Here is a 72,089-nt window from a genome sequence, read left to right on the forward strand (position 1 = left end):
TTAGTCTCCAGGAAAACACAAGTAATGACTCCTGTCGGCTGGCAGGCTGTCCCCAGGACCACCCTCACCATTCAAAACTCCTACTGGTTCCAATCACACATAATCCCCTCCGATGCTCAGCAAGGGAGGAAAGGGAAGGCAGACAATAAATATTGCTGTATTTAAAGGCTACAATAACATATTCTTTGCCTCCCGTCAACTATTTACTGGGTTGTTATTGCACCATTCTTTTTCTGTTTTTTTCTTCTTCCCTTTTTTTCCTGGGCACATGTTTTTCCCAATTCAGGCAAAATCACTACTCCCATACTCAGCTGTCCTGATTGCCTGAAGAAGAGTCTGATTGCATTATTCATCTGCAGTGCTCATAAAAGACTTCAAAACTCTTGACTAGACCTAAAGCTTTGATGACATTCTGTCTCCGTAGAAAGGGGAAAGATACTGCGTGACTGGTGGCACCTGATGGCATTGCTACCCCCCAGCTGTGGATGGGACAGCTAGGCCTGCGTGGTGTGAGATGAACTGTTGCTTTGACCAAGAAGTTTCTGGGAGGTGGCTTGCCGTGCTTTGGTTTTGTCCGAGGCTGCAGTGATGCTGGGAAGCAAATCGTTTTACATACTGGTATGGTACCCAAAGGTAGCCGAACTCCAAGGAAATGCTGCCACCTGTGGGCATGAGAGCACATTTATCCCAGCTTGATTATGTCCATATCATTAGAAACTCTGACTTAGCTTGGTTAAATTCTTCTGATTAAAAAGTCTATTAAACTATTTTGCTTATCCTGTTATATTGCTGTTGCAGCTCTTAGGATCACATCTACTCTTTCAGTGCCAGGGCATCTTGCTTGTGTTTATTTTTGAGCAGTAGAAAGACTCAATCCAAAAGTTGAGTGGAGATTCCCAAGGAAGTTACTGCAATATGTTCGTGTTGCTGCTCTTGAAAGGCAGCACGAAATGGGGTCTGAATTGATGAGCCTTGAGTGCTGTGGGTGAGACTTCACAGGTCTGTATGAAGCAACTGCTGTTTATAAAGTGACTGTATACAATGGAGCCAGCTTTATAAACTGAGATATTCCAGAGAGGAAATACCTTGGTAATGTCACTAAAGAGATAGTTCTAAATTAGAACCCACATTCAAATCCTTCCACTGCCGAGGGAGTCCCTCTCAGTAACGCAGCCAGTTAGTCTGACCAGTGCACAGCTCTGGTACTGAGGTCACTGCAGTGTCACAAGGGCAATGAGTATTCTAGAAGGTCAGGACCAAGCAACTGAGGAAGCTGAGGAGGAAGAAGGCAGAACAAAGTGATTCCTAATATGGCAGGGAAATTTAACCTCACCTGTGCACCATCCTTTCAGTTGGCTTTTATTCTACCATCTTTGTTTCTTTTCCTGGGGGGACTGTTTACCATACTGGCTTTCAGGTTGGCTAGGTATGCTTATGGATTCAGCGTAGCAAGGATCTGGATGAAAAAGGTGGGGGCAAAATCTTTTTGAAACGGCTCATACTTTGCGTGTTGATGTGAGAATGCAGGAATTACATTTGGTATGAAAGGAGTGCTAGCTTAGCAAGTATCTTCTGTTACATTGCACTAGACGTGGCACGTTCAGGGTAAGTTTGGTTTGGTTTACTTTTATCTTTGAGTTGATTAACAGGTTAGTGCTTTTGGATGTTACTGTATTTCCCCTTTTAAGAGGAGGGGACAGGATAGTTTTTATCGATGTAGATATTCCTAGCTGCACAAACACATACATACAGAAACCTCAGCACCTGTGTATGCGTGTAGATAAACACAGATGCACACAAGAGCACTATAATGCTTACCTTTACAATCCACATTTGCATACAAACTCTGATTCTTAAACACATAAGCTGGTATGTGCAAACACAGTATCTCATACACATAGGTATTTAAGCACCAAGGCAGAGTTCATAACAGAAATGAGGAGTACGTGGACATGGTCAAGCCATTTCTCAAGACCATAACTCCCCACTCTGTAACCTGTAAGTATTGGAAAAATTGTCTTAAGTTGCTTTTCAGTTTTTTAGAATAGCCTTTTTTGCATGGTCCAAACAGACTGGACAAGGATGGGATTAGGTGCTGAATACCAATCCACCACCAAAAGATCTATGACCTTTTGACCCCAATCCTCCCTGTGTGCGTTGTGGAGTTTTTGAGAAGGTATTAGCATCTCCCAAGGACATCACCAGGACGGTTCACATGACATATCCAGGCCACTTGTGTACCTGGTTACAACCTAATTTGCAGGACTGAAGAGCTCTTTCCTCATGTCACTTCATGTTGCCTCCAACAATTCTTGAAGGCTGTTTCACTCCATCACTTCCAAGGGAGGGCTTGACACTCGTCAGCTTACCTGGATTGCGTGGGCAGAAAATGAAGGGGACACCTGTGCTGCTGGCAAACTATAGGCATCTCTGTTACCAGAATGTTAAATTAACCTGATTCTCTGCTGTTCTTTTGGCTGCTGAGCAGAGGTGGGGTTTAGTACTTCAATGTTAGATTTTTACAGATTCTGGTGCCTGGGAAACTGAGTGTAAAAAAAGAGAGGCCAGCACAGTATCTGACATTACAAGCAGCACTGTTCTTTTTTTTTATTTTTTTTCTGGTAGGTGTTTACAGGTTTTCTGTCACTGAATAGTCTGTGTTAGTTATTTGTTACCATTATTAATAGTCAGGACAAGGACAAGAAGGACAGAATCCAACCTCATAGCAAAAACGGATGAGAATTAGCTGAAGCTATACAGTAAATCCAAGTCTTACCTGGGGCTGTTACTGGCATACATTAAAAGAGGTAACAGGCCATGTTAAAACAGAACATTGGAACTGAGATATTCCAGGGTATATGCTAGGAAAATGTTTTACATGGTCAAAACTAAAAAAAAATGAATTCACACCTGGCATAAGATGGGAGAGGGTGGGGGGAGACTAGTAGAGAGGTGTTATTAGCAACAGAGCACTCTCCCCCTTTCAGCCTCAGGTTATGAGACAATCACTTTAAGGTGATGAGAATCAACGTTCACTGGTGTAACAGGAGGGAAGAAAGGAGACTGCATCTGTATGTCACTGTATACGTCTGCACAGTATGCCCTCAGCAAATTCCAGGGCATTAAGGCTTTCTGAAGCTTTTAGTAACTTATCTGCAGGAAAATATATTCCAGCACGCTCTTACTTTCAGTCCCCATTCAGAGTTAACGGCGGCTAGACGTGTTGGCTTTAGCCACCTGGGAAACAGTGCCTGGTGAAGCCAAGGTTAACAATCTATTTGTTTCTCTGTCAGGACAAAGGTGTCCGGTGGTCACACAAAAGGAAGAAAAGATCGGTCTACTGGCTAAGAGTCTTCTCCACACAGGTAGAAATGATGCTATCAGCTCAAACGTCCATGGGGTGTGTACTGGTAAGTAGACTGGTTAGCACAGGCTTCCTCTTCTAATGCAGGTGGCGAGTCATGTCTGTCCTTATGAGAACATCAAGTGACAACACAAGTATATGTCAAGTTTTGCAGTTCATGTGATCTAGGTCACGCTTTTTTCCAAATTTTTTACAAATGTGTTTAGCCCAGGAAGATGATTTGGAAAGTTCCTAACCAGGAAATGTTACATAAAATGACTGAAACTCAGCATCCGCTGTCCCCCTAGGTCTGGCTGTAGGCAGGCTGCTGGGTCTGGCTACACAGCCTCTATCTTCTGGGCAACTGAAGCACTTCTGAGTGATTCAGCTCTGACAGCTTGCTTGGTGGCTTACTCTTTCAATGGGAACTGATTATAACAGTATTGACAGAAACTATTTTTGTTATTTTAAACACATGCCCAAACGATGAGAGTGCTGTCTTTATCCACCAAAAAAGGATATGCCAGTGACACGTCTCAATGGACCTTGACTGCCTTTTTTTAAACCTGAGTATCCTTTCCTGTATTGGATTTTGGTGGCTGCAAGTGAACGAGCAGCTAGTCAGCTGGGTTTGATTCCCTGGCCTTTCACAGTGACAACCAGGGAACTGGAGTCACTGGTCAGCTGCATCCAGCCCTCAACAGTAGCAAATGAATGTGACGGTGTTGACTGACATTGGTTGAGATTTTAGTGCATATGCCTAACTAAAGCCTCTATCTTGGGATTGCTGCAGAGTGTAGGTAACTGCATTTTGTTCCTTCTGCCTCTCCTGTAAGTCATAGAAAAACGGAAAAAGTGGTTGTAGATGTGTGGTTGTTTTAGGTGGAAGCTGTGTTACTACCAGTGTAAGCCTCATAACATCCTCGTTCATGCCTGTGTTTTCAGGTGATACTGGTGTTTCTCCTGAATATTGTCTCTCTCATCATTTATTTTGTCAATCTTGCTGAGTAAGTAGATTACTGATGTTTATCCATAAAGCTTGTTTAAACAAACTGTAGAAACAAACTGCCAAGCTGATGTGTTTTCTAAGAGTTGTTTCGTGGCCACAGATATGATCCAGAGGAGCCTTTGGGCACTGATCTGTGATGGGCCCTTTGAGCTCCCTGGGTTGTCAGGTACATATCCCCCCCTTCTTTTAAGATGCCAATACTTTGCAGGGATTACAGATGCCAGGAGAGGCTGCCTTGGGCATAACTGCATGATAACAGCAGCCTGAGTAGTGCGTGGAAGTACGCAGTGCAGCCAGAAAGGAAAACCTGTGTTTTCTATCTTTCTGTTACAGCTGTTGAGGTTTCACTGTATGTAGGTTTTTTTGTGCTTATACCATCAAGTCTGGATTTTCAGAAGAACTGAGGGACAGATGTCCAAATCCTACAGCTTTTGCAAAAGGGTCTGGCGCCCATTTTGGTATGGAGGTTTCCAAAAGCATTCAAAGCCCAGCGGTTGCTATTGCAGTGTTTAGAGAATGCTAGACTTTTAATAAAGCTCATCACCCACTACCCAAAGCTCTTTTGGAAGTCTTGCCATCTATTTTTGGTACTTAAATGGGAATGGAGCTGTTCTATAAAACTCAGCCTTCAGTAAACAATTTGATGGAAATAAAATAACGAGACTGAGTAGGAAATCAAACTGTAGACTCTACTGTCTTCACCTGAATACATAGATTTTGTAGAATGTGCTCAGGGGTAAAAAGACATTAATATGTAAACCCCTTTGATTGATTTAGTATGCCGAAGCATTGTTTTCAGTTCTTTGCTTGGACTGGTGCGCAACACTGGAAAAATAAAATGGAATCATAAAATGAAATAAATAAAATATAAAAGCTGTGGAGCACTCCGAACTGAATTCAATCAGCAGAGGTAAACCTGAGAAGCAGAATTATACATCAAGAGCAATCCAATATTGTGTTTAATCCCAAGACATTATAAATCTGACAAACTTCTAGGAGTAGCCTCAGAAGGGAAAGAGTTGGTTTTTTAAGGAGTAAACAGGCATTTAATCCTGTTTACACAGAGTTCTTTCCATGAATGGCATTACCCCTGGAGGTGGGAGTAGATGTTCACCCGGCTGACCTGTGGGACTAGTTTCCTTTGTTGTGCTTCTGCTTTACAAAATCTCCCCCCGCACGCACGGGTGGAGGGTGGGGGGTACCTCGCCGGTCAGCCCGCTCCGGGCGACGTGTCCGCCGGCGAGGGTGAGGATGGGGCCTGCAGGCCCTGCCGGCACGGACAGACAGCCAGACCAGCAGCCAGCCGTCCTGGGACCAGGCGGTGCCCGGCGGACAAGCTCGCTCCCCCAGCTCCCTCCTGCCCCATCGTGCTTGCATCAGTCGGCGCTGCTCCCCCCTGGGCACCCCCAGGCCGGTCCCAGCCCGGGTCAGTGCGGCCAGCCCGGAAAATTCAAACCGGTGTCGTAGGCGAGCGTGGCAGATTTGGATGGGAACGGCTCAGCGCTTGCGCTGCTCCCGCGGGAGCTAGGAGGCCGTGTCGGGAGGGGGGTCAGGGCGCAAGAGCTGCAGAAGCTCTCTCTTCTGCTGGCTAAACTGGCCACAGCAGGGCACGCTGGTCCACAGGAGAAGGGCAAAGCTGGGTTTCTGAAGGGGTCGACAGAAGGATTTGCGCAAGCACTTTCTAAATGTATGCAACCCAATCTTTCCAATCTATTTGCATGGTAGATGAATAATGCCATGTTTTAACATGCTTGCTAATGAAAACCTGATATTAACAGTCGTCATTTATTCTACCTAACTCACTGAGGAAGTAGAGATTGAAATTGCACCAAATTGTGAATGCATTTAAATTTTTGTTTAGTGATTATTTCATAATAAAACCCCAAACCAAGTGTCATTTTGTAGCAACTGTATTGCTTGGTTTTGTTTCCTTTTTTGCCCTTCCCTCCACTGGCTGTGATGTCTATTTCCCAATTAGAGCAGAAGAATTCCAGATCAACTTTCCAGACAGCATCCTTTATATAGATACAGCCCTCAATGTTTTCTTCCTCCTTTACTTTGGATTACGGGTAAGGGCACTTTATGGGAAAGTTGAGTTAACAATTAACTATATTTAGGACCAGTTTACCTGTGTGGATAATAGGTGCTTTGTAGTATAACATTGGATTGCCTTAGCTTAACTCAGAGCCACTCTGGGTTTTCACCTTTTCTCGCAATTACTTTATTTTCTACCTTTGGAATCTTGTTATTTTCAGGATTTCTGCAACATTTCCCAGCTCACAGCCTTGTCTGTCTTTCTCCATGTCTTTAAACCACTGAATGAATTAGATCTCTCTTCAGCTTCTCTTGAACAAACTGTATAGCTCTGTGCCATCTGTTGCTAAAATGACATTAGTTGCACTGCTGTGAAATATATTTTGAATGTAACTTTAGACATTAGAATTTTTGTCCAAGTCATTGGAAAACAGGATATTTCCTGTTATAGATTGATGTAATGAGGATGTGGTCTTACCTGCCCTTTGTTTTTATAATTCATGAATGTGTTGGTACATTGCAGTAGCACAGAGAAAGACACCCTGGAAAAAAGAAGAAAGGGGTAGATGGGGAAATAGGGAGAGAAAGAGAGCACCATTGTACCTTTGGGGCCAACCCATTTTGTGCTCTTGGGGCTCCAGCCCAAGCCTGTCTGAAACGAGAGAGGAGTGTTAAGGGGGCGTCCACAGAAGCCAAAACAGTAGAGAGGGAAGCAGACTGCAAAAATGGGTCTCCTCAGAGAACTGCCTTCTTGCTCTGACACCCGTGATCACACAGCACTGATACTTTTTGATGTTATTCGTCTTTAGTTTGTGGCAGCAGATGACAAACTGAGGTTCTGGCTTCAGCTGAATTCTCTTGTGGATTTCTTCACGATCCCTCCGGTTTTTGTCTCCCATTATTTAAAGATGAATTGGCTTGGTAAGTAAGACTTGGAGATCCCGCTTTCCATCCATGTTTTTGCATGTATTTACATTAAGACTCCCTTCAACTTTATTCTGATTCGCAAAAGCTTAGACCATCAGTATGCAAACTGTTCTTTGGGAGTAAAATGATGCCTTGTTGGCAAAAACTCCTTTAATTTTGAGGGGCTTGTAATTTACCCAAGTCTGTCTCCATTCTGTTTGTCTGTCTGCCTGGCTTTTAGTATCTCATCAATCATTGTACCTGACCGACTGGATGAGGAGTTACCCAGCAAGGAAGCAAAGATGGGACCCTGATTTTTGTGAATGGCTTGCATGCTCTGGGGTCTGTAGTCTAGTGGACTCGTATGTCACTTAAGCCTTCAGTTTACAGCTTAAAGGAACTGCAATTCTTAATTTTTCTCATAATTCAAGGCCTCCTTTGAGGCTGAGCAATGTTATCCTCTCTTGCCAGGTTTGATGTAGGATCCACAAAAGCATGCATATTTAAACATATCTGAGTATGTGGAAATGCTCTATTTCTAGACAGATTTTTTTTTTTCTTCTCCTCTGACTTTTTCACTTTTCTGCAGGTTTGCGTTTTTTGAGAGCACTGAGGTTGTTAGAACTCCCGCGAATATGCAGTTCCTCAGGATCACGAAGAACAAGTAAGTTAAAGCCTCGCCAAGTACACTTGGAAGCCTAACATTCTCCCTGATGTGTGTATTTTGGCTGACTCGGGTAATAAAGGAAAATACTAGTGTTGCATATGGAAAAAAATTACTATTAACAATGTTCACTGGAAATTACAAGAAGTTTTATAACCATCAGCTCAGTGAAACTTTAGCGGTGGGGAAATGAGTGAAAATCATAAATGTAAGAGATCTTAAAGGTTTACAGATTGATAAATGTAAAAAATGAGTTTACTTGACCTGTTGCCTATGATAGAAAGGGCTGGATGTGGGAAGATTTTCTAATCCTAAATCCTTCATATGTAAACTTACACTCACTAGAGAAGAGCTTTGTTGAGTGTGGAGTTGGGTCATGTAGGAAATTTCAGCTCTGCCAAAGATTATGTTACATTTTAAATGTCCTGAGAATTTTCCCTTTCTATCTCCAGTTATTCAATCAAGGTCTCCAAGCTCTTTGCTGTGTTTACCAGCACCTGGCTCACAGCTGCAGGATTTATTCACCTGGTATGTATAATCAGCTATGCATCCTTCCTTGTCACCTTCAATCAGTGCTGTCATGGGAGCTTTGGGTATATGTTTTTTTCTAACAAATGCAGCATTCTCTTAGGAGAGGACAAACTTGTTGTACAAGGACAAAGCACAACTCAAGCCAGTGTAGTTTCCTTGCATATGTTACGAGATGTGGTTCTATTGATGCAGCAACCCCGTGTCTCCCCCGGTAACGAATCGCTTCTGCAATAAAGAAATAGTGCTAATTTTTTAATGAAGTAATTATGAATTGGAGATGGATTGAAACCAAAACCAATTTAAACTTCTCTCTCCTTTTCTCTTTTCCCACCCCTGGGCAGGTAGAAAACAATGGAGATCCTTGGGTTCAGCCTGCAAATTCCCAGTCCCTCAGCTATTTCAAATGCATGTACCTAGTAATGATGACGATGTCCACTGTTGGCTATGGGGACGTTGTGGTTCAAACAACGTTGGGCCAGGCCTTTAATATTTTCTTCATTGTTGGTGGTTTGGTAAGAAACCTATATTTCTTTTCTGAAAATGGCAGCTGGGGACAGACAGTGAACAGCAGTGTCACCAAAAATTTGATCTTTGCAGGATTGCAGTAGGGATTAGACATTTATGAGCAAAGAGAGTCTTGACATTAAGTATTTACTGCCATGGCTGTAGAGTAATTTTCTCTTCTAAGAGCTGGCAGGGCTTCTAATATTTCTTCCTGCAGCTGCAAATACTGGCAAGAGCCAAAATACTGGACAAAATTAATCCAAGGTATCAACGGCATAAATCCATTATCACTACATCATATAGTTTTACATTCCTGCTAGTGATTTTAGGAGTTTGAAGTAAACTTCTCATTGTTGTTCCACATAATTTAAACTCTTGCAAATTAATTTATCATGGTTAGGAGAGGTAGAATTGGGTCTGAGAAAGATGATTTTTCTTGATGTCTTAGGTACTATTTGCAAACTTTATCCCTGAAGTTGTGGAAATTATTGAAAGCCATAAAAGTTACAAATCCTCCTATGAAGAGGTGACTGGGAAAAAGTAAGTATGGTTGCTGTTTGTCTTTGGAAAATAAAAATCAGGTCTGTGACTAGGCTGGGAACCAGCTCAGAAGAAATAGGAAGCTAAATAAAGCTTCCTGTAGTGACTTAAATGAACTCCTGAAACTTACTCTTGGTTGATCCTTACCTCAAGACTGTCCGGAACAAGCCTTGTCAACAGCACTGTTCAGCACGGGCTTTGTTTTCAAAGGAAGAGAAGCTAGCTGATGTGACAGCCTAACTTGGAGATTGAAGAGACCTATTTCACTGGTGGTGGTGGTGTGGTTTTTTTGGAGTAGGTGTGCTTTGGTTTTGTTGGGATTTTTGGGGTGTATTTTTTGGCCACTCACAGGACTGGGCAAGTACAGCTTTAACTGGGTCTTACAAAGTTCCTTCTATGACTCTTCGATTTTGGAGTGTCTACCATTCACTGCTTCTAACACTTACAGTTCCTCTTCCTTTCCAAAATAATTCCTGAAGTACATAGTCATGATGGATGAAATTTCCATCAAACCAAAGACACAAACTGTCTTCTGCATTACTGGGAATAATATACTGCAAGCAGGTGTGTAGTTTTATACAATGTCAGCTTTGCAACAACCACTCTACTATTTTCAAAGTGATAAATCTTGCTCGATCTCTTCCTGCAGCTATATTGTTGTCTGTGGTAATATCACTCTGGAGAGTGTCACTGCATTCCTACGAGACTTTTTGCTTCAGCACAAGGGAAATGTTTGCACAGAAATCCTTTTTCTGGGAGAGTAAGTATCCTTATTTCGCTGAGATATTTCACTTTGATTTGCTGAACTCTTTGGGGAAATGTAGGAGATGTGAAAGTAAAGGAAAGCAATGCCGTGTAACTAACTAACGGGAGTTATAAACCAAGTTGTAGCAATGAACCTTTCATGCTGAAATATTCACGATAAGATGTTTTCTGTTGTGATCAGTTAAAAAAAAAAAAAAGTGTTTCCTTGTAAATTGCATAGTAAGTTAGCTTTGCCAGATATACCTGACTCGAAGTCTTGCCAAGTCTGGCAATCAAATAAGTGTCAGCTGTTTCAATTTCTTATATATTTTTTAATCCTTGGGAAGAAAACTTGTAACTTCCACTTGGTCATGCTGGCGTATGACAAAGGGAGGAAAGTGAAGCCACTTCTCTGTGCCAAAAATATCAGGCATTTCAACTGTCCTGTCAGATCCCCTTGTGCCTAGCTGAAGCTCTTAGGTATGTTTCTGAAATCAGAAGCTTCAGAGGGAGGTGATTGCTGGGAGCACAAACACAATTTTACCTTGGAATGCAGTGGGAGGTGGGGCAAGAGGTGAGTAGAATATTACAGGCATGTCTTTTGAAATACCATGACATTTTGAGAGAGCTGTTGAATTGAGGACATGTGGAAATGAGGTACAGGAATGGTTCAAAGTCAGGAAAAAGTGCTTTAGAGGAAGAGATGTAGAGTTCAGTCTGTTTAGCATAAAAGGAGGAGGATAGGACGTTTGGCCCAAAGTGCCTAAGTAGCTTCACAACCAGTATAAAAATCTTTAATCTGGAAAAGATAGGAGTAACAAAAGCTGGTGACTGGAGTTCAAAGTCGAGCAAACTCAAGAAAGAAGCAAGGCATGCATTGTTGAAAGTGAGAAGTGATTAATATTCACTGAAATAAACTGCTCAGAGAATGGGAGGATTTTCCAACTCCCGTCTTTAAATCAAGATTGGATACTTTCCTACAGGGCATGCTTCATTACTGGGATCAATGTAGGAATATCCTGATAATGTATTGTACAGCTCACGTAGAAGAGAATATTACGGAAGTTCCTGGATGAGATACAGTTTGCATAAATTGAATAGGAAAATAACACGTGAGTTGGAGAGAAAGTTGAAGTTCAGCAATTTCATTTGAAAAGAGAATGCAGAATCAAGCCCTGGGAAGTGTCATTTCCTGACTCTTGTGGAGTAACAGTGAGCTGTAAAATTAGAGTTGCATGGATGGCTGTGGAATGATACTCATGAAAAATTAATGACAATAGCAGAAGACAGGAAAAATCCAGGAAACATTTCCATGACTGTTAAGATTTATAAGAGCTTGTTTTCATTAAAATCTAAACTATGTACTTTAACTGAGCTGCCAAAATCCCTGTAGCATTTTTTAAACAGCAAGTAGTTAAAGCAAATAGCTTCTCTGAGAAATGGAGACTTGCAGAGAATGTAATTATGGGAGATTGATGGATTCCCCCCCCCGTTCCATTGTTGTTTCTATTGAATAGGTCTCTACCTAGTCTGGAGCTGGAAGCTGTGTTCAAATGCTATTCAGCCTACACAACTTTCTTTTATGGCTCTGCACTAAACTCTAAAGATCTGAAGAGAGTTGGGGTAAGAACATCATTTGCCCTTTCTTGTAGATCAGCCAACCTTGTGAAAATCGTGTCCCTTATGAAAGGATGTTTGAGCTGCCTTTACTCAATTCATGTTGAGATTTACACTTCAAGCAGCTCTGCTTATTTTGGTGGTACCTTTTGCATACCAACCTATCACTCATGGGAACTGAGAATGCAAGAGTCAGGTGTAACAGACTTTACAGGCTATGAATTTTTCAAGCACTGAAACAGGAAAAATAAAGGGGAAAGCCAGACTCTGATCATCTGGTTTTGAAAAGAGGAATATTACGGAATGCAGCATTTCTGGGAATTGTATTTAAATAATTGGAATAGCCCTTAGCTCATCTTTAGAGTGTGCATCATACTTGGGTCTCATTCATGGATGTCTGGGAAAGAAAAGACCTTGTGTTTTGAAATACTGAAGACTTAGTAAAATATTCCAGTAGGAGCAGAAGGAATGGACCTGGATTAAAGAAAAAAAAAAAAAAAAACAAAAAACAAAGACAAACCAACTCTACCAACAAACAAAAAACTGCCACTGGCTTTAACTTGAGTGTGGTTTCTATTTGTTAGTGTCCTATTTGAAATACAGTGGTAGATCTCCACCCAGTTCCCAGCAGACTACAAAACCTCCACCATAAATAAAACTTTCTGTTGTTAATGACTTCATTACACAGCTCTAGTATCGATTAGATGACTGAGACAGAGGTCTTCTGACCTGCCCAAATATTGACCCTTGAAGTGCTTCAGCTAGATTTTGCTGAGGAGAAATATAGCAAAGTTTCCTATTTTGTAACCTCTTCTAGGAAGATGTTAGTACTAGAAACTTAAAAAGTTCATGTGCTCCAGTACTTTGAAAATAGAAATATGCATTACAGACTGTATGTTTGACTTTGTGGAGCTGTGTCACTGCTGAAATGTTCAGGCATGTGGCCAACTCCAAGAAATAGGACAATGCTAATCTTGCACAAGTGTTTAACTAAAGACATTTGCCACTAACCAGCTTGTTATCAGATTGTTGTACTTCATATGGGGTTAAACCCTGGTTTAATTTTTCTCTCCTGGGATACAGATGGAGTCTGCGAATGCTTGTCTCATTCTAGCTGATGTTCACTCTCCACAACCTTATACCCAAGATACTTCCAATATCATGAGGTAGGATGAGATCCTCCAGGGCTTTCATTCTCTATCTGACTGATATTAACAGTGACACAGATAGTGCTGCTGGCAGGGGAACATATTTGTCCTGTCACGTTGTTTTCTGCCTGGAGAACTCTGAAAGCCAACTGACTGCTTTCTGCTATGATTTTATCAGATGTGTTGAAGGACTGAGACAGGTAGCAGCTGTGCAGCCTTGCAACCCCATACTTAATGTTACTAAATATGATGTAATTACCTTCTTCGATATCCTGAATATTAGCAGTCAAGGAGTCTGGCTCTTTTACACTGGAGAGAGTTGCACACTGCTGTCTGGTGCAGCTCTGCTGTCACGTCTGGTAATTCTACACGTCTCCGTACTGGGCAGACTTGAAGTGGGGACTCCCTTAGTCCTGCTGGGTTGTGTGAATCTGATGGCATCATTAGCATACCCTCAAAACCGTCCACAAGTCTAAGTTCCAAATAGGATTATCTTTATTTTCTATTTCTAGGGCATCTACCCAAGTGGAAATAATAGTTTATGAATGAAATTTACAGGTGCAATTGGTGAAGCAAGAAAGATTCATCGTTGTTGCTTCTCTTAGTTCTAGACTTTTGTAGGATACAGGTACGATTCTTCACCCTGTGTCCAAGCCACGTGCCATTATCTTCAATTCTTTTGATGATGACTACCTTTCTCTGTAGGTGGTGGACTTGGATATGCTTCAAGTGTAGAGGTCCCAGAGCTGGGCACTGGGTCATATGCCGTGCTTTGTCACTACTCTCCAATTGCTATCTGCCGAAGTAAACTAGTCTGACTTGGAAATGAGAGACCCTAGCCAGTACCAGCATGTTAATCAGAAATTATATCTTTTGTACAGAGTGCTGTCTATCAAGAATCACTACCCGAACACAAGAGTAATTTTACAGATAATTCAGTCTCGTAACAAGGTATCACAATTGTCTGTCTGTTATGTGGGTTGTCACAGTTGAAATTCTGGCCTTTATGGAATCAAAAATTTCTGCCTTTTATAAAAACAGTATCTTTATCCAGTGTCTTACTCATCCAGTTACTAACCTATCTAGAATATCTTTTAACATTACTGAAGTATAACTTTTTGTTGTTTTTTTTGTTGTTTTTGTCAAAGATGTCAGTAAATGCACATTCCATGTTTTAAAAAAAAAACAAAACTAAAAATTAAAAAACACCCAAAGAACCTCAGAAGTTCACTTAGTTATCTGTTAGCATATTCCAGCACAGATTTTTTAAAAAGTAAAAGAGTGATGAAGGCAAGAAAGACAAGAATCATTATTTTAGAAGAACATTGTGGCTTGGCCTGTCTCCCTGCTGCTCTGTAATCACTTTCCTACTCTGGAACAGGTATACCTGCCCAACATCCCCAACTGGGACTGGAGGGCAGGAGACAGCATCATCTGTTTAGCTGAACTGAAGCTAGGCTTCATAGCACAAAGCTGCCTTGCTCCTGGTTTGTCTACTCTCCTAACTGATTTGTTCATTGTGAAAGAGGATACTCAGGTATGTCCTTCACTTGTCTAAGTCATGTGAATTCAGTCCAGGGGGTTCTTCTCTGAAAATAGGTGCCTTGCTTCCAAGTAGAAACTGCAGCCAGGCCTTTGGAGACTTATCTCGATCATGCTGGGACTAAGGTTGGCACAGAAGGCAAGAAAGCCCACCAGACTATTTCTAATTTAATACTTGAATTCAGTGCAAGAGGTGAAGAGTGCTCCGGAGCACGCTGAAGCAAAAGAACCTAAGGATGCATTTTACAGTAGCGTGCAAGGAGGTGCCAAAGCGAAGGATGGCCTGGAGCAATCCAGCCATTGCTGCTGCGTTCAGCTGATACGTGGAAACACCTTCTCTATTGCTGTAGGTTCAAAAGCAGCAACGTGATGCTGGTGCTCCACTGCCTCTGAGAACGCAGTAAATAGATTTTGGTTACTGCACAGTATGGATGCTGGTAGCTTCTCTGCATCTGTGCTTGATTCCATTCTGTCTGGCATTCATAATTTGAATCTGTGCTTAAAGCATTTCAGCAGAACCACTCCTGCTTGACACCCCCAAAAATGGGCTGGAAATCAGGCCAGTGTACCCTTTCCAGTTAATATCATGCGTTCCTTCAGCATCCTTGCAGGCGTCTTTCTTTGGCTGGGTCTTGTGGGGTAATTACACACCACCAGTGACAGTTAGCAATCCTGTCATCTCTGCAGGCAAGGTGACCCAAATGTATCGTCCTATCCTCTGTCTTTCCTCATCAGTACCTGCCATAACTCAAAATTGATAAACTACATACTAACTCCGGAGTACACAAGTTGCTCACGTATTTCCAAAGCAATACCAGAAGATTTAATAAAAACTTTGAGGCATGAATTTGCCTGAACATGTCTCAGGTCGCTAGTCCTGCAGTGGATGTGCTTTTGCTATCATCTAGTGGCTGTATGTGATACTCCACATTTATCTCCTGCACAGAGGAATTTGACTGCCATTTCTCCCTTCAGGGACTCTTCATTCACAGAATGAATTTAGACAAAGTAAATAGATACCAGGTGAAATAAATACAGAGTTTATCAATGCAGAAGTTGTATGTAGAATTTGGCTGCTTGTTAGTGTGTTTTTTTCATTGACAGGTACTGTTTCATTCAAGTCCACATATTTCACAGACATAGCAAAGCTAGTAAATCTAATATTTTGAGGTTTTTAAAGCATACTATGAAAACTTAGCAAACTTTTTAAATTGAAAAAAGCCTCATGTCAAAATCCATGAAATAATTTTTATTGGAAAGCAACACTGCTTACCCATTTTTCATAGCCTATTAAGTTTTATGTGGAAGGCATTCATATGCCAAGAGAATAACACAGACTGTGACACAGTGAGTGGCAGTCTAAAACCTGAAGGAGCTGTAGGCAGTAGAATGTTCTGCTGCTCTAACTGCCTAGGTATAAACAACCCGTCCCTAGTCACACAGCTACCACAGGGAAAGAAAACCAGTGCTTATACTGGAGTTGATGACCACAGTTCAGCAATAAATCACACCTCTATACCTGTCTTTATGACTGGGAAAACTTAACACAAGACCAGTCCTCATTTGAATAACTAAGGAAGCAGGTTAATCCTATGACAAAGTAAGGTGTAACTTTCCTCAAATAATGGACTCCCAATACTTTGCAGTCATGAAATTTCCCTGTGACTTCATTTGTGTGCAGTAATAACACCTCTTCTTTGATGATAATATGAATTGGAAGTGTCTAGAAGGCTTGAGACTTTCCCTGCTCTGTTGTTTAACTGATATTGTCCCTGACAACATATAGGTGATGTCATTCTGCTTCCAGTAACTAAGGGCCTTTGATCTAATGCCATGTGGGGGTAGAGTATCGGCCCAGCGTTAGATTCCCTATCCTACTTGCTTTGACTTTCAATAAATACATTATCTTTTTGGTTGATTCTTTTAGACAAAGAGAAATATTTGAAGGACAAAATGCTTCTGGAACACAAAGACTACAAAGTAATGACTTTTCAGCTCTCCAATGATTTTGCAGGCATGACTTTTATAGAGGTTTGTCGGTATGTGGTACATATGTGATTGTTTTTCTGTTACTTCCTTCCAGATGTGTCTTTTCACATTACAGAGATACTGTGACTAACTGTGACTTGCTTTTTTCCCCCAGGTTGTGCTTTGTAAAACTGAACCTTGTCCTCTTGGGAATTGAACTCAAATTTGGCAGTCAAGGGGAGAGGTAATTGTCCAGGAAGCTTCTCTTCTAGTAAGAAGTCAACTAATTTCAAACTAACAATTTCCAAAGAACTCGGAAGAAACATGTCCCAGGGTCTGCATGGGTGTTATACACCTCTTATCTTCCTATGCACGGTATTTAGGAGACAGGATCAAGATGTCATTTCTGGTTTCTGGTTAAGTGCTGGGGTGAATTTTACCGTACACAACAATCTCTTCTGCCTCCTTTTTCTCATAGGTAATCAGGCAGCAGACAGGAGATGAAACACCATTCTTACCTTCTGTTCCACATGCAAGCAGCATAGCTCTTCCTTTGATTTGGGGTGACTCAAGCATATTTGTTTTCATTGGTAAACGAAACGCCTCCTCATTTTTTTTTTAGCCACATGAGTTTACAGAGGCTTCTAAATGCTATTAAAGCATTGTCATAGAGGGATAATTTGTCAATGCTGGCAGCAGAGCTTTTGCTCTCTGAAGCTGATCTGATCCTGGGCCAGATAACACTCTGTCTGTTCTAATGATGAAATACAAGACATCCTAATGGGGAAGCTGGAACTAGTTCAGAAAGGGGAATAAATAAATGCCATAGATCTTTAAAAAGCTTGAGGAATCGCCCAGAAAATGCAGACTATTGAGTGCAATTATTTCTCTTTCCACTTTTATAAAGGAAATGGCTGTTTTGATGAAACTGTAGAATAGAAACTCTGAAAACAGAGGGTTGTAGGGAAACACTGCTGTGAGAAATACATTGGGGCTCTCTTCCAGAAGTGTTGAAGGAACTCTGCACTGAAAGAAGTCAGGAGATGTAGTTGCTCAGCACTGATGGAAAACAGGCCACAACTCAATCTGTTCTTCCCCGAGTTCATACATTATCTGGCTGAAAATAGAATGATGAAAAGAGAAAGCAAGAGGGAAGAAGAAGCTGCATGCTCTTTGAGATATAGAGACTATATTTTTGCTTTCTTTACACAACAGTTGGCACAGAAGGGATACCTCTTCTAAAAGTGGGACCTCTGGATGTTGCTAAATATCTGCAGTATTAATTATAGTCATTCATATTTTGTTTGCCCTCTGAGCCATGAATCTGGAGGAGCTGAGTACAGGCCTTCTCTTGTGTGGAAGGAAAATGTTAACAACCTTGTCATCTTTCCCTATGCCGTTCACACTACCAATATTCATTAAAACTGAATTGAAAGCAACCAGAGTGGTCTTTATAGGGAAAACTGGTAAATTTGGTGATGTTGCAGGGGATTCAACATAGATGTGCTTAAAGCAGCCCAGCTGGGAGGACACTCATTCTGGATTTAGAAGGGGGAACCATCTAAAGGAAAATAAGGTTTCCTCCCCTTGTTTTGCCTGGCATGTTCAGCATTAGAATAGACACCTCAAACCCTGCACATCCTTAGTATCTTCAGCTGCACTGAACTTGTATTTTAAGTGTGAGTATTCAGGTTTCTCAGTGACCCCGTGGAGGAATGGCCCATCCAAGCTGCAGTAAACTATGAATTATTTTCTTACATTAAACATGTTCAAAAAATAATGTGGTAGAAGTGGAAGCATCTGTTTCTTATGAAGTTTACAATTTAGCAAATTAATTACAAAAAAAAAATAGCTGCCCAATCCTTGGCACTCTGAGAGTTAAGTAAAATGCAAAAATCCTAACAAAAGCTGATTTTTGCATGCTTTGAGTCCCTGTTCTTCCACAGCTCCCTCAGGTTTCTATGGACAGTAAATTCCCTTTCTGCCATTGAAAAAGCGTGTTAACTTTTTCATGTCTCATGTGTCTCTCATAAGTCACAGAAGCGATAAAAAAGAGGATTAATGTAAGATTGTGAGGTGAGAGGAAACTGTTATGATCATGTAAGTCTGAATTCTCACAACAGAGGCAAAAAATGTCATCAGCTAGACAAACTGTGATTACTCTTTTGATTGTTTCTCAATACAGCGCTATCCTCATCAATCCATCTGCGCAGATAAAGCTTCATCGGGATACAATGGGCTTTTTTATTGCTCATTCCCTGGAAGAAGTCAAAAGGTAAGATTCCCAACTACTGCTCTGTTGAAAAAAGATCTAGAACAGAAAAACTTTTAAGAGCAGACGAGTGCATTTATTCTCTCATCAGTTAAACACAATTCAGTTCTGCCTAATTCACTTTTGTTTTCTAGGGCACAGTTCTATTGTAAAGCCTGTCACAGTGATATACAGGATCCAGAGCAGATTAAAAGATGTCAATGTAAAAGCAGATTCTACTCAAAACCTTTCTCAGGTAATTTTGAAAAATCTCTTTCTCATTAAAAAAAAAAAAAAAGGGTGGCTGAATGAATATCTGTTAATTGTATTTTAACCAACTATTTCTCTAGAAGAGTAAGTTAGAATACACAGACCTCTACTTACCTGATAAAATAGGGAGTATTCTGATGATACCAGTAAGACTTATATAGATTAGACTTTTAGATTATGATTACAAATTCAAAGCATTTAAAGTATACTTTTCTTTAGGAGTCAGAGCTTCTTGGCTAGAAAAGTGTAGGACAATATACCTTGTTCAAGATTTTTACTCTACTCATTAACACGTTTCTCACAGAATACTGTTCTTTAACTGCAGAGACTGAAGCAAATGTGTCTTATTATTATAACGTGTATAATTGAAACAAAAGCTACCGCAGGATAAACCCAGAATTTTGTGTTCTGTTGTAGCTTGGTCAGGATTCCCTGAGGAAGTGTGTCTAGATCTTTGTCATTCTGAGAATATAAAACTTTAAATGCAAGTCAGATAAATGTTTTTGAGGTTGTACAAGTTGTGTAGCGACACTTAATGGTGTTTGCTCTGAGGACTGCAAACCCCAGCTGGCTAGAGAGAACAGATTCATCATGGTAACAGAGCACTTACTCCTTCTTCAGCTCAAACTCCATTGTGAAGATGTGGGGTTCTGTTTAGTGTTAGTTTTCTGTTGAAATAGAGAACAGCCTCTCAGATCTCTGTGTAACTACACCAAACTGAAGCTTGCTGCGTTTTCCCTAAGCGTTTAAGACCAGAACGTCCACCTCTTCTAGGCTTCTGTAAACTCCTGTGCTCGTCTCTCCTCCGTGGAGATGGTGCTTTGCTTTAAAGATCAGGCAAGGAGCTTTCATCAGGTGAGGATGTACGCATGCATGCCTACTTGTATTTCAGACGCTTGCAGATGCTTTCAGCAGCAGATGGCAGGCAAGCCCCGTTACAAAGCAGGCTTCTGAACTGCAGATGGCTGAGATAAAGGCAAAACTCATTCACGCTGTGCTCAGCCAGACTGAGTGAACAAGCACAAACATGCTGACACCTGGAGGACTCCATGGAGTAATGTCATGTAGAAAGAGAAGCTGGAGCCCATTTTCAGTCCAACACACTTATCAGCATAGATGTAACTAAGCTCCCTGAAAGGCAGCTACCTCCCAGAAAAGAGACTTCCATAAACTGCAAAGACATCTTAATAAAAGTCAATGGCAAATGAATAGGAAGACATTGACACTGTAGGAGCTCTCCACCTGGTTGGTTTTCTTCTCGTTTCCTAGGCAATCTTAGATTTTAAAAGGACAAGATGACATTTCAGTATAAATGTGTATTAATAAAAAGCAGTTGTTTGCAAGCCTGCAGTTCTGCACCAGTTATACTGTAGACAGAGTAGTTGCCTGAGGTGGATCAGGAGCTTTGCCAGACATAAGACCTTGCCATTGGTTTCCCCTAGGATTCTGGATGTATCAGAGCAAAACAGAGCTTAATTATAAGCACTTTGGTTCATTCCACCACTCTCCATATGATGTAGTTTAAGTGGTACATGATGTTCTGGATTCCTCCAAACCCACTGTGAGGGAGGTAAGGGGAAGGTTAGATGGAAAAGACCCCAATTAGTGTAGACGAGTATGCCTCCAGTACCTGCAATGGAAGTAGGGAGATTTAGGTGATGAAAAGCAAGTTTATTGTCATGAATCCAAAAACTAGTATAGGAGCCTCACAGATTGCAAGCTTTAGTCAAAGGAGCTACTACTGTCATTTCAACAGGAGTGTAAATAGCATACCAGAGTGCAGTCAATTAGAAAACAAAGGTTGTTTTTTCCTTTATTATCCAAGCTTAATCAAAAGCTATTACTATTACATTATTTATTTTTATCATCAGGTATGTATTAAGAGGTAATAGGGCTTCTTGAGACAATGCCCCTGTGCCCTCCTTCAGGACCTGGTCAGGCAATGGAGGTAAATGAGAGTTTCTCCCAGTTCTGCATCTCTGCAGCACCTCAGAGCTGCCCTGGGCAGTCAGGCCCTGCACGGGCTGTTCACAGGAGCCCCAAAAGTCTGTGATTAAAGACTGGGCCTGAGCCCAGCTCTGTGGAGTTGGCCAAGTATCTTGGTTTAGAAAATCATAAGAGACTTCACTCAGATACTTATTAGAGCCTGTTTAAGACAGGCTGTTCTGAATTTTCACTCTCTGAGTTGATTTATGATACTTCCATTAAGCCTGATCTAGAGGAATTGAGTGGCACTAGCATCCTCAGGGTGCTCGCTCTCTACCCATCCAACTCCCACCTCATTGAACACAGCTGTAGAAAGTGGCATCCTGTTACCAAGGCTAAATGCACCTGCTTTTAGCACACCTGTGTAGCACAATTACAGCTAAAGGTTGACAAATCACTTGTTCAGAGAGATGTCCCTTTTTCTGCCAGGGTTATGTTTGGAATTGCTAGCTGTTTCACCTGGGTTAGTAGGGTTTGGCGATAGTTACAACATCACAAGGAAGTTAAGGGTGTGTGAGAGGGTTCATCTGTCAGTCTGAGGTAAGAAGGTATGTGTGTCTGAATGTTCCTCCGGTCCAACCTTCCCTTTCCCATCTGTATGTGTTGGGCATGTTTAGACACATGTGACACGGAGAGCTTTGCTTCACCTCCTGTCAAATGCTGACAAGGGGAGGAATGCAGATTAGTGGCAGAGATACAGACCAGGGGAGTGGGAGGAGTAACATCGTGCATCCTGAACCAGCTACATCACTGCAAAAAGCAGGAGATGTAGGTAGGCTCTGGTGCTCTTAAAAAATCTCAGAGGGTGCTGCTGTACATCCTCAAATCACTGCCTGGTGTTATAATGCTAGGCTTAATGGCCCATGACCTCAGATTATGGCCCAGAAAGGACTAGATCAAGTGTCAGAGAAAAGATGTTCCAGCTGTTAAATAGCTACTTTAGGATTTGGGAAACTTGAGCTCATTTTCTTGATCTGCTTCCTCAGATTCAATCTGGGACTTTAGGCCATTTAGCCTTTCTGAATTTTGATTTCCTGATGGGAGATTGAGGAAGTTAAAACTGGTTTGACTCTCAGAGAATAGTGTTGAAAATGTCAGTCACTTATGACAAGTATGAGGATGGCACAAGTGCAGAGTATGAGCTCTTCCTACCCTCTGGCTTTTTTATTTCTTGTCTGGAGGGCCATGTTCTCATAGGGCACTTGGAGCATGCCTTCTCCCCTGCAGGACCAGGATCATCCTCCTCCACACTTTTAAGGACAGGCCCAGCCCTGGCACCCCTGTGCACCTTCCCCCTCCGTACAGGCCCACCCCAGAAACCCACACACCCCTTCAGGACCAGCCCGGGGGCCCCTCTGTTTCAGATGCAAGCTGTGATTCTCTCTAGTCAAGAATACATCTTGTTCTTCCCCATGCTAAATGAGAGAACAAAGGTCTTACAGGTCTCACAGGTGCGTGTTGGTTATGTGCTGAGGGTGTGCTTCCTTCATCTATGTCTCCACCTGCAGAAGTGACAAAGGTTTCCTGTGCTTTGGGGAAAAAACTCAGCAGTTCTGAGTGCGTTTTAGCTTCTGGATTCCAACATGAGAACCTCTCAAAGAAAAGGAGCTCCCTTTGGAATTAAATGGGGTGTTAAGTATGTAGTGCTCACCGTATTTAAGACTGTTTTATGCATACTAAATGGAATTACTATTTTATAACAATGTGCTGTATATCTGAGCAGTTGGTATGAATAACCAGTTACTCCGAGCATCTTTGTCTAGCATTTCTGAAGCCCCCCCAGAATCCTCCAGTGCCATGGTAGCCATTTGCAGACACATCTAAATGCAACTGAAGGCTATACAAAAGGAACCCAATCCTGTTTCATTGCCTTTGTTTCAGAGAAATGGAAATTCTATAAAGAATCACATGTTTCAGATGGAGAGCCTGCAAAGTCAAGTTCCCTCGCTGTTCTTCCACCTTGGAGTTCTGTTAATGGGTAAGAAATGTAAAGCTGTGTGTACGCTGAGCAGGCATTTGCTGGACTGACTTCTAGAGAATTTGTGTGGAGAGTGGGGACAGCAAGGTGCACCTCTTTACTAATTCTTCTGCTTTGGTGGTGGTTGTGGTTGAAATGGATGGTTTATGGCTTCTCCTCGTCCTGATTAATTGAACAGCATAGAAAACACAATTTATGCCTGTGCATTCAAATCTTTAGCCTCTCATACTTTCTTGCAAGCTCAAAGCCTGTGCTGTGAACTCCTGATACCACTGTGGAGAAACAAGGGGAAGGAGAAGGGAGGGATTGGTGCATCTCCTGGAAGTGCTCACTGCCTTCCAGACAGAAGCCCAGTGATACCATCACTGAACAGCTGAGTCATGAGCACATTTTATTTGGCTCCTTCTGAGAGAGCAGAGTGGAAGCAGGAGCAGCTAGAGGTAGGAACATGAACAGCCAACACCAAGATTTGCTCTTTGATCAGATATTTAATTGCAGTGTGACACTGGCAGCAAACTCTGGTGTACTCCAGAAGAAGTTCACCCTAAAGGCAAATGGGGATCCAAGAAAAATCGCACCCTTTCTCTCTAGCTCTCATCAGTAATGCATGCTAGAGGAATCCTTTATAGGCCACCTAAATTCTTCCTAGCCAGGGGAATGTGATTTCCCAGCAGGGTTTACAAACTGGTGGCAGAGCATAGTCATCTGCTGTCTAAGGCAAGGTGGCATTGCAGTATTCTTATCTACAGCGTACCTAGTTTGTCAGTCCAGTTGACTTGCACTGGGGGCCTCCTAACCTGATCTACTACATTCAGCATAAGAAAGGGTATCATGGTCTGATACCGAGCTGTCAGTAATAGCAAGCTGTTACGCTCTTCCGAGGCACCCACTAGAGAGGGTGACAGGATATATTGGCAAACAGTGTCATACCACAATTTGCAGGGTGTAAACAGGAACCTGGTAGGGGAAGAGAGAGGCACAAACTAGTATTTCTTGCCTTGTTTCTGCTTGTGAGCAATTTCCAGCCACTGTATAACTGAAGAGGCTTAATAAATGATGTCTCCCCCCCTTCAAAACCCTGTCTTGTGCTTCAGCAGCAAAGGCAAATGTCAGTATGGCAAGGACTCTGAGGTGTCCTCTGGAGAGCTTTGCATCTTAGCAGCTGTCCCCAGCACACACGTGATATCGCGACAATAAAATGTTGCTCAGTGCTGCTGTCCTACAACTGATTAGGTCAGCTGTAAATATTGGGACTGCACAGTAAATACGTACGCACATACTACCAGATTGTGCTGACTTGTTAAATATAAACGAAAACATAATTAGATTTATACTGTGTCCCTCCCCCTCCTCATGCCCAATAACATAATTTACCAAAGGGGGTGGGGGTGGAGGGAGAAGAACAAGCCCTCACAACCTGCTGAAATATCATTATTAACATGCACATGAAAAGTCAATTATGCCAGAGGGAGGTATTTAAGTGAAGTGAGTTTCCATACTCTGGGATTACACCTTGGGGATTATATATTTCTTATTTATTTATTTATTTTCCCTGAGGTGTCTACTGCTGCTTAGCAGTGAGGAACAAAAATGTTACTAAGAGATATTTTGAAATCCCCTAAAGAAATAGCCAAATATGCAGATAAATTATTGTTCCCATCCCCATCAAGATTCTCCCTCATCACCATATCATAAAGACTCTGTATTCTATCCAGTCAGTGCAGGTATGTTTTCTGGTGTTTAGTTTTAAATGACACCAGGGACTGGTCTTCCAACACTTCCCTGGGGAGGACATTTTACTGTACTGTTATTATTAGTTGCAGTATTTATTATTTGTATTATAGCGGTGCCTTGAGGTGTCTACTGGGACTGGGATCCTGTTAGGCTGGATGCTGCATGTGTGCATGGTGAAAGGCAGCTTCTGCATTAAAGAGCTCTCCGTCTCAATAGAAGAGCAGACAAAGAGCAGGAAGGCAAAGGGAAGTAGAAGAGGTGAAATGAGGTATCAAAAGTCATAGAGGAAACCTCACAATGCAAAATACAGCTCTTTGGGGCTGACTTTTCATGACACCAGAGTTCTCAAATTAATCCCAAGTAATTTTTTATTATTTAAACCAAAAATAGAGTTGGATCCAGTTGCCTATTTTCAGATTAAGGTGAGGTTTTCCACCTGGGGTGTTCTGCTAATAGAAAAAGTAACACTGACATTTTACTTCCAAATTAGGATAGTTAGAACAGTGACCAAGGGGAGCTTCAGGCTCAAATCTCTGCTCCATTTGATTTAGGATGATAAACTGCAATCTGATCCAGGGAAGGTAGACATTTTAACGCAGGTCTCATTTCCAGAGTTCTCTGGATATACAATAAGTGTTACTTCCACCGTGTCTACCAGGCAGTGCTTTTAAAATTAGATACTTACCCTCTTGCCCCTTTATAGGGTCCTGTGAAAATATCTGTGCTTAATGGGACATTTAGACAGCTAAATATTTAAATTCCAATTATTTTTTTAAACAGAAATTTGCATCTGAGATTAAGACAGAATTTGCATGTGGGCTAATTAATTAGAAATGTAACCATACCGTAATTCAGGGAAATTCAATAAAGTACAGTGGGAAAGAATTAGGCACGGCCTATTATAAGACTCAAAACACATACTTTGTTCAGGTCTTGCCAATAGTGCTGGTGTCCCAGACTACTTTAATGAAAGATATCTTCCATCGTATTACATGTATTGTCTTACACATTTCTTCCTTTCTCTTTTTGTTTCCCCCACTGAAAGTAAGCAGATCTTTATCTCCAGGAGAAGAACCTAATTAGCATTATTATAAAAAAAAAAAGTCATCACAAACTAATACAAAAAAGCCCTAAGACCTATAAAGCTCATCCAGAAGTGAATACATAAAGCCCTGTTAGGATTCCTCAAGCACATCTGAGCCCCTGCATCGATACACTTGCTTTACTAGTCATGGTCTTTCCACACATTCTTGCCTAAGGCATGACAAATTTAATGGTGTATGTTTTGCTGAATTGTTGACTCTTGTTTTTCATTCCTGCTAAGTTTCTACTGAGGCATAAAAGAGTGTTTGTGAGCAAGGCTCCATGTCTACACAACTCTGCAACGTCTCCTTCCCTTTGCCCTGGTGTAGAGTCACTTCAGCCAAGCCAAGCCAAGTCAGTAGAAACCGAATTAGATGGAAAGCGAAACCAGGTTAAAGAACCAAGTTTTAGCTCCCTGTTAATTGTAACTTATCTAGTGCCTGGATAATTGCTCGTAAATACCTGCTGAGTTGCCAAGCCTGTGTTAAGGCTTGTCAGTCTTTAATAAATCTTAAAGACTTAAGATCCTACTCTTTGATGCTACCCATCACTTCCCAATCCAAAGGTAGGGCAAAACAAGGCAGTAATGCTGAGCACTCCAGCTCAGCTAATCTGGCAGAATGCATCACAATCTTTATAAATGTGTGAGAAGGGCTGTGCAAGAGCTCCTGAAAAGGTCATTGGTATTTTTGGAGCGATAAATCATGGAGGGAAAGATTTGCATTTTGGCTGTATAAAATCTAGGGCTGGATTAGAGAGAGCATACTTTGCAGTAATATTTCTCTCCTGACTTGTTTTATTAGCTTCCTTTAAACATGTTACATTATTGCTTATAGAATTTCATTTACTTGGATTGGCAGCTTGATAAATATGTCTATTGGCGATGATTTGGATTGCTCTGGGCATTAATATTATTAAAACCTGTCACAAGGAAATGTCTGAAAGATGACTTACTGTAAAGATTACAGCATGAAATAAATCATACAATGGTATTTGTTACCGTTTATGGCCTCTTGGAGCCGAGTCAATCCCTTTTTATGTTGCATTATTTTTCAAGTTTTTATAGCCTTACATTATATATCGCTGTCAGAAATGAACAGATGGGGTGTCAAACACGAGCCTTCTGAATAATTCCCACCCTCGGGTTATTTGTATGAAGGACAAGTGTAAAACTGTGTTCTCAAGAAAAAGGAGATAGATAGAGGTGGAGAAAGTGTTGTTACAGCGAGCAAGATCCCTTTTGTCAGCAGGCACATTGTGCTTTTGATCACTACCTGGTATTTACGCTACAGGGTGGGGGCTTTGTGGAAAATTTAGCAGGCTGTTGGCATAGCAAAAAGCCTCCCAAGTTAGCCAAGTTTCAGGTTCCTTCAGCTTTATTCTCATTGCTAGAATGGGAGAGTGATGTGGAAGGGGTGTTTCAGTGCTAGCCAAACCTCAGCGGATTGTAGAAACATGGAAAAGTGTGGATGCTTACAGATCCCTCTCAAACACTTCAGGGGTGGAATTCTAAAAGGAGTTCCTCCTGAACTACACAAATGGCTTTTCTGGAGTTTGGGATGGATAGGGAAGATAAAGAACAGATATTTTGGACACCGGAGGTTTATGAACTGATGTTAGGCAGGGAGCTCCTCTAGGAAGAGGTGATGATATTTTGCATTCCACTGCTTATTGTGTTGGGAAGTCCCATTTTTCTTGCTATGTAATTTTGAGGACTACTCATCAGAGTCAGGGTGACAGGTTGGATGGGCTGATAGTTACACTGATAAATACCAGGCAGTTAATTAGGTTTATCCGAGTTTAAAAAATTCAGGTGGGAGACATCATCCACGAATACTTTCCCGCCAGCTTTCTCTCTTCAAATCTTCAGCCACCAGGATCTTGTGCAGGTACGCAGAATATAAATCAGCACTATTTTTGGAACATGACTCTTCTTGGTATAAACGGATCTGTAAGCACCCCAATAAATTCAGTTCTGTCGAGGCTGGCTGGCTGAATGATGCTCATGGAACACTGAGGTCTCACCTTCACTGAAACTTGCACGCCCTGTAAGGCTGACGAATCACTGTGGTGGAGCAGATATTTTAGTGGATTTCTGACACAGAAAACCTAGCTTCTGTGGTGTGCAAAATCTGCCCAGACTTGTTTTGTACAGACTGCATTGTCTCTTTGCGTGAAAAGCAAGTCTGTTTACTGGCACTAAAAGAGGGGTTTCACTTTTTTCTTTTTTTTTTTTTTTTTTGAAACCCAATAATAAGCAAAAGCATACTCCATTTAGGCTTTAAGTCAGCAGGGATGTTACTGGTAACTCTAATAGGACTCTTCTTCCATCAGTGATTTACTTCTTGATTCAGTTTTGTTTGAATTTTGCATATAAGCCTCCAGTTACTGGTTGGTTGGTTGGTTGGGTTTTTTCTCCTTTCCCTTCTGGAGAGTGAAAAATTCAGAATTCTAGAAAGGAAGTCTCAGACCTTGCCCTGCCCTTAGATATAGAATTTTTTCTTACCTTCACTTTGTATTCATCCTCACTATATTTGGCACCTAAACTCCCTGTGCTTTTAGCCAGACGCCGTTCCTTACGAATCTAGCCAACTAATCCAAAGTTTATTCCAGCTTCTTTGTGAAGCTCTCTTCCTTGTGTTCAACATGCCTCTCTTGTTTCTCTGAGAGTTACCACTATAGATCACAGCGCCTTATCCTTTGCAGCCTCTCCCTCTCTGTATTTCTCAGGGTTTTTTTTCTTTATTTCATGTGAAAATACACCACCTCTCTCTTCCCCAGGCCCTTGTCCCACATCTATCATCAAGCTTGCATAAGAGTTTTAGGGATTCACATTCACCGTGCAAAGTACAGTTGTACTTCACATTGTAACTGGAGTTGCACCCACCTGTATCTACTAATCCAATTCCACATTATACAACAGTATAATCACTTAAAGAATTTGCATGACTGATGGTGTGAGTTCTGAGTGCATAAGTTTCATAATTAGCTTTCCCTGTGAACTTGTGCAAACCAGCCTATTTATAATTTGGTCAGCTCCTGATTTTTAATAAGAGTGCTGAGAGTGACTGAAGCCTCTGGCAGCATGCATTTCATATTTTAATTACCCACAGTAATTCTGACAATTACACCAATGTCATAAATCACATCATAATGACCCATTAAAAAAAACACCCATATTTAATGATTGGATGGGGATTTAAATTAACCAGAAATGCAGTGGCTTAACAAGAAGCCAAAAGCTCCGCGGAGTTTCAGAGTCTTCCAAATCTTTTCATTGAGCTATGGCTCCAGAAGGTGAAGAAACTTTCTGCGAAGTTGCTTTCACAGGCCAAGTCCTGATTTCCTCAGCAGGGGACTGCTTTTCCTGGTATGAAATCCATTCCTGTGTGCCAGGCTACAGCTGGACTTCTACATGATTTGAGTCTTGGTAGCTAATTGGCCGTTCTGGTCTCTGTCTTTGAGTCTAGGACGATTTAGGATGTCACTGGCTCTTGGCAATGCCAATACAGTAGTCACAAGCATCGCTGGATTTCACGCAAGCGTAATGGCATTGGTTTTTAGCCAGCTAACTCGAGTTTTAGTAGGAATAGCATAGAGGTACAACTCACATATTTTTCTGGCAGGTAGCTTTTCTCACACTGTCCATGGTTTAATGAAGTGTAAACTTGTCTATCTTACGTGTGGTGTTTAATGCCCTTCTCACCATTAACCGTTGTTGTCGAGGAGGGCAATTAGTAAGGGATGGTCAACGGCACGCTGATTGCATAACAGCTTCTCCTCTGGCTATTTCTTGGGTGGTGTCACCATGTGCCACCTCTTACACAGACCTGAAGCACCAGGGCTGGGCTAGGTCTGCAGGTAAATCCTCTGGGGAACAGAGTCCACACAGAGTTACCACCAGTTCAGCCAGAAATAAGGCTGTGCTACCCAACAGAGTCAGCTGGGTCCTGGCTCCCTGCTTTTGGCCTTTAGTGAAAATCACTTCTATTATCGGAGATCTTGAGGAAGCCAAGTTCTGCTCTTTAGATTATTTTGCTATTAATAACGTCACAATAAGTGGGTGGAAGTAGCTAATGGCTCTAAGCCACAAATGATCCCAAATGTTCCCAGTCTCTACTCTCCTGTAAACCTTGACAGATTGGGAGTGCTTAGTAAAATATTGTAACACTCAACACGCATTTACAAGACAGCGATCTGTCCCATGACGGCTTCCAGATGTGTGAGTATGTGCAATTTCATAATTCAAGAACAGATTCTATTGCCCTCTGCAGATCCCCCATCAGGCTGTTCATAAATGCTGCACATAATTAAATTAACCCACTAACTAGCCATGCAAATTTTGATAAGCAGTGACCAAAAAAATAAAACCAGGGAACTGTTGAGATGCTCTCAAAAAACGACAGGGTTGTCTTCAGAGATTATTTATCAGTATGAGAAGATTTGTTTTTTCCCTTCCAGTTTGCCAAATCCTACTTTGTCCCTTCATACATGACAACTGTTTCAAGGTTTTAATCTAATAATTAAGAGCTGAATTTTGCCACCCTTACTCAAGCTGTCTGCTGTCTTACTCTCTGAACAGCCTTTCTGGAATCAAAGCAAGCCTCTATATTCGGTATGTGGGTAGCAGGATCAGGCTTTAGTTTTTAAAATACCACCTGTGCCCAGCCCAAGTAGCCCAAGAACCAAAATATGCACATATACTTGTCCATGCCAAGGAGAAGCTGCATTTTATCTAGCCCTCCTGTGACCTCGGAAAGGGAGAGAGAGACTTCAGCAGAGATTTCACAGGGGATGTTATGAATAATGAGCTGCTGTTTTCTGTCAGAAACGATGGCTCATAGCTCTGACACATGAGATCTGCCTGCAGAAGTAGTATCCAGCTTCCCCACGATAACTGTGCTATATTAATTTGCAAAAGTGTTGGAGTTATTACACCTGGTTTATATCTATGACTGAACAACATGTCCTTATATAGTAAAGTGTTCGCTGAGGGAGATGATTTGGATGGAGGTTGAATGCAGAAATGGAGAGCAGATAACAAAAGCAGAAGATGTCTTTTCTTACATGTCACTCTGCGGTTTCTTTAGTGAAGTAGGCCCTAATGCATCCAGATCGGTGTTTAGACCATTCAGTCCAGAATTTCTGCCGTGCTGCCAACTCTTCAGCCTTTGCCCCACAGGTACCAGGAGTTCATAAGGCACCATCACCTGGAGTCCTGTTATTAGAGAATCTTGGCTCCAGTTTAAAATGTGGTGTCAGGCAGTGCCTGTTAGACTAGGATTCAGCCTTTCTATTTGTGTGTTGTGTAAGTCCCAATGCTACAAGTCTCATTCCATGCTGTTTTCTCAGTTCAACTTAGTTTACCTTTATTGTTCACGTTTACAACTCTAAATAAAGCAGGAGTCCCTAAACTTAGTGGGGGACTGTGAGTATTGCTGCAATATAGATGATAACTACAGACTATTTTTATTTTAGTGTATTCTGTACAACCACACTGACTTCACTGGGATTACATGTGCATTGCTTAGGGGCAGATTTGATTCAGTGGATGTAATTAAGAAAAATTTAACTACTCATTTTTAAGATTGGTTTTACTTGTTGCCTGATGTATTTGTTAATTATTGGATGGAATACTCTAAATTATAATATTTTTGCAATGACACGTAGTACCTCTGTGTCAATTAATTAAGCTTCATAGTTCCTTGTGAGGTAGGGAAAGCACTTTGATGCATTGTGATTGGAGCGATATAATCCGTGATGATGAATAAGCCAAGTCCAGACAAGCACCGTATTCTCGCAGTGCGGGCCTGGGAGTGAGAAAAGGGGCTTTGCAGCAGCCTTCACAGGCACAGGCAGTTTTCACTGTGCGTGTGGAGCTCCACTCCTCCCTCAAGGAAAAGGTTAACATATGTGCGGATCTGGGAGCGATTCAAAAAACAACAAGAGGATTCCCAAAAGGGATGTGAAGCGAGCAGCCCGCACGGCGAGCGTGAAATCATCCCCGAGGCTGTGGCACGGAGGCAGGGACGGCGGCGGCCGGAGCGACCCGCCTGCACCACGCAGGTACCCACCGGCCTGCTCTCTCTGGAGACTTCTCTGCACTGATTTCTCACGTGCAGGTTTCTGGGGACCGGTGGTGCAACTCTTCCAGGCCTCGCTCGCCCTGAGGTACTTGGCGAGTAGGCTTCTTAGCCCTTCATCTCTCTCCGGGCAAAATTTAGGACGCAGGAATAAGTTCCGGTTCCTGAGGAAGTGCTGCTCTTCTGTATTTCGAGCACAGAAGGCAAACCAAATGAGCACGGACCTCGATGTGTACACGTGACATTAAGACTCATTGCAACCACATTTTCCCACGACAAGGAGTGGAGGAGCTGATGTCGGAAGACTGCAGGAAAGGGATTCGACAAAGCTTTAGGGCTTTGCGAAGGCATTATGAAGAATTTAAAGATAGTTTGTCAGCGGGAAGTTGTTGGCAGCTAACAATTTGATAAAAGGACTTCCACTCCCTGCCTTCTAATGCTATAGACAACTGTTCATCACTTATGTTAGTCCTCAAATGAAGTTTGAAACATCTTGGATGTGTCTGACCATCTTCTAGTGTAGCTGAGAGCTACGTTATCTGCTTTGATTCACGGAAGCATGAGTGACTGGTTTATATTAAGTCATGGCTGTGGAAACAGGCAAAAAAGAAATGTTTTACCATGATGTAGCACTCTTAGTTCAACTCTGGAACACTGGACCAATCTGCCATTTTGGATGATATATAAGGTATTGAACGGAGGTTACTTGCAGTATTAAACCAAATTTTTCTCTGGGTTTAACGGTGGGCTATTGCTGTAATAGACTCAGTTTGTCTGTGGGTTGGGCACAGAGCGATTACACTGGTGGTTTATGCACTGTGGAAATCTATTTGCAAATGTTCAGCCACTAGGATTGCCTTTTCAGAAATGCCCACAGTCCAGAGTACCTTGTGCTTTTGTAAGTCAGCTCCACTGTGTGGTCTTTGGTAACATGGTCTTGTGCTTTTTTGATATTCTGTTCGGTGCAACGTAAGCGGTAAGGACCCCAAATGAGAATATGTTAAAGAAAGGTAACACAGATGTGGCAAGGCACAGCATCAGGTGAATGCAACTGTTTTCCTTCCAGACTCATGCAGAGCCAACACGAATAACTGTGCACCCACAGTACAGTCAATTTGTGACCCAGATAACCCGCTAATGGCTTTAGTGACTAGCTCAACCAGAGACTATTTCTGTCTCTGTTGGGTGCTACAGCATGCCAGTTCCAGTGCCCTCATCCTCCCGCTCTGCAGAGGCCAGTGCAGGATGATTTATGACTCTCTCAGGAAAATCAGATTTCCGTAAGAATCATGTAATTTGCAGAGTATATGGCAGAAGGAGCCCTTAACTAAAGAACGGCTTGTTAAGTCAGAATGTGCTTGGCTTTGGCAAGGTGGGTGCCGTTATGATGAAGTGGGTTTCCTGCTGTCTTTTCCCTCTATCTCCCACTTTAGGAATCCAACAGGTGTTTCCTCCAAGGCGTGTATATTTCCCATAATATTAGAATGAGGAGTTGTCATTTCTGACAGGTTGTGTATATAGATGATGGCTTTATTATGATAGAGATACATACATTGATTGATTGGTAAATCTGAGTCAAATAAGGGAGCTTGTGAGAAGATAGTCTCTAACTTGCCAAAATACCATTTAATCACTGGCCTATGGATTCCTTATCTGAGGAGGAGACTAATAGATGGCTAATAGATGCAATTGCTTGCCGTTAGCCCAGGGCTGCCTAGAGACACTGTGGAGATTTAAAAGGGTACAAAGGGCTCCCCTTTCTCTCCAGTTTTGCACTGGCTTGCTGAATTCCAGAAAGCCAGTTTGAAGCCTCTCCCTGCCCCTCATCAGAGACACAAAATTACCTTTCATTTCGCTGGAGGGTGGGTAATTCAAAGCCGATCAAAAAAATGCTCCGTGCAACGTGCTGTTTGCCTGTGAAACTTCTTGCTGCAAGTGCTGCTGAGAGCAAGAACCGTGCAAGTGGCAGACGAGAGCAACGGGGACGGGTATTGTGGTGGCTTTGGCTATGCTTTGTGAACTTCTGGAGATGAACGGACTTCAGCTAAAGGGCCTGGAAAAAGATTGGAAGCGGAGCTGTCACAAGCCATTTGGCACCTGGAGCACGCTGCTTTCTGTCTGCTTTCCCTTTCCCTTTCCCTTTCCCTTTCCTGGTACTTCCAGCTGCCAGCACCTGCCGCTCGTGTCTCCTCTTGAGCAGCAGCAGTGCAGCACCCAGTGCCTACAGATCTGTTTCTACCTCTTTGGTGCCTTTCTTGCCTGAAGGAAAGATTTTTCTATGCTTTCCTCCATCAGGCATAGCTTGCACCTTGCTTTGCATCATCTGCTGCTTGTCCACGTTGAAGGTTAGATGGTGCTTGAGCTGGACCTGCTGCAGGCAATCCTTTTCTCTCATCCTGCAGTTAGTGTGGAGGGAGCAGAGAGAGGAGGCACTGCAGAGCTGGGAGAGACCAGCTTCCAGATTTGGGGTTACAGCCAAACCCAGCACGTTGTGAGCATGTTGCAGAGGAGACTGGAGAGCAATTAGGCACAAGTCGGTCGTTAGGGTTTGTGTCCATGCCATTAGTAGACCTTTGTGGTTTTTGTAGCTTGTGCTGGATTTAGGATACATGAACATTTCTGTAGCAGTCCTTTGAAACAGTTTGATGTTCAGAGCAGCATCTGATTGAATGGATTTGTTTCGCATGGTCTTGTTGCCGCTTCTGAACTAACACAATGCTTGCAAACACAGCTACGTATCTGAAATATGCCTCTAAGAATATCCAGCAATATGGGCATAATTTAAAGTCTCTGAAGACAAGGGGAAAAGTCCTGCTGACTTTTTTTGCTCTTAATCAAGACGATTATATAAATATTGCTTCAGTGAATGTCCCCGCTGAAGAACTCATTATTTGAAATAATCCTAGGGACCAAGTCCAAACAGCTATAAACATCACAACTAATGCAATAATTCAAGGAAACACTTTGCAGTGTATTTTTCCTTACGTTTGTCTCATCTGACATTGGCAAAGGAATTCCTCTGCCTCACAGCCCTTTTCCCCCATACTGTCATGGTTAATACGTGACTCATACATCCTAATTCTTCCTTGCTGGTACGAGATATGAAAGATATGCTGTAGCTAAAGAGGGTATCTCAGCAGCAGCTGGAGATGTGATCTCAACTTGGGTAAGCCGTAGCTGCCACTGCTGAGAGGTTGTCCTGCAGCTAAGAAGTTTCTCTCTCTGTTTTAGGGGTTCTGATACCCCAGGAGAGGAGACCAGCAGAGTCGTCCTAGATTCCACTGGAACGTTCCACTGGTGTGATGCCGTTCCACTGCAGGAGGCTCTTCTGGTAGGTGTGGGGTATTTGCTTTTGGGATCCTCATGGGCCTTCCTCCTTGTTCTCTAGGAATAAGCTGGAGCTTCAGTGCATTGATCCAGGTGGAGGGCACAGCACTTCAGTTTACTGCTGTTTATTTAGCAATCTTATCTTAGCCAGTTTCTAACTTGGATTTCATATGGAAAGGTAAGAGATAAACTCTGCCCTGGAGGGGAGAGACTGAGGCTTTACTGTTGCCCCCTTCGTCAGGAGTGATCTGCAGATAAAGTGTCTTGACCAGGGTTGCATAGAGACTCTGTTGTGGTGGTGGAAACTGAAGGCTCATTCGATGGCCACATTCCCTTGTAATTTAGGTGGTAACCTGGGAACAGAGAAGGATCTCCAAGGTAACAAGGGATCAGCAATGCCTTCCGTGTTCATCTAAAGCAGGGCAGGCGCTCTATCTCAGGAGAGGATCTTAGCAGGTGGACAAAGGAAGGTCTGATTGACATCTATTTTATTTTAAAATTGTGTATGTTGTGTTTCCAGACCCCTGTGTCTGTGACATTATTGATCTGGATATCTTTAAGACACTTTGGTTTATTTATTTAATGTGTCTAATCCGTAAAAGAACAAATTCCATCTAGAAATGGCAGGTTGTGCTCAGAGCTGCCAGAGAGCTGAGAGTAGGCAACCAAATCTTGCAATGAGGTGATCAAAGATTTCATCAAAAATACAGAATGTTCAAGCTGTTCTGCCAGCTGGGAGACTTGTAGCAGGCTGGAATTCATGCTGCTTGAAATGCTGCAGCTTCCTTCCAAGCAAATAAAAGGACCCTATTGCCCAGCAACCTCCAAAATAGGATTAGTCATTACAAATGGGCAAATATCCTAATAGGACTGGGAGCTCGGCTCTGGGGATTGAAGGGTAGTGTTTTGAAAAGGTCTTACAGGCAGGTTTACATGAGGAAAAAGCTTACAACTGCTAGTGTGTCCTAACTCCCCATGTGCCACTTCTGGTTTATACCCAATGGTTTTTGTATCGCTAAACTAGACTGTGCACGGGGATCTTTATGAGGATTAAGAATGTCCACAAAGAAAATTGGTGCATAATAGCTGTTGCACTTCATGGTCATGCAGCATCTTCCTTTACAATGACATTTCTGGGACAGGCAAGCCCTCAAAGGCCTGGGAGTCTAAGATGCATTCTTGGGAGTGAGTTGGGTGCTTGACAAAGTCCCCGACTGTGGTCTGGGTTTTTCAAAGCTACATTTTGAAAGTTGTTTAGGTGCTTAAAGGTGCAAGTATACTCCCATGGGATTTGTCATAACACTTCAGCATTTCATTCCATTTGGAAACCATGGACGACAGCTAGGTGGATATGCTTTACAGAATTTCCTCCTTGATGTCCGTGTAAAACACAGGGCATCTAAACACATATTAAAATATGGTCCTCTGACCTTTACATAAGGTATACATTATTAAATAATTTAAATGTTTTTTTGAAATTATAACAGTCAGTCTAATACGACATAGATGTTTGAGATTTAATCTATTTTTTTTTTTCCTTTGACCTCAATAATAAAGTAATAAATGCCAAACATGGCCAGCTTTGTGGCCCCAGGATGGCAGGAAGGCCTAAGTCCTTCTGTAGTGTCTTCAGCATGACTCACCTGTCCCTGCTGCTCATTCACTACGCTGGCTGCTCCTCTTGGTCTTGTAATTGTGCATTTCCTCTGCAGATTTCAGCAGTAATAGTTTTTCCAATTGTTCCTATAAAATAAGCTATAAAATAGATTGTGTTTTTAATTGTTTAGCTCCATTCAGCAGACTAATCGTTGGACTTCAGGCATGTTACATTAAATACAGCTAAAGGTTTCATTATTCAATTTAAACTAATCTAATTAGTTAGAGACAATCATTTAATTTGGTTATGATTCTAATCTCTCATCAGGAAACTTCTCCCTGACAAAGTCCCTTATTTCTCTTTGGGAAAAGCCTGCCAAGGAGTGAACACCGCAGGGATGCGCCGGTCCCGCGGCCCCTGCTCGCCTGGTGTGGACGTTAAGGCAGCGGCGCTGACAAGCCCAGTTGGCCAACTGGCCCGTCCCACCTCCCAGCCATGAGGCACCTCACTGAGCAGCACCCACTGCCCGGGGCCTTTGCCCAGACTGAACAGCTCATCTCAAAACCAGGCTCAATTAGCCAGGAATAAATCACCAGGCCGAAGCTGTTACTGAGCTCCTGCTATCACACTAATATTGTTACCTTGTTCTACATTTTTGATGTTTTATGCCAACATACATTAATTTTTCACTGCTGTGGGATACGCTTGGAATCCAAATACTTAAGGGGAGATACTCTGTTTTATATAAAGTCTCGCTCTACCCGTAGATGTTACACATCTAAGAAATGGTTTACGTCTTTCTAACTGAAAAGAAAAATCTAGAATAAACCTAGTAGCTGGTTTAGCACAATTCTGTTTTAAATTTAGAGTTGCAAGGACCAAGCAGCACTGAACCTGCAGGATCACATTTTGGTCTGCGTCTTTGGCGATGCAAACTCATCACTGATTGGGCTGCAGGACTTCGTGATGCCCTTAAGAGCTAGTAACTTCATTTACCATGAGTTGAAAGACATTGTTTTTCTCGGGTCTTTGGAATATCTGCAAAGAGAATGGAAATTTATTCAGAACTTCCCAAAGCTGTGGTTATTCTCGGTAAGATGTTTTTTTTTTTTTTTGCATAGTCTCTTTCCCTCTTCCTTCCTTTCTCTAGCGCTCATGCACATTTCTAAATACATTTTAAAACTTCTTGATGATAGCACAACTCAGATTCAAAAAATGACCAAAATTATCTCAGGCTCTAGACTTGAGCTTGAATCCAAGATGATGTTGAAAAACTTTCCCTTCTTAAATATTTATTTTCTTCTGGGAGAATCTTGATACTCTCTGGTTTCCTGCAAAGCACTAAGAAGCTAATTCTGATTGGTCAGAGAAGAAAATTCACAGGTCTAGACTTGCAATTTATTGTATCCTTCCCCGTTTCCAAAGTTGCTCAAACTTTGGAGATGTTTCCAAAAGGCATTTGTGCCAGCTGAGTTTGAAACAAATTTGATGTTCACCTTTCACCCTTAAAGATCCTTAATGTTCAACTTTGTCAGATTTCTCCTTATCACTATTTCTTTGGTTTTATCAGGGTAGTGCTCTCTCCTGTGCAGATCTGAGGGCAGTTAATGTCCAGGATTGTGCTGCATGTGCCATTCTGTCTTCCAACACTGCTGCTTCCAGCAATCGTTCCTTGGTGGACACAGAGAGCATCCTGGCCACGCTGAACATCCGATCCATGCAGGGTAAGTCCAGCTCAGCCCCACGAGGTGAGCATGCTTCCTTTTGCCTGTGAGCTTGCTGATGCAACAAAAACGATAGCTAAAGGAGGGAAGAATGAAAGGGTCACTTGTCACTAGTCTGAGCCACTGCCTGTCTCTCCTGAATATAAATATGTAAGTTAAAAGGACCAGAAGTCCGTTCTGGCATAGCCAGCTGTACAGCCTCGTCCAGTTCCTGTCGCTGCAGGTATGTGAAGGAAGGAGGGATAAGCCAGCATTGCTCCTGCAATGTGCCAGTATCCTGCAAATTCAGAGTGAAGCTTCAAGGTTTCTCATAAAGAGACCATGGCTGGAGGTAAATGGTAACCAGTGTTGGTAACTGCTGTATTATTTGCAAAAGCACGTGTGAGTGGAGGCCCCTTGAGTCCTTCAAAAAGAGAAAACCCAATACTTTTCCCTTGAGGCTTGACAGGGTGGGTGCTCTGTCCCCAGACAAATAGAGCTTGTAGCTCAGAACTGCAATGGAAGCAAAACTGACTTCATCCCAGTAGAATATTTATTGCGTCTCTTCCTCCCTTAATTTGGCGAAGGAGCTAAGATTTGTCCTCCTCTTGAGAACATGGAGTATTAATTAACTGAAGACGGGCTGAGAAATGGATGACTCTCCTAAGTGTTTTCCCTATACTTTATTATCATTCTAGGCTTTTAAAACAATGGCTGTGCCAAAGAAAAGATTAGAGTGAGGCAGAGACAGGAGTTTTTTTTTAATAACAAGACTATATCAATATACAGAGTATACAGTCAGAAGAGAAAACAAATTATCTATAAGGTATATTTGAGTAAGAGGTAATTGTGACTTGAATAGATTACTTTTATCTAATGTATTTATTGCTACATAAATATAAAGATGGATGGAACTCTATTGATTGTATATAGAGAGGAAGTAAATAGTATGTACTTTTATATATATAATTTATGTATCTACATCCATAGTGGCAGATATAGATACTGTACCTTCTGTGTCTTTATACCTACATGTGGAAAAGAGAGAGACTCAGAACAAAAAGGGTATTTGATCCTATCAATCACCGCCCTACCCCCCTCCAGCATTTTTTGTTTTATCACTCAAAATTGTAGTACATGGAGTGCAGAACTCTGAACTACAATGTGCATATGGAAAATAGAGGTGTGAGCATCTGTTCATCAAAACCTTCCCCAGCTGCCTCGCAGAGTTCATATTTACTTGTTTCTCCTTGAGGTGGTAGCTTTGGCTTGCTTTGTCTCCTTCCAGCAGAAGACCTCAGGGACCTCAAGCTGACATGGGTGTGATCGGTTGGGTAAGCTGAGGCATGGCTGGTTAGGCAATTTACCAGGCATATCATTGTCAGAACCATCACCACCTGCATACTCAAAGTCTTTTTTTTAATCCTCGAGCATATATTCTTCCCTCATTTCCCTTGAGAAGATGGGTACGTGATGAGTTGCATCAGAAAAATGGATCTTGGAGGTTTAAATATGTTCAGCATCCATGCTATCATGAGAGATAGGAGAGAAGTTTATTCAATCATACTGGAAAAAACATAATCAAGTTCTGTAGTTACAGGGTCCCTGAGAACAGTATCAAAAGGGTTTCTACTTGTGCAGAAAGAGGCTAGTAGGCAGAGCCGTTGGAGCAGAGCCACGCAGGCACGAGGTTATTTGTGTATTACAGCTAGTGCTGTGTTTCAGCACATCAGAACCAGACCAAATACACACCTCCTTCTTGCGGGTATGAGCAGAAATCAGGCTTGCTTGGTCCTCTGTCAAGAACCTGGGTAAAGTGTGGTCTGGACATTGGAAGAGGGGAATGGAAATCAGTGCTTCTTTTCTGGCTTAGAGAAGGGGCTGGATCAAGTACAGGTCATGGTGTCAGAGCTCCTTCTATTTCTCTTACTCCTTTGCTGTGCATCCCTGGCAGCTACTAGAGCCATGCTGTACCTCAGCATAGAGCCCCATAACAATATCTATTTCCCAGGCTTGTTTAAAGCCAGATAAATTCAAGCTCACAGTGTAGCAATACACAAATGCAAATTATTCTTATTACCCATTACTGCGATCAGTTATTTCTGAGAGATTGATTCAAACTGGAGAGGATAGATTCTATCCCCATTTACTATAACAGCATTGTCTTACTCTAGTTGACAAAATACTGTGCTTCTAAACCCACCCTGCTTTATCCATTTTAGGTATTTCACTTTGCATATTTATAAGGCACCTATTGCCTAGCTCAGATGTTAGTGAATTGTTGCTCCATAAGCTGACTACAATTCCAGTCAAGCAAATCTTTGGCTACTCAGTTAAGGCTATTCCTCAGATTTACAGTGTTTTCTGCAGACAGAAAAGCAGTGTTCAGGTATAGGATCTCATCATCAATGAATAAAGATATATTTGCAAAATAAGGCTAAGACACAAGTTTCACTTCTTCCTCAAGTCAGCCATTAAATCTGCTAGTGTAAAAATAAGCTCTCTCTCCTTATAGGCTCATTAGATGAGTTCCTAAAAACCCAGCCCGTTTTCTTCTTTGCTGCCACAGTTATTTATAATTATAGGACCAAAATCTTAGGTTAGGATTCTCATGCCAGAAGCTCCTTCAGATTCAACTGCAAGATTTAAGGCTATGTCTTGCTTTCTTTAAGGTCTTTGCCTGTGAAAGTCTCCAGATGCATTACAGATGTGTGCTCCTGTAGGATAGTAAATTACTTCTAGGTTGTTGCCACCAAGTTTTGGATCAAGGTGCCCAGAGTAGAAACAGAATGTACATGTCTCCACTCCCACTGTTTCAGTCTCTGCTTTCCCTCCCACCATTGTTATTTTATAGGACTTCATCTCTGAGAAGACAACATTTTCACTGATTAAATCAGCCCATCTTAGCTGGTCCCAGGTTGGCCTAGCTGGCCTCCAGGTGAAATAGTTCATGGGGGTCAGATAATGAGGAAAGTTTCAGGGAAAAGATTGATACAAGCTGGGAAAGGATGGCTTTTATCAGAATTTAATTTTTTCTTTGTGGGGAGAATGAGTGAGGGCCACTAGCCTTATTTAAGTTGTATAAGAGCACTCAAGACAAACACAGCGAGAAAAGAACCAGTGGTGTAAAGAGTATCAAGAAATTTTCCAGACTCGGTGGCTGTTGAGTCAGCTGGAAGCAGTAAGAACAGTAAATACTGTAGCCAGGCTGTGCCTGTGCTGATCAGAACTTGGTGTTGGTTCACCTCTGCAGCAGGTAGTTACAGTGTACTGGTGAAATCTACTTTTTCCACCAGTGTAGTACATGTACCGGTGGGTGCTTCCAGCTGCAGAGTTGCAAAATTGGCAGGTTTAGGAATATCCTTTCTATTTGTCTAGGAGAAGTTCTGCAGAAAAGAAATGGGCAGCAGAAACTAATGCATATAAGGGAGACATAAAATCATGGTAGTCCTCTGGGTCATGACCTCAATTTTCAAAGGAGAAGGGTAAAATTACATTTTAAATACGGACCCAAGAAACGTAACCTCAGTTAATGTTAGTAGCCAGGAGAGGAAGCAGGGAGGAAAAGATAATAGTTGGGAGAGCTTTCTAAAGCAAGATGGTTATGCAACAATTAGCTGATTTAAAAGAAAAGGCAAAGGCTGATGTTTCTCATTTGGCAGTTGCCATTGCTGGTGGGACAGCAGATAACTCGGCTGGATAGCCAGCTACCCTACCCATCCGAATCCTTTCTCATCCCCAGCTTTGCTGTAGACAACGCTGGAGCGTTTTGCATCCTAACCAGAGTGCAGCACAATTATTTGGACGGAAGGCCCTGGGTTCCTGTAACAGTTCAGGTGCTTTGGTGAGCATTGCAGCAGCCATAGTCTCAGTTTGGAGACTATAACAAACCCCAAATCCATTGCATTTCCTGTGGCTTTAGTTTTCACTGTGAGCATTCCGCACCCAACAAACCCAGGCCTATCCTGCACGTTACCTCTCTCACAGGGTAAAGAATTAGACAGGTCTTAGAGAACCAGACCCACACAGAGATAAACATTACTTACACTTGCAAGAATGAGCATTTAGTAGGGTCAGTGCTGATGCCAAGGACTTCTAGTCTTTCCCATGGAAAAATTTAGGTTTTCCAGTAATGCTGTAATTATCACCCTGTCATGTCACAAAGCAAACAGGTTGGCAAACCTAGATACCAAACTAAATAATCTGTGGCATAATCTAAACATATAATGGTAATTAAATCTGACAACTTAATAAGATACTGAAATTCAAATGTACAGTAGTAATCTACAATTAAGTAATCTTTTGTAATAGCACCCTGCCAGTTTGTAAAATTTCAGGTAGAGCGCTGTGTACTGTTTCATAGCAAAAATATTGACATAAGGAAAAGGTATCCAGGCAATGATCAGGCATCCATTCAAATCAACCGGTACAGTACGTGGAAGGGTACAATAGAGGCAATGATTCATTTCAGGCATTCAGTTGCTGCCACTAGCATGCATTCAGAGACACCCTGCTATGCTTGGGAAGGACTTTTCTGCTGTTTTGAGGGATTGTGATGCCTGATATCTCCAGTGAGGTTTCTGGCAGTCCTTGCATAACCTCAGAGATGGTTGATGAGAGCAATGGTCTGTCAAGGACCCTCTTAGGGTCTCAGACCTCCAACGTTCACGTGCTTCTGCAAGCAGAGAGGATCCATTATACAGCATCTGAACTGGAAGAAGCTCCATTGCTAGCAAAATCTTTAGTGGAGTTTAGATTCCATCATTTTGACTTTAATACTATCTTGTATAATAAGCAGCATTATTAATGCTCAGTTACCCAGATGCTGTGCTAGGTAGTAAAGGAAAAATTTAGACATAAGGTAAGGAGACAAGATTGGATGTGATCAAATCACAGAAAATAGACTTCAAATTGGGACTGATTCTACTAAATCAGCTAGCTGGTGAGAACTGGGAAGAAATAAGGACACATGCTTTTAGGAACTTCTGGATTTCTCTTTTAAGTCTTTTTGGTTGGCAGGTTTTAAAAAAATTATGGTGTATGCTTTTGCCTTCATTACTACAGCACATGTCCCATCTATTTATGTACAGCCTTCTTGAAGGGGAAGGAAAAAACACAGCCCCCTCCCTCAAAAGCCCTCCCAGTGCAAATTGGCTTAGTGGGGGCTTTGTGCCAAACAACACCGTAACCAGCACTGCTGCTCCGCAGAGGGTAATTATATTTTAGTTATGATGTCAATAAGCAGCTCCCAGGAGAGCTTTTCTTTTTTAATCCTTTGAAGCTCTGAGTGAATAAAGTGAGCCTTGGAAAAGCAAACCAAGGCAAGAACTTTCTAAATATAGGAAACGCTTTGGGATTTTTGCATGACAATGATATTTTTAGGCATAGGTAAGAGATTTCCTGCATTTGTCAGTCTGAACCATTGTGCCTTGGTTTCTTTCTTTTTTCTTTTTTTTTTTTTTCTTTCTGCTTCTGCTAACTTCCCTCTCTCCTCATGTTGTTATTGACTGTTTCTACAGATGCCGTTTTCAGAGCGAGAGCATTGGGGAATCAATCACAGCCATGTTATAAAAGGATCCCCATCACTACAGAGCTGAGTAAGTTATTCTTTAGGAACAAATTTCACAGAAGCAATATGCATGCTGCATTATTTATTTACCTTGGGCCCTTTTTAGAATTCACAGACAGAAAGCGACAAGCGCTACATGTCCAAGGAACATTAAAAGGTTTGACTTAGATGTTAATTCACTGGCTTTGAAGGAGTCAGGATGGTTTATCAGGAGAATAAATATAACCAAGTGTTACAAAGGTCTCAGTGTGTAGCAAAACTCGGAAGCATCCCTTTAGGAGAAAGATAATGTCCTTGGGTTTTTTCCTACCGGACTGGGTCTCAGGAGATCTGAGTTGTAGTCACACAGCCTGCATTCATCCCACCTATCCTGGCATAGTTCGCCACGGTAGGTAAATCAGAAGTGTATTTGCTTGGTTTACCCTTATATTCAGTGGAGAAAGAGGCACCGCCAAAGGCAGCTCTGCCCAGATGAATCCCACCTTGCCCCTTGGCCGTGCTTTCCTCTCTCTGATGATTTTAAAAGCACTGAGAGAAACTGCGGGCTCAGTTTTCATCCCACAGCAAAACGGGGTGGACCGAGGCCTAACGCCCTCAGTCTGCCCCGGCTCCCTCCCGCTCTTCTGGGCTGGGGGGGGGGGAGCTGCAGGCTTCCCCCTTTGTGCAAGTGGCTGTGAAAGAGCAGAGCCAGCTGCAGCCAGGCTGCAGGGCACGGCGGCGTGCGGGGACAGCGTGGGGTGCGGTTCTTGCCCGGCTGCAGGAGCCAAGGGGGACGGAGCGCCGGCGCCCGGCCGCCTTTGCCCTCGTTCCGCAGGGCTGAGCCGCTCGGGCCTGCGGTGACCCCCGGAGTCCTTTCATGCTGCTCTTGGCTCTCTCCCGTCCTCGTCTCCCGATGGCTGCAAACCGGACCTGTTAATTAGGGAAATGCGCACCAATTAACTGATTACTAGTGACGCAGCCGTCAGTGTCACACCAGAGTGGTGTGGCTGGGCTGCCAGTACTGAGGGACATGGATGTGTAGCTCCATTGAAAGTGCTGACACAAGAACGTACCATCAAATTAGCCTAGCGTGTTGCTAGGCATCATGACTGGCCCCTGACTCACTCAGGCTTTTCTCTTTCTTTCTTTCTTTCTTTCTTTCTTTTTTTCTTTCTTTCTTTTTCTTTCTTTTCTTTCTTTCTTTTTCTTTCTTCTTTCTTTCTTTCTTTCTTTCTTTCTTTTTCTTTTTCTTTCTTCTTTCTTTCTTTCTTTTCTTTCTTCTTTCTTTCTTTCTTTCTTTCTTCTTTCTTTCTTTCTTTCTTTCTTTTCTTTCTTTCTTTCTTTCTTTCTTTCTTTCTTTCTTTCTTTCTTTTCTTTCTTTCTTTCTTTCTTTCTTTCTTTCTTTCTTTCTTTCTTTTCTTTTTTCTTTCTTTCTTTCTTTCTTTTTCTTTTTTTTTCTTTCTTTCTTTTTTTCTTTTTCTTTCTTTCTTTTCTTTCTTTCTTTCTTTCTTTCTTTCTTCTTTCTTTCTTCTTTTCTTCTTTCTTTCTTTTCTTTCTTTCTTTCTTTCTTTCTTTTTCTTTTTCTTTCTTTTCTTTCTTCTTTCTTTCTTTCTTTCTTTCTTTCTTTCTTCTTTCTGTCTGTCTGTCTGTCTGTCTGTCTGTCTGTCTGTCTGTCTGTCTGTCTGTCTGTCTGTCTGTCTGTCTGTCTGTCTGTCTTTTTGATACAGTGCTTGTAAGTGCTATGTGGACTCAGCACATGTGGGGTCCTTGCTTTCCAGTCCTCACCAGGTTTGCAGCTGGAACAGGCTAGCGAGCAGCCTTGGCCTGTAGCAGGCACTAGCAATATTTTATTTATATGAAGCCCTGGTGGACTGCTTAGTCAAAACTTGCACCTGATGAGCTGTGTCCCAGAGGCAGTTAAGCACCTTAATGGGTGACACAGCCCTGTGTGCTTCTTAGACTAAAACACTGAGGAGCTACTGCAAACAAACAAACAAAAAAATTACAAAAAAACCCACGCACAAAATAATGATGAGATAATGATGCCTCCTCCTGAGTAATTTCAGAACTCTTGAATTTCCCAGAGTGATATTTGGAAGCCTTATTCTGTGGTTTAAGCTTTTATTTCTGTTATGTCCAAAGTCTCAGAAATGTTTTGAGCTGGCTACTGAGGCCCAGCTCCTCTGAGAAGATATTGTGCAGTCAAGCTAACGTCTTCAGACAGGCATTGCACCCCTGTGATTTCCCTCCAGGATGTGGTGTGTCAGTGGAGGGGAAAACATCTGCAATCTGTTGACATGACTTGGATTTTAGTCATGTCAGATCTTTGACAAAATAATTTGAGCCCTGTCCCTTAGCACAGGGATGCCTGCCCCTGCTGTAGTCTTGAACAGCACAGCAATATGTTCAGAGTTACAGGGATGGGCTAGGCACAAATAACCCCAAGAATTTAAAACCTGGAAGCACAAAACAGCTAATCAAAAACAGCTGGAGCTTTCTTGTGATTGAGTAAGCTTCCTGTAAGTCCCTCCGGTAGACCTTGATCTAGACAAATGCTCACTTTCGTGCCTATCTCTAGAAGCAAGCTGAAGAGGGGTAATCCTCATGTGCCTGAAGTTGTGTAAGGGCTTTGCTCATTCCAGGCAATTACTTACCTCACAGCACACTGAGTGTTGAGTAAGGGTCATCTGTATCGTTTGGTGTGTCTGACGCGCCAAGGCCAGCAATACAATACATCCTGCTAGCACTGTTGCTGCTCTAAAACCTGTCCTAAGAGAAGCTAAGACCCTTCGTACCTTCACTTGAAATCAGTAGGAGTTTCACAATTAGTCTTGGCTGGCACAGGAGGCAGTGTGGTATCTCAGCAGAGCCAGAACTACCAAAAGCTTGACTTGCCTCTGCCACAGTTTGCTTGTGACCAGGACGGCACTGCAGAGCCCCCTGAGTGCAGCGATGTGCCGTGGTCCCTGAGAGTGCCGTGGTCCCCAAGGTGTGCCGTGGTCCCTGAGATGTGCCGTGGTCCCCAAGTGTGCCATGGTCCCTGAGATGTGCCATGGTCCCCAGATGTGCCGTGGTCCCCGGATGTGCCGTGGTCCCCGAGATGTGCCGTGGTCCCCAGGATGTGCTGTGGTCCCCGAGGCATACTGCCCTCTAGCACCTACCCAGCGAAGGGCACAGTCAGGGACAGAGCTGACGGAATTAGCAGAGGGCCTGCACTCCTCTAAAGGGGGCTGGATGTGAACTTTGCCTTGAGGAGCAGAAGAGCTGCATGTTGGCATGCTCTGACATGCTGCTGCTTCTCCTTGCCTGATGGTGAGAAACACAGAAAAATAAGAAATGTTAAACTGGCCACTTTGCATCAGGCTGACGCAAGGCCCATTAAATGTCAAGCTTTGCATGGGGCTTCTGCGGGCCCAGGTCCACCAAGCTGAGCACAGTTCTATGTGTCAAGCATCTTCTAAATTTGTGGATTGATCAGTGGGCTCAGAAGCATGTTATAAAAGGTTATTCCTTGGAAACAGTGGATTCTAGAAACCCGCGCCCTAAGGAGACAGAGATCAGGGAGAGAAATAGTGAAGTGATGTGTAAAGAAGTAAGAATCCTGCAAACATGTAAAGGAGAAAGAGGATGGTGTGGAGAGAAAAAGTGGATCCCTTATTGTGACTGTGAGACCATGCTTTTCATACCCAGACTGTATAAGCTAGTCAGTGGAGTCAGACTGATTAATGCCAGATGCGGGGCAGCTCTAAAATCCAGGGTGGGTGAAATATCTGTATTGAGAATACATGTCTGAAGGATGACACCAAGACTGCAAGACAACAGAAGACATTAATACTATTGTGATTCTGGCTAGTTTTAGTCATCTTTAAAAATGATGCACTCAAATGTTTCCTGACCCAAGGGGACATCATAGAAATCAGTCATTACTCACATAGAGTTAGTTGTGCTTGCTCTCTATTTTTTAATGGTAAGATATGGGTTCTTGATCTCAATTCCTCTCAGTCTCCTGCTGTGCTGCTGTCATTCATCAGCATTCTTACTGGTAGTGCTAGCGTGCCAGGACATAGCTAGCATGTTCAGTAGCACAGCAGGGGCCTTCTGCCTGGGTGTACTTCGACAGTTCCCTGAAAATAGAAAAGAAAGTTAAGGAGGAATCACTTTCAGAGGAGGGAATTCTGCAAGACTCTCTCAGCCAGTGAGAATAAGGTTGAGAAACTAGTGAAGATCCCTGTAACAATAGGACAGCTGTGAAAGGGACTTTGTAACCCCAATTTAAGCCAATAGAAATACTAATTGTGTTTCTGTTAAATCAGGAAAATGAGGGGAAGAAATTAGATTTCTCCTTTCCTATTCAAAGCGGGTAAATTAATTATGATCTGATATCTTAAAACTCAGTTTTAGCATTCTGCGTCTTTTGTCTGCCATTGCACAATCAGTTAGCGTAGCAGCACTGAATATTTTGTTCCTCTTTACTAACACTGCATGCGGTGGCTAGTGCTGGACACAGAATGGCAAACTGGATTTATTCACTTTCATTTCTGATTCTAGATGGTTCCTCTCTGTTACTAAGATGTTCCTCTTTCTTCCTTGCTTTTCCAATAGAGTTTTCACCAAATGCCCAGTTCATTAATCAGGCTCCCAGCAGCAATCCTCAGACTTCAGAGCAAGATCAGCTTTTCACCACTGGTGCCCCTGCAGGAGCTATCTTCTCAGATAGCTTCTTGAATTCTCTTTTGTCTATGGTAAGTAGATGTATCACATCCTATCATATTGAGTAACAAAGTGATTACCAGCCAGGGTAAACCCAGTTAATCTAGCCTTAACAATGGTCAAGGCCATGTGTGTCAGAGAAAGGCACAGGAAACGTTGCAGAGTTTGGCGATGTGATTAGTTACACAGTGCCCTGAGAATTATACACGTCTCTTCCTATTTAAGCAATTTGCTAATCAGTGGGCCTCCATGATTCCTTGGGGTAGTGGGTTCCTTGCTCTAAAAGGCAGCTCTCAGCTCCAAAAGACACATCTCTCATATGTGCTATTAGCAGCAACTCTCCCTGTTGTTGGTATATGCAAAGAATTATTTGGAGAATCTTTTAGTATTTTCATAAGTTCCTCCCATTTCTAGCTCCAAAATATCGCAGGCTACAAAAGGTATTTAAAGCACCCTGATGTATTTACTTTCTGACAACGTGACATTACAATCCCTCTAAGGGAACTGCAGCCACTGAAGCCAAAATTGCACTTGATACCAGCTAGCCCCTCGGTGGAAGCTCCAGCATTGATGCAAAGGCTGAGAAGATTATGGGGATTCTGAATTCTTACCTGTTCATGCAGAAAGGAGTTTGACAAGCCTGGCTGGAGGAGCACTGGTGAGCTAGGGAGCAGGGAGCTTGCACTGCCACAACTTTACCATAGCAGGCGTTGGGGATAAACGCACATTTAACTCTTCTCATCTGTCCATGTGGCACCTAGGCAGAAATTCACGGGGAGTTTGGATGGACAATCTATTGAAATCAATGGGAACCTCCCAATTATCTGAAAATGTATAAAATGAATTCCATATATGTGGGCCACTGCTCATCTGCAAGACCGCATCAGATTTTAAAAGTGCCTATTTTGATTCTCTGTAGATTCCTGGCAGTGTGTTCTTTTAAAAGCATTTGCAACACAAAGATTGGATACATTGCACCAAAACTGCAAGAACGGAGGGGACGTGGTGATCCCACCTTGGTGACATAATCGTTTTAATTTGCTGTCAAAACTGAGTGATACTGGCAGTGGTGACACACATGGGGGTCACACTTTGGTGAAGTTAAGCCAGGATTCTGGCAGCGAAACAGCAGTTCAGTTCATAAGCTGGCATTTCCAAAACTACCTTCTCTTTTTTCTGAAAGCCCCTTTCTTCCTCCTCACCCTGATTCCCCATGCTGCAGTCGAGTTCCACATGCCTTGCTCACAGCTCATGTCCAAGGGGATAGTGCTTGGGTGGCAGTTTTACAGAAACTGAATAAATACAAAACAAATCTCTCCAAGGGATAAGCAGTCCAAAATAAGTGTGTCAAGTCCAGTTACGCTTTTCTGAGAAGGCTTCAGTGTTAGGGAGAGTATTATATTGCTGCTACTCACTGATATGTCAATCAGCCAGATGGTAATTAATGACTGCTAATGTCAAGTGTAAAAGTAACTCAAGACATAGCATGACCTGTCTTAAAGGATAAAATTTCACTCAAGTCTAAGATTCCAAGTCTGTCCAGGAATGATCAGCACTCAGCTCTGCTTTAGAGGGGCACCTTAGGCTGGATTCAGTCATTCTGTAAATACAGTGAAGACGGAGAAAATACAGTATTGCTTAGCAATTGTAGTATCAGGGAAAAGATGTGTGAAGTGGAGAAGAGAGAGGAGGAAGGGAGCCTTCAGCAGTCCAATATCACCTCCTTTTGCTATCACTGTGAATATCTGTTGAAATTTCTGAAGACACTCGGAGCAGGAGTGTTGTTTTCTTTTGGCTTGAAAGGAGACTGGCAGAAGAATCCGAATGGCAGAATGTGGTCTGTAAAGTGAAATGTTACCCCTTGGAAGCCTGAAGCAGAACTGGCATTTGCTTCAACATGACTCTTGGGGTCTCAATAGACAGAAAACAATTCAATGAGCACGATCGTTCTGGCTCACGTACTCTAATGAGCCCTGAATTCCCTTCTTGATCCAGCTGTGGGTTCCTAAGCCATACAGGAACAGTTTTAAAAGCTTAGTAGCAACACGGAGGCAGTGGGACTGGGCAACTGCCTGGTGATGGGAGAAGATTTCTAGCCTTGCTTTTGTGTGCAGAGGTGTTCCCAGGAAATCTGCTTGTCTGAAGCTGTACCCAAACGACGACTGGCGAAAAAATATCTCATGGGCACGTTACAGAAATGTTGCTCCTTTAAAGTCAGCTTGAAGACCCGTTCTAAATGCAGTGTGTTATTTCCTGAGTGCACACACATGCACACCTCTATAGTTTCCCCACCTTTCAAATTCCTGTGGTGTAACTCAGCAAAGAAAGTACAGAATGAGGGTGACATGCAAATCCTATTAATTCATCCAAGTATGGAAATGCAATCCTTTTGATGTCAAAAAGTACAGCAATGATATGTTAAAGTCAGCACGCTTCTGTTAAATATGTAAAGTGCAGATTCCCCCGAAGCTGTATCACTCCTGGGTAACCCTGGACTATAGCTTCTTACTTTAAAAGACTGAGATTTACTCTAACAGCATTATACCCGTTTGCCTGACAATACGGTCAGATGTTCTTAAGCGGATTTGAGTTTAGCGTGGATTTAGTAACACCATTCCTTCTCTGCAGCTTGTTTAGTTTCTTTACTCAGGCAAATGCAGGTGACAGATTCCACAAAGTGGCTCTGTGTAGGAAATGAGCTTTTTGAGAAAGGGTGGAAATTAAGTCATTTGATCCACTGTAGGCAGAGAAAACAGTTTTAGATTTTATTTTTTTATTTTTTTTTTTTTTTTTTTTTATATAAAGAGAGATTCTAGGCCTTTTTTGGCCTTAGATCTGAATTTGAACCATGGTAATTTTTTTTTCCAAAAAATACGGACTGAGATAATGGCACAGGCGGTTTTACAAACACTATGGCAACTATACGAGGACAGAGAGTTTCCTCCTGCACCCGCACCCGCCAGGGCTGGGCAGGGCAGTCGCACTCCTCAGCCTCCCCTTGCCCCGCCTGCGCCTCTGCGGGTCCCGTCAGAGCTGCTCGCTCTCAGGAAACTTTAAACGCAATTAAGGACTACTTCAACTATACAAAAAACTCTGGAGGTGTACGTCTGATCACTTTCTCCAGGTTTTCACTGGCAAACATGGTTTTCCTTTCCAAGACGTGCTCTTTTGTCATTGACTTTGCATTGTCCCTTTCTTTCCAGACGTACCACAACCATCACATTCTGGCTCTGCTGCAGACTTTGGTGACAAGTGGGACGAGCCCAGCGCTGGGGGCCCGGCTGCTGGAGGAGGGCAGCAGGCTGCGCCGAAGTCCCGACAACGTGCTCCACAATGCCTCCCCAGTCCGATGCAAACTGGCCCTCCTGCCACTGCCCCGGAGGTTGTTAAGGGGTCCCGGTGAGTCACATCGCCGAGTGGTGCTTCGGGTGCTGGGCTTTCACCCTGGCTGCTAGCACGTTTGGATGGTCCTTACCTGACGTCGTTTCATTCAGCTGAATCTCACTATGCAGCCTGAGCTGTGTTTTGAAGAGGCAAAGATATCAGATAGACTTATATTATGCTAGATTCTAATCTTATGGGGGAGCAGTCATTTTCTTTCTTTCTTTCAAATATTATGATACTAGTAGTGAATAGTGATAATAGCCGGTAAATAAGTGATTTAGTATCAGGCTGAATTGTCCACCTCGGTTCCTTTGGGATAAGAGTGGGTTTGCTTCTTTTTTAGCAGGAGGACTCCTTTGGAGACGTTTACTGCAGAGCTTTAGACTTGTTCGGGATACTCTGCTTTGGGCTCTACCGCCTGATGGAAGAGCCCAATCCATGCAAGAATAGGCAAGTATACTTTATCTCAAATTGTACCGTAAGTCCAAAGATAGTAGTTGTGACTTTGAAGTTGGGCATCTGTTATAGGCAACCTGAATTACTTATCTTTGTCTTGGATTTAGACGTTCTTGTAGGTAGCTAAGGCCATTTGAGGCAAACTGGTGTGTGGTCTGAACATGGTGCTTACTGGCGCTTGTATGAGATTCCCTTATGTTCACTTAAGATGTGATTTATCTTTACAAGTGAGCCTTCTGCATTAGGGAGCTGCTGGAGCATGAAGTTAGTAATGCTGCTGAGGGCAGGGATTTCAGAGAGTTTGCAGGCAGAGAGAACATTCTCATCTAACCTGTTCTACTCACCGATTCTTTCAATTTCAAGATTTCAGTGATTGCTTGAGCTTCAAGATCTCCTAGAGAGACATTTAATCTTGATTTAAAGATTTCGAGCAATCAAAAAATTTATCACATCTTTCAGCAGCTGTTCCAGAGACTAATTAGCTTAATTTAAAATATATGTATCCCATTCCTAGGTAAAATTATACCCTCTATATATTGTCTCATCATTCCAAAGAATTCTGCACACGCAATCAGTCATTGGAAAAAAACCCTACAGCTTTCTTGCTATCCCAGACACTCGGTTTGAAGGCCTCACAAAGCAGCCTGAATCTCACGTGCTACTGCTTTTTCAGGTTTGTGATTGCTCGGCCTGCCAGTGATTTGAAGATGCTGTCTACAGATCTGCTGTTCTGTCTTGTTCCATTCAACATCGCAACAACTGATGACTGTGATGTGGGATAGAAGTCAGCTACCGAGCCAGAAAACAGGTAGTACAGCACCTTCGTGCCAGAGTGAGGAGAGACTGTGAAGTGCCCTGCAAATAAAACATTGGACAAGTTATTAAGACCCCCACAATAATTTGTCTGTGTTCTTATTTCTGAGGGGTGGCAGTTTGAATTTGGATAAAGATCACCATGACGTTATTACTGCAAACAGTACTGTTAAGCTTTGACAACAAACATACCAGAGAGTAAAATGCTCTCTCCGTGAGGAAAAGGGCAAAACCTTGAGGTTCTGCTAAACATTGCGCAGAACAGACCCAACTATATACAGACACGATGACTCTATTAAGTTTAGAGATTCTCTGCTGAACTTCTCAAAGTTCAAAGACTCCAGCACACTAAAATTCAGTTTTCTTGCAGCCAGAACTGAAGATGCTGGATTGAAACACGTGAAAAGAAACAAATAAACAAGTAAAAAATCCCCATGGACTTGTACCATCAATCAGGTCCTGCCTGTAAGTTATAAAGTCAGTTGAGGGAAGGAGGAGAGTGTTGTTGTTTGGGTTTCTCTCCCTCTCTCTCTTTCCTCTAACACTAATTAGGTTTGAAAGACTGCAGCTTGAGTCCAGATACCACATGCCGAGAAGAAAGGAACCCAAACAGCTGACGCAGAGTTCAGACTAAACTAACTGCAAGCTCCCCAGGGACATCACAAGGTAAACCTGATAGTCTCTGTCATTTACAATCATTATCAGGCAGCTGAGTCTCTGTAATTTTACTAGGGAGCCAATTAACAGATCCCTGAAGCTCAAGAATAAGGGCTTGGTCTTTTTCTATTTTAGACGGGAAAAGAGGGAAAGTAAGTCTTTGTTCCAGATAGATTCTCCAGAAGCTTTGCTACTCAGGGGAATGGGAAGGTCTGGGCTTGCACTTTTCCTCTTGAGGAATGAGATGAAACACTGAGCTTAAGAGTCAAGCAACTGGCTTTAGTACCCGGCTCCACAACAAGCTGGCTGTGTAACCTTGGGTGAGTTATTCAACTGTATCCTAATGCGCTTGCTGCACACAGGGAATATGATAACATACTTATTAATTTAGATAACGAGAGCTTTGGGAAAAGGACTGTCTCTTGTGATTTGTTTGACCTAATATAAGTAGGTACTGACTTAGGATGGGACATTTAGGAACTCCACTCAAACAACATGAGTAAAAAGCAAGAGAAAAGCTTGGACCAAAACTCCAGATGGAAACATATCTGCGCTTGGGGAAGTTTGGAGTTTGGATTCGGGTTTGAGCCTTAATGTGTTGGACTCATCTTTCCTGGAACAAACTAATCATACATTTTCAATTCAGGACAGATTGCAAGTAGGAATCAGTGAACCGTGCTTAGAGCAAACAAAATACATAGGAAGCATGTTTTCCCTTTGCCAGCCCTTTGCAGACCTGAACTTGAGCCAAGACAGTCAGCTGATCTCTTGGTAGGAGTTTTTTGGCCTAAAATCACCCACTGTATATACAAACTTAGATAAGAATTTGTGCGCTGGATTCTGTTTACTCTCTAGCAGAACAAAGCTTCAATAATAGTGTCTCAGTCCATTCCCTAGCAGGCGTTATTTTAAACAGACAAGACAGTTGAAAGGTGGAAGGAAAGCCTGGACAGGCTTTGCAGCCCTTTGACTACAAAGGATACCTCATACTAAGATTCTGCAAGCTCTCTACACTGTCATCGTCTGAACCTTTCTTTATTTTCAGCTGTAATTCAGTCTAAGCAGAGCACAGAGGAGGCAGCATCTCTTTTTCTTCCTTGTTGTTCTCTTGCTTTTAAATAACTACATATGCCTGGACCTCTGTGTTCTGATATTAAACAAGTCTTGTGCAATGTCAAGGCATTTTTATTAAGAAAACTGCAAGAAACATGAAAATCTATTTACTCCTAACTGCCCTGAGTGGGTGAGAAACTCGGACTATCTTATCAGCAATCTCTTATATCTGAAATGATTTGCTTTTCCTAGAAAATGGAGGCAAATGTTAAAAGCATTCCTCCGTGATTGAGATCCAGCACATATTAGTTCCAGCTTTAAGGCACCAAACATTGGATATACTAGTGTGTCACTCCAGAGCTATGCTACCTGGTGTAGAATTGTTGCAACCCCCGGTATGCGTAACTTTCTTATTTCCATTCGAAAGAGAAGTGTGTTTTTTTTCAAAACATTCCTCCTCTCCGAGGTGGCTTCGGTGCGGGACTGCCGGTGATGACACACGCCGTGCTCCCCCATCCTGCATTCACAGGATCTCTGCGATGGGGCAACGTGCCCATTTCCAGTCATACAGCTTTTCCAGTACAGCCTATTTCCAGTTGCTTAACCTGCAACTGCTAACGCCTGTAAGTTACTGGGTAAGGCGGAGTGGGGAGAGAGGACAAGGTGGAGAAGGGGCCTCTTTTGCTTTGCTTATTCCACCTCTTTGTTCACTTGCTATATCTGAGCAAGCAGTTCTGCTTCTCATGAAAGAAGGAAGAGGGAGAGAAATCCTAGGAAAGGTAAAAGCGTTAATGGGTCAAGGCCTCCTTTGCATAATTCTATTATCACCAGAAGATTCTGCAATAATCATGTTAGGCATGTGCTCTAGAGCATCAAAGTGACTTGTCTTACCTTACTTTTTGATGTTAGACAGGTATAAATGCTTTGTACAGATGAGGCACCTCAGACAGCTGATCAAGAAAGCCTCTGCTGTTCAAGCAAAGCAAAGGCCTGTTTTGCTTTTTTTAAAATGTCAACAATGCCACATTCTTCCAGCAAGGAATAATCTCTGTTGTCACAGACTGTGAAAAGCAAAGGTGTAGGAGAGAATCTGTGTGTGGGTGCATGCAAACATGCTTTCTGAAGCTACCACCTTTGAATCTTCAGCAACAGTATCTTGTGTGTTGTTTGGGTCATGTTTATATAAATTCTGCTTCTGCACTGAAAACTACGGCGTGGTACACAAAGCTGTTACAGGATCTCTGCACTGTACTTTGCTAATCTGCACCCATTCTAAACTGTAAAGGTCACCTCAGTGTGTGGGTGGCAATTTAATATTTAGTGGGTTTTACTTTTTAGCAGTGTTACCAGAGTCTCCGATTGAGTTCTGAATCTTTTTGTGTCAGATACAATCAGAATTAGTGCCTGACACTAGTGAGCTTAGGTGGTGTACACAAAAGAGAGTTATAAGGGAAGCAGAGGAGTTGTAGTTTGCTCAAAAGCACATATCAGATTGGTGGAAAAACAATTAAAAACAGAGCCTAGATGATCTGATTTCTAGGCTAGCAGCTTTCCCACTGGGCCGTTTTGCATTTCTGCTCTCAGATCTCACCTCATGCTAACGTGATCGCTCCCTTGCCAGTCTGTCTAGGGATTTAACAGTCTCTTCTAGAGGTGGCTCAAATAGTCTTCATGGAGCACTACCTGATGAATTATGTTTTCGTTTGTTAGAAGATGGTCAGCCTCTTTGCAGAAGCAAACAAGTATCATCGTGCTTCAAACAGGAAAGTCGGTTACTTGAGATTACGCAGTAGGTCAGCTGTCTTGCAGTTTTGTGTCTTGTCTGCCTTGTCAGCTGGGCTGCACTGTCGTTTCGGGCTGTTACATGACAAATGGAGCCAGAAATCTCTCCGAAGATGCATGCAGGGATATGTAGACTCTGCAGAGATTCAAACAGGCTAGCGCACTTAGCCTAGCACATGCATCCACCCGGATCTGAACGCTGCTGAGGGCATGCACACGGGGACAAACACAGGCCCCTACAAAGAGCACTTGCCCATAAGGAGATGAATATATACATCCAGGCCAGGGTTGTTTTCTCCCTCCTCCTCCTCCCTGTAGTCAGATACAATCCAGCAGAATGAGTAGTGAAGGATGTCACTGCTGCGAGCTGGGCTGGGTTTTGCAGTACAGCATGCTGCAGGTGGTGACTGACACATAGTCAATGAGATCTGAGGAGAATCCAGACTCTATAAATGTTAGATGAGGCAGGCTGGGCATTGACAAAAACAAGAGGTGGCTGCAAACACCAAATGTCATTATTTTCTGAGCGGGGCTAGTGAGCGGCCTAGGAACTTCCCATGGAAATTAACTGCTTCACAGCAGGACGAGGAGCTGCCTCCTGATGGGAAGGGACATCCTGTTGTCCTGAGGATGCTGGGGAGGAAGGATGCGTGACAGCAGGAGTAGCTTTTGAGAGCATGCACACAGTTTCCTGCAAGGCGCGTATCTCGTCTGAAAGATGATTTTACTCTGCTGAGATGAACTCCAAACACCTAATGGTTTAAATTAATGCCAGAGCAGGAGGTCGTCTCTCTTAGTCATTAATTGGCAGTGGGTTCTCTAGCCTCTTCCTACTGACAGAAGGGCTCTTTGCTGCTTTCCCATCCATCTACTTCAGCTTACTCTCTTGACCTGCCACCAATGTACCATAAAGCCATAGTCTTATTCCCCACTGTCTCTCCAGTGGCCAGTTATAAAGGGACTAGAGCTGTTTAACTGCTGATTGCTTCTCCACTTGCAGCAGGAGGCCATGCAGAGTGAATTAGGTGAGCTAACTGTATTAAGCAATCTGGAAGTGCATCATTAATGCTTCTGACACTTTTTCTGTAGTACACATGTGCCAACTAATAAGCATTAGTGACCGAAGTTTCTCCATTTCCCAGAGAACAGATGTAGCTAGAGCAGTGAAAGTAGAGACACAGCCCACTGGGCTCTATCTCTCCACAAGTTGAGACGCTTTTCCAAACTCCTCCATCCTGCATATGGGTGGGAGTTGCATCGGGAGAGCGATTAGAGTTGGCCGATGTTTCTAACTTCCCCTAAAGCTTTAATGGAGAACCTGGGTTTCTTGGGGTTGGCTTTTCTTTTTTTTTTTTTTTTTTTTTTGGTGGTGACACAGCAGGATTTTTCTTTCCAGCCAGAAGGAGGAGCCAGATCAGTCACTGTGACTTGGAATTTGGTTGTCTTGTAAGGTTTTCTGCTTTAAAAAAAAAAGAAAAAAGAAAAATGCAACCCCACTGAGATTCATTCTTTTCCCCTGGGGGCAAGGAATATTAGGTTTTTTGCATCTTTTTTTAAATTTTTTTTTTTACAGGTTTACAGAGTTGAGGTTAAAGGTTTAGTTCTGTTTTCCTCGTTTTCATTCTTGAATAAGCCCATACCTTAAAGAAAGCTTTAAAGAAAAGTACTGCTAAAACTTTACATTGTGGCTCCATAAAATATATGAGCAGCAGGCATTTCTTTCTCGCTCTCATCTTAGTCCTGTTGAGTCCCCTGCCAGCAGCGGAGAAGCCAATGTACCCAGTTCCTTCACTCCCCTGTGAGAGCAGTGAGTGTGCCAGCAGTGAGCCTTTTGTTTCCACCAGTGTGGCTGGTCTTATGTACTTGCTTATCCAGGCAACTACCAAAAAGAAGCAGAAGTCCTAAATGCCAGACTAATGCATCAATCATAATTCCTGAGTTGCCAGCAGTCATGTAACTGCTTAAAGACCTCAACAGCCCTCTGGCACTTAAAGAAAAAAAATCATCTAATTAATCACAGGTGAAACAGCTTGGACCTGCTCCAAAAGCCCCTGAATTTACTGCCAAGCTTTGATGCTAATTTTCCTTCTAAGTAACCCCCTAAAGAAATTTACGATTAGGTAATTAAAGTGATGAATAAAGAGATGCTTAGAAGAAGGAGGGAGAAGAAAAAGGAGGAAAAAAAAAATCAACCTTGAGTCAAAAGCCTTAAATCTCCTCCCTTCCTCAAAGAGAAATGTTAGTCATTTTGCACATGCATTGTCTCTGAAAATTGGGTTGGATTCCCACAGGAGGCTTGAGAAATATTCCTTAAATTAATGTTTACATAACCAAATAAAACAGAAAAGAAGGAACTCCTAACCAGATTGTAATGTCAAGATGGTTGAGGGGAAAAAAGGACTTGTGGCTTCTCTCTGAGAATCACGTACTGTACAACTTCTGCCAGAAACTGCCTCATGCCTTTTCCCCCTAGCTACCTGAGGTCCATTTTTTTAAAGGTAATTAGATACCTAGGAATGCCATCTAATTAAAAATGTAGTGATATCTAATTAAGAACTTCAGAGCATCTGAACAACTTTTAAAAGTCTGACCATAAGTTCTTAATAGGTCAAGTCCTGTATAATGCTTTCCAATGTCCTCTCACATTCTTTCATTTTTTCAAAAGAGAAAGGAACTAAGTAGCCTTTGATTTGCATTTTTTTCTTCAGGCAAATGTACCACACTAAACTCAGTGTAAGGAGTGTGAGTTTAAACACAGGGACATATGCTGCAAAATGTTGATGGTGCCTAGAATGTTTCCACAGAAGATGCAGATGTGGCCCCAACAGAGAGGAGAAAAAAAAAAAAAAAAAAAGAATCTAGTTTCAGTTCCAGGCTGCCTTTTTTTTTTTTTCCTTTTAACTTATTTATAAAAAAAAAAAAAAAAAAAAAAAAAAGGAAAAAAGGAAACAATCCACAAAACAAGCATGTCACTATCCAGAGATTTGCTACTGGCTTTTTGGGACAGTCTTGGCTAATTCCGTTCCTTGTGGCTAAAAGTGAGTTTTAGAATCCAGAAAACCTCCTTACTGGCCCATAAAATGGAAAGTGACTGGGGGAGGTTAGGCTTGGGGGAGCTGTTTTTGTGAGGGTCATTTGTGACGGTGGGAATATTTTCCCTCCAGGACTGCATCTCGCTTTGCTTTCTACGTTTTGATCCCAGGCCTTGAAGTGGCAGAAAGCTGCCACGCACTCACCTCTGCTCTGTGCTGGGAACGTGCCCAAGACTCTGCTTCACAGTACATGATACACCTGACCTTTCTCTGTTAATAAATGCCTGCTGACCCCATCCCGTGCCCCCCTTCTGCTCTGCCTGGCACTGAGGGAAGAGTTGCTGAATGATTTTGAGGGGACCGGAGAGGATAAAAAATGAGAAAATGGCAGATTAGATCTGAGGTGACAGAGATGAGAAATAAAAGCCATTAGAGCCCATTTGCAATGTGCCCTCATTGAGTCAAGTTTCAAGGTGTTTTTCCAGATTATTAATAGCCTGACAGCAGTTTTTGTACAGGAATCTGATACAGGAAATAACACTCATGTATACACACTGCAGTGTAGAGGGAGAAGTAGAGTCCCCTCATTTATTTACTTGAAGAGATTTGAAATACAGCAAACCAGCCAGCTGGGTTACAGACAAAATAAACATTCTCCATTATAATCGTGGCATCTTCAGACACACATCTCTATAATAAGGCAGTGGTATGAAAGGAGCTCTCATAACCTCCGCGCCAGCCTCTGCTGCCTGGGCTGCATCCAGAGGGGCTCTGCTGAAGCCATCGCCTTCTTCCTTTGGAGTGGAGGCATTGCACCAAGGCGCTTCAGTCCTTGGTTAACCTCTTTGAACCTGGGTCCTGTGGGCCATCCTGGACACTTGAAATCTCCCAGGGATCTCATTTATTCAGGCGTCTTTTAAAACTCAGTCAAGCACCGATCCTAAACAGATCTTTCCTGTCTTGTCTCCCACTTATCTGAATTATCTCAGTCTTCTCAGTGTGATACTCAGTGAAATGAAAGCTAGAAAGAGAGGGAGGGAAGAACAAGAATACTTAATACTTGGGCATGTGGGAAAGAAAGGTTAAAATATTCCCAAAGTTATTCTTTGTAGTTGCATGCTTGTAAAAAAGAAATACCAGGTGGGTAGTGCTTTGAACTTCATGAGGTTTTGTGGGACTGAGTTGTCAAATATGAGTAATTGTAGCTTTCTTCATAAACAAGGGGTGGCACAGAAAATTTGACTGATACAGTTCATAATGCCTACAGGCCAAACAGACATTCGGCTGAAAGAGAAAAGCTCTTCAAACATCATTAGATGGTGATGTCTGCTTGTCTGTGTCTGTTGCTTTCTATTAAACTTCAGTTTTTACTTCCTCATCTCATGTTGCAACCTAACCCTGCTTGTGAGTATTACTGTGCAGAAATAATCAAGTCTTGATCTGTATTGCATAACACATTGTAGAGGTAGCCAAGCTAATTACCAGGGAAACTGGACAACAACCAGTAGAAGCTAATTCTACCCATTTTTTTTCTGCTCCTTTCTGAACAGCTTCAAGCATGCAGCATTGCCTGGGAGAATGTGCTACCATGCAAACAAGCAACACTCCCTATAGATAAAGAATTTTCTGGTGGCAGTTGCACAGCCTTAACCAAAACAAAGGACCCAGCCCCTTCCCTTGTTTTCACGGTCTCACAATCTATAATGTAGCCATACTTGTAGTTTGTATGATGGCAGTCTTAGTTCTGGGGGCACTTATAAGCCTCTGCCTTGCAGAAGAAAAAATGACCTTAAAACACTCTGCTGCTTTCTAATGAAGCAATGTCCCTGCCAGGAGGTCTTTTCCAGGAGACAGATGAGACAACCTGAAAATCCCCTTTGCATTAGGGTCAATTACCTCTTGGTGGATCCACATCACCTGAGATGCGATTGAGCATGTGCAATTCCTGCTTCATTTGGTAAACCTTGTGGATGCACAGCTATTTCCAAAATATTTATCATTGTGGAACAGAACAATGCTTTGACAAACAGGCAAAGATGAGGACAACAGTCTCCCGCCAGGTCTTGCTTTCACACCCTTATAAGTGCTGTAAGAAGTGTGGAGAAGCATTTGTAATTCCTCGCTCAGCACTTCTTGACTTCTTGGACTTGCACATACACTGTGGGTTGCTTTGGGAGCCAACAGGTTCTGTGGCATCTCACCTTCTTGATTCAAATCCTGGTGTGAAGTAATTCAGATTCCCTACAACTGCACTTTGAGTTTCCAGTAGCACTAACTCAGCACTTTATGTTTTCCAGTGAGGTGAGGTAGGGATCAAGCACTTTGCTCCGTAGCTTTCCATTTGAATAAGCCAATAAGACCTGGGATTGTGTGTCTGCAGAGAATTGACTCCACATTGAATCAGTCGTGAGTTTTCTGTTAGAGGCTTAACCAGTATTTTCCTTGTCTCTGCATTTCATACAGCGTCTTGTGCCATTGGCCTCCCCCTTTTTATCCCCAAAGCTGCTGCTTATAAATACAACTTGTCTGAGTTCTCACAGAACACCCAGCATTAATGCATCCTACCAGCTCATACTGCTGACCATAAACTGCTACCTACAATGTAAAGAGTCTGTGTTTCTCAGGATTTAATTAAAAGATGTCCCTCACCTTTTACTAGAACTAGTTGCCTTATTTTCAAATGAAAATATAATTTTCTCTCAGTGAAGAAAAAATTTCCTTCTAAAAATATATAAAAAGTGCATTTTTCAAATCTTAATGTTTCATGCAATTTTTCAGAAATGTTTTTCAGTATTCTCCGAACTCTAATTTCTTAATCAGCTTAAGACTGAAATGGTAAATGATATTTTAGCCCTGCAAGAGAAAACATAATACTAACTCCAGTGTTGAGATCTCCTGCTTGTAAACTACTATCCTTCAGGATGAAAGGTGCCCATATAACAATAAGGCATTATTACACTTCCTTTATTACTTTGTACATGCATAATTTACTGACTGCTAAAAAACCCCTGGTGGAATGCCTCTTTGATGTCATCTGTCTTGCCTAAGTAGTGGTTGCTGCTTGCTTCTTCCCTACCCAACTAGTTGCGATGCTGCCTATGGCAATTTCAGTGGCTAAATTCCTTCCTCCAGTAAAATCTTAACTAGTTGAACTGAATCTTCAAACAGGTCCACATCTCCCGCAATAAATATCAAAAGGGAAATCCAGCTTAATGTAAACAGAGAATAGCAAAATGGTGCTATTTATATGGTTCAATTTCCCTTCAGTTAAACCACTAATGGCACATAGAACTCTCATAATTAAAAGCCACATCTGATGGAACAAAGTCAGCTGTGGAAGCAAAGAAAGGGGAAGATGAAAGCGCCACCAGTACGAAACAACAGTCCAGCTACGGGCCTGTACACGTCTCTTCCCTGTTCTGAGAATCAGCCAGAGCCTGAAACCTCTTTTGACAAGTAGCTCCTCTGATGACAGATGCTCCCCGCAGCCTCCCCAGGCTGCAAACAGATGCATTGTTCTGGCTGTCAGCTCCCCATTGAAAGGTGATTCCAGTAAGCAGCAACTGGCCTGATTTGTTAGCATTAGTCAGCAAGTGCGCGGAGCAGATTTGCTACCAAGGAAAAGGAAAAGCAGGTCTGAGACTGAAAAATCAGCACTCGTAATCAAGAGGTTGTCAGGGTGTAAGTCCTGCTCTTTGGGAGGGGAGGGACGTGGTGCTGGTCTTGACTTCAAGCCCTTGGCGCTTTAGAACAGGACCCAGTTTTGTCAGAGTGATCTGGACGAAGTGATCACATCCCTCTTCAGGATCATCACCCGGACAGCCCACAGACTTCACTGCTGTGGCAAGACCCGGTGACTCTAGCAAAACTGATGTGGAGAGGGAATGAATTACTGCAAAAAAACTGACCTTTGAGCCAGAGTAGGACTACTGATCAGAACGGAGTGATGGGTGAGGAGGGGGAGGCTCTGGACTAGAGAATTCATCATTAGAAAGGAGACAGAAAAGCAGAGGTCACAATGTTTCTGTTTCGGAAGGATTTCACAGTACTGATGGCCAGACGATAAAACAACAGTGAAAATTCAGTGCTAATAAAGTCACATAGTTGAAAAAAAAAAAAAAAATCTCCCAAATATTTGCTCAAAAATATCTCTTAATTCATTAATACCTTGAAGGAGAGAGATGTGTGGATAGTTCTGTGAGGGCATCAGCTCTGTGAGAAACTTCTAGATCAAAAATAGAGAGCGTATTGCTCTTTATATCCACAAGATACCTGTGTCTCACATACTGCATGTGTTTCTGGTCACCTCCATGAAGCTCTTTCCTTGCTCCATTAGATGTACCATAGAGTAGCTTTGATTATTGTGTTATCTCTCTAGCTGCAGCTGGAACAAGAAAAAGGAGAGCCTGCCTACCGCTGCTTAAACAGCAGTGGGCAGTAGGGAACAAATGCCTATCATTTTCCACCCAAGTTATCCTACCAACTTCAGTACCTCTGATTGACGTCGGTCAGTTTGATACAGCAGTGTTTGGCTCATGTGCTTCAAAGTTTTGCTTGGAAAAAAATTATGTAACTAGGTAATTTATGACTCTTCATCTCCCCAGCTCTCCTCAGGCAGCTACAGACCCCAAAGAAATGAGAAGTTCTCCCTGCCCTGGGCAGCAGGTAGGCAGAAACCCCACTAATCTGGTGTTTGCTAGAGGTTCAAGCTTGTCTATACTTTGCTTTTTACAGAGCACCAGAGTTGCTCACAGTGCAAAAGTGCAGAGCAGATATGAGGCACAGAAACAGAGCAAATGATTAACACCAAGCATGCAGGTTGGAGTTGCAATTGCACCTGATTTGATTTCCTCCCCCCCCTCCCCAGTACATCTCGGCACTTTTCCCCCAGCCCTTCCCTTTCTCTCTCCCCCAGCACAGCTAGAAGTGGTCCATTAGTGTGAATGATGCGTGTCACTGCGTGCTGATCTAGGACAGAGCTCAGGCTGCTTTTCAGAGCAAGTGCCTAGAAGCATTATTATACACCAGCCAAGATTCTCAGTGGTGATTTAAGATGGATTTTTATTTTAAAGGTACGTCTTAAAAGCACCTGGTTTTCTAAAAATGTAAAAGCTACTCAGTTCTCGCTATCTGCAAGTCAGAAGCTCTCAGATTAGGTATGTAAAATAGAAGCATCCCATAGTATTAGTCTCTTCTGGAAATATTGTTAACACAGCCTGATTTCCTTCTAGTCTGCAAGTGGTTCTTGCTGCTCACTGTGTGAAGTGTCCCAGCGTAAATGCCTGCTGGTGGGAGGAGCAGGCGTCTGGGACTCGAGCAGGTTGTGCCCACATTACTCTTTGCCCCGTGACCCTTGGTCACAGCCTGTGCCATGTCACCTCTGCCCGTGCCACAGCCTCGACCAGGACTGTTCACCTCTTGTAGTTCTTGCTCTGGAGACCCAGGGCTGCTACGGCACATTAATCTGAACTCGGTTCCCCTCCCTGCGGGGTGACTGCGTTCCCGACCGTCCTCCCTGGATATCTGCCCCTGGGCAGTCCTGTTTAGGTTCTCACATATCTCCCACCAATTCTGCGTTGCCATGTCTCTGCTCTTGACCAGTTCCCTTAACCCAGCTCTACTCTGAAGCTTTCAGATGGCCCAGCAAATGTCAGTGCTGCTAGATACTTGAGCTGCTTTAGTTGCTCCATTCTCTGAGCCTCCTGACCGTCACTTTCATTGCAGAGTTCTTTGCAGAAAGGCTGTTAACCATGTGGACTCTTCAGCTGGTCCATACATGACAAGATCGGAAATATTAAGCGTGCTTTTTGCCTGAGAATTCATTGGATAAAGTCATCTCTCTAAAGCTTGTGATGGCTACTGGTTGTTACAGGGGAAACGAAATTTCTTTCTCTGGGATAAAAGCCTTAGAAATACTACCAGGAGCAAAGTTACAGCTGCTCAGGATCTTTCAGCATTTGCCCCTTCTCCTTTTTATTGATGCAATTCAACAAGTTAAGCCTGAGCAACTGTGTCTGACCCCATGGCTAGAGTAACATCTGTGACTGTACTCTGTCATTTGCAAAATGGAACGGCTCTAATCTCTTGAGCACACTGCTCTGCAGTGACATTTCCAGGACATCCGCACTCCAAAAGGCATGCAGTAGCCTTGGATTAGAGTTTAAAATAGAAACATGTTTGCCTTTGTGTACAGCGTGGGATTGCTAAAGAGAAACGGCGGTGGAAGCGTGCGGTTGGACTGTGTGACCTACAGTAGTTGTATGGTTCAGAGGCTTTCGTGCCGTGAGACCCCGTCTGCTTTTCACATCACAGTGATACTCCGAGTAATTTATTCAGCGTAGTCAGGGAAAGCTGTTACCTGCCCCTTGTAAGAAACTATTCACCTCAGTAGAGACAGTGCTAATTAACGCAGGTCTAAATTAGAGCAGGGCTAAGGCTAATGCTTTAAAAAAGCCGGATGAACAAAGGTACTTCCAACATAACATAAAATGAGGAGAATGCTGCACGCTTCTCCCTGAGCAGCTTGTGACGTGGTAGGGAACGTGCTGTCACCTCCCTTGCTGCAACCTCCAACCTGCTGAGGACGCCTGTGCCGGGCACTGGGGGCACTGGGGGAAGCTGCTGTGGTCTGGAGGCAGCGCCCCGTGTTGGTGTCGTGCCGTGTCGTTCCTTAGCCACCGAGCCTTGCCTTTAAGCTGATGTGACCACGCACCTCCTGGCTGTTCTGCAGGCTCAGCTGGTAGCAGCTCGGGTCCTTTCTACCCTTCTCTGTAATGCAAAGTAAAAATCATGTTTCTAAAGGTGCTTTTCATAACTGTAAGCCTGTTAACTCTGGTTTCCTAACAAACAACAGCTGAAATTCTTTTGTTTGTTTGTTTTAGGTATGGTATTTTTTAAACACTCACAGCAAGCTGTTGGTGTTCATCTGTATGTTGGTAAATAGTAGCTGCCGACTTTCACCTTGGGAGAGGCAGAATTTGAGCGAACTGCCTGGGCAGACCAGGCACAGGGAACTCCCAGAGTGCGGGCGAGTAGATACGGGGCATCTGTCCAAAAGGCAGCTTGTTTCCTAAAGCCGCTGATTTCCACCCTGAGCGGGTGCATAAGCATCAGCTCATGCCTCTGGAAACCTCCTCTGGAGCCGCTGCTTCTACAGCCGTGACTGCGAGGTTGGGACTCCGGAGGCCCCTGGCACGGGGAAGCAGGACCTGTGAGAGATGGTTCCCCGGCAGGCTTCTCCTCTGCCCGTCCTCCTTCCCCGCTCCCTCCAGCAACCCCGTGCAACTCGCTGGAGCCTGCTGGTGCCCAGCACAGCCTTGTATGCTCCGTCGTTCTGTTCCGCAGTGGCAGTTTTCTGCTGGTTTGTAGAGAGCATCCAACTGATTTATTGCTCCCAACGTCTCTTAGTTTGTAATAAAGTTTTCAGCAGCTCTGTCGAGCCCGCTCCCCGCCCCCGCGCACGCACACATCCCCGCGCTTGCTTTGTTCTTCTCACACATAATGTCAACTCATAAACCTTTCATCAAGTCAACCAGGTGGAAAAAACCCATTACTGAAAGAAGTGTTCATTCAGGTTCGGGGAGGGGGGGAAATGGAGGGGAAGGTGGAGGAGAAAGTTCCCCAATGGAAAAAAAAAAAAAAATAAAAAAATAAAAGTGGGGGGTGGGCGGTGGAAAGGGGAAAAAAAGCTGTGTGTGCTCTTAGCTGAAAAGCCGGCTTTGCTGCGCGCCCCAGGTGCCAGGCCCCGGAGGAGCCTGGCAGATCTGTCATCCCGGTGACAGGAGATGGAAAGCGCTGTGTACATATTCAAAGAGGCAGCGATTTGGGCCTAATACCCACTGATGAAAGGGAGCTTCAACACAGCCGGCCTCTGCCAGCTCGAACAAAACCACTTGTGCTTTTGTATGGCAGAAAGGACCCCCCCCCCCGTCCCCCCGTCCCCGCCGCAAACACACACACTGGTGGTGGAGGCTTCCCTCCTGCCCCCCCCCCCCCCCCAATCGCTGTGTTTAAGCCATATTGGCTGAGGCTCATGTGCTGAAAGACGCTGCTGGCCACACAATGGAGGAGCTGACAGGGGTGTGTCGGCAGGAGACATGCCGTGTGGAGAAGGCGCTGAAAAATGGAAGTGAGGAGGCATGTGTGAAGGGCAGGGCTGAGGGGAGCAGCCCCGGATCTCGTCCGCCGAGGCCGCCCTGGGGACGGTGCCCTCCCCGGCAGAAGGCTGGCCCCGCGCTGGGGGGGGGGCACCAGCACCTCGCTGGACGGGCCTGGGGCTGAGCGGGGAAGGACCCCGGGGCAGAGGCACGGCGGGGGGGCCCGGGGGGCTGCGGAGTAACCGGGGGGCAGAGCGCCCTGGCTGCCGCGCCTCGGCCTCCGCGTAGCGCAGAGGGTAACGCTCCCGTCTCCCCGCTGAGCCTCAGCTGCTCAGGATGCTGACGCCGTGGAAGGCACCGTTGCTTCGCGCAGTTCGCCGATCCCCACGGCCAGGGAAGTTCTGTGCGGTTTGGATGGGGGTCTCAAAAAGGGCTGTAGGTGGGGCTCGCTGAAAAACGAAATCGCTTTTACCCTGCGTCTTTACGTTCCAGGCATACGCGCCTGGGTTTGATGGATTTCTCTTTACGTGCGGGCTTTGAGAAAGTTCGGCACGAAATTTTATTTAAATAAGTTTTTAAAGCAATGTAGTCCAGAGTAACCGCTCTGGGGAGGGGACACAAGGGCACTAGGGGATGGAGAAAGAGTGGGAAGCAACAAAGGAATACAGGCAGTGACATCTGTCACTAGTATTTTATAAGTTAAAAATTCAGCATAATCTACTGCCACCCTGTCCGCTATACTGAGTTCCAACAGTAACAGAATTGTCATGATTTCTACATGAATTAATTCAAATCTCTTTTTGCATGATATGGCGTAAGAAAGGGGCCATCTGGTTTATGTTCTAGGTGTCAGAACCACTCATACCAGCACACTTTCATAGTGCAAGATGCAAGTTGACTGCACATATTAATGTCTCCTTACCCTCTGCCTCCCTGAGACCTGATGCTGTTGTCCCATTATGGTGCTGCCATTTATACTGTCAATAGCAATAATAATAATAATGCAATGTTTGGCATGCACGTAGTACCTCCAATTACAACTGCGGCTGAGTGTTACTCACCATTACAAACATTTGTACCGGTTTCTTCACATGTGTAAGGCTTCGGGACATTAAGTAGGATCATGTTGTGACTGAGTTAGGAGTGGCCAAGTGCACAGCAAAAGATTGTCCAGCTTCCACAAAATTAGTATCTAACCAGTGACCTAGTTCATATATAGAGGTTATTGGCTTCCCCCAGACTACAGAAATAGTCATTGGCAGTGGAGTTGGGAAAAAGAATCAAGGTATGTGGAAACCTGCCCATTCCATTGGAGAATGACAGCTGGTAGTCAGGTGTCTTCTCGTTACAGTAAATATTTAAATACTGGCTATCGCACTTATGAGCCTGTGCTAATAACTTAGATAATACTAAAAATAGAGTTAGAATGTCTGTAGGTGATAACATCGTACAGATTTACACTGCGTGATTTTCAGATATGGAAGCAAACCTGAACGTATTAATCCTCACAGCATCCTAAACCGGGGCACTATGTGCAATTCCTGAGTGACTGCAGGGAAAAAAAGGGGGATCAAGAAAATGGGTCTGTAAACAAGTGCACCAGATTTCGATTAATTATTAGAGCAATTTTTTTTGTTTGTTTGCATTACAGCTTGGTGACAAACTGGTTCACTGTGATTCTTCCAGCAGTCCACTTGAATTTGCAAAATCTGAGCAGAATTGGTTTGCCAAGACTAGTCACCAAAGCCACAATTTCTGTTCCCTTAGCTAGATGAAAGAGGCTTGGAAGAGCAGGGAAAAAAAGTCCTGAAGCAGAAAAACCTCATCTACTACAGATTAGCTCTGTTTATACTGCAAAGGCTCTGGCTCAAGTGAGGGTTTTTTTGCTTAGAAATATTGTTTTAGCATGAATTTATCTTGAAAAGAACTTTGTGGTAAATAGAATTTAAGCATGAGCTTAAATTTAAGGTCTTATTTAAGTGCTTTTCTACTTCACTTGCCAGCTAAGGATCTGGCCTGGGCTTTGAACATCTTTAGGGAGAAGAAACAGATTAATGAGATTAGAACATTTTAAATCACTTTTGTACTTCCCTGGACTGCATGATCTTTATAATACCTTGTCTCTATAGACTCTGTAAAGTGTGTTGGCTGGGTGCTAACAGTCAGGGATGGTGAAAACAAGGCTTGCTTGTGCATCCTTCCAGATTTGGGGAACATATTTGATGGCCTATGGGTATGTTCAGTTTCATACGTCAATGTGCATTTATTCTCTTTGCTTTATGAAATCCAGCATTTGAGTGCTTAACTCTCAACCTTACAGGCCTAATTTCCTTGCTGAGGTTTGCACTAGATATTTTACAGTCAGGCCAGTAAAATGAAAGATGTGGTCATGGAAGATGGGAAAGGGTGACCTGGGGACAGACAGGCCTTCACCCAGACCATTAAAATTACAGCAGGTTCTGGACTGGTACCTTTAGGTAACCCCTGCTAGCATATCCACACTCACCCCTGCAACTTCACAGGCAAAAAGCAAATCTACGTTATTAAGCTTTGCGGTTTTTTCTTCCTAATTCAGAAATAAGCTATCTTTACAGTAGTGCAGCCAGGGAATCAGTGGCCTGGTGAGCTCATATTTCCCCCTGTGACACGCAGTGGTTTCCATTTACAGGATGATGCAATGCAAAGCAACCCCTCTGAGAGCAGCACAGAGTAATGTGCCTTGGGGGGCGAAGAGGCTTGTCAGAGGGAAATCCAGCAATTGCAAGAGACTGGAGTTTCCTGCAGCTGAAGTTCTCCAGCAGACAAAGTTGACCTGTTCCTCAAAGGCTTTATTTGGAGGAAAGTAGCAAGAAGCCCAAGTCCCACAAAATATCAAAAGCCCTAGGATTTTTCTGTCCAGAGATGTTCATCGAGGCAGGTTTCCCTGAGAGTTTAATTGCATGTTCATCTCTTGCAGCCCTGGCGGTCCAGGCTCTGAAAAGCCACATGGGAAGGACTAGGAGGAGAGTCTGGAGTGTTCGAAGTTCTCCTGCTGGTTACCCCTCGTCAGCGTTCGCTGATCCCCCGACGGATCCTCCTTCAGCCTGGAGCAGAGAGGCAGCACGATGGAGAGCTGAGAGGACGTGTACATAGGTGGGATGTCAAAGGGGAGGGCAAAAGCACCAAAACAAAGCAAGTCCTGTTTATAACACTCATATGCATGGAGTGGAGCATATGTTTAATGCAGGATTGTCCAAAAACGCAGCCAGAGCAAACGACTATTGTACAGAGCTTACACCTTGTAAGCAGGACTTGCATGGGGCCAGGACAAACTCAGCAGGAAGTGCAAACGCTAGTTAGAGCTCAGTTTCCTGCATTGAAACAGCGATTATAGTTACAAATAAATCACCATTGCTTTTAGTTTGATGAAATTGCCACTTACATTGAGAGCAGCTTGAATCATTTTCTGCAGAATGTCATTTTGGGATTTAAAATATTTGATCAGTTAAACAATATGTTGTGATGTATTTGGGAAAGAAAAGAGTAAAACATGAATCACACATGGGTGAATGGAAGACGTTCTCAGTCTCTCAGCTGCCTGGAGTCTATAAGAAATTAAATTAGCCCTTCTGAAAAAGGGTTGATTAATCCAAAGATGCTCCCAACTACTCAATTCATCTGCTTTAATCAGATGTGGGAGTCAGTTTTGACTTACTGGCCAAAAGGCTGATAAGAAAAAGCACATGGTGCAAAAAAACAAATTGGAATTCCTTACTAAAAGGCAATTTACTTCCTTGTTTGTTATTGATGAAGACTTTTAAATACTCACTCAAGAGATGACCTTTAAACAAAGACTTTAGAGAATGCATAAAAACTAGAAGAAAGCAAGAAGCAGCACGACTCTACAAAGTACTCTGCTAAGCTGAAGCACCTTAGTGACAGAGAAGCGGATCAGCCTGTGGAAGGCACAAGAGCTGAGGCACAATCCTTCCCCCCAGCCAAAACACAGCTCAGGGT

The 72,089-nt window shown here is 43.0% G+C and overlaps 1 protein-coding gene across 1 annotated transcript; it reads left to right on the forward strand.

Moving 5' to 3' along the window:
• Positions 1-1,310: 1,310 nt before the first annotated feature.
• Positions 1,311-53,442, forward strand: KCNU1 (potassium calcium-activated channel subfamily U member 1). Its single transcript, XM_042801442.1, is given in 29 exon segments — positions 1,311-1,475; positions 3,294-3,410; positions 4,289-4,350; positions 6,331-6,421; positions 7,196-7,307; positions 7,882-7,926; positions 7,929-7,956; positions 8,409-8,484; positions 8,829-8,999; positions 9,440-9,531; positions 10,181-10,291; positions 11,793-11,898; positions 12,976-13,058; positions 13,922-13,991; positions 14,422-14,581; positions 16,510-16,621; positions 16,726-16,794; positions 18,736-18,825; positions 18,957-19,057; positions 22,939-23,035; positions 31,828-31,844; positions 35,184-35,266; positions 37,727-37,951; positions 38,430-38,607; positions 44,082-44,159; positions 48,713-48,852; positions 52,024-52,213; positions 52,528-52,654; positions 53,334-53,442. Coding segments are annotated over 29 exon segments (3,105 nt in total).
• Positions 53,443-72,089: the final 18,647 nt, after the last annotated feature.

This window comes from Tyto alba, unplaced genomic scaffold (assembly GCF_018691265.1).
Source record: "Tyto alba isolate M040663 unplaced genomic scaffold, T.alba_DEE_v4.0 Super-Scaffold_34, whole genome shotgun sequence".
In the NCBI taxonomy this organism is placed as follows: Eukaryota; Metazoa; Chordata; class Aves; order Strigiformes; family Tytonidae; genus Tyto; species Tyto alba.